The following is a 71,931-nucleotide window of genomic DNA, read 5'->3' on the forward strand; positions in this document are numbered from 1 at the left end:
TCAACGACGTTAACCAACAGAGAGCGTGGTGATCTGTGATGACACTACAATGGCGTCCGTACAGGTATGGTCGAAACTTAGAAATAGCCAAGATAATAGCTAAGCATTCTTTTTCGGCTGTAGAGTAATTACGTTCACACTTGACAAGGTGCGACTGGCGTATGCCACAACTCTCTCGGGTAGGGGTGGATCGCGTTGTATTAGGACTGCGCCGAGTCCATACCCGCTGGCGTCTGTATGGATCTCTGTAGGAAGTGAGGGGTCAAAGTGGCATAAAATCGGATCGCCCGTCAGGAGAGCAGTTCGCTGATTGAAGGCAGACTGGCATTCTGGAGACCAATGAAAAGGCTTGGTTGTATCATGTAAGGCGTGTAAGGGGGCGGCGATCGTTGCGAATCCTTGTACAAATCGGCGAAAATAGGAGCAAAGACCCAAAAAGCTGCGAAGTTGTTTAGCTGTATTTGGGATGAGAAATTCTGCGACTGCTCTAATTTTGTCAGGATCGGGTCGGACACCTTCCTTCGATACTACATATCCGAGAACTCGAATTTCTTTTGTTGCAAAATGGCACTTCTTGGTGTTCAGTTTTAAATTTGCGTTTGCAATACACGATAGAACAGTGGCCACACGTCCGAGATGTTTTTCAAACGTCGGTGCAAAAATAACAATGTCGTCTAGATAGCAAAGGCAGATTTGCCACTTCAGACCTCTGAGAACAATATCCATCAGCCTTTGAAACGTGGCCGGAGCATTACAAAGTCCAAATGGCATCACGTTAAATTCATAGAGACCGTCTGGTGTGATAAAGGCCGTTTTAGGTTTATCGGTTTCTTTCACTGGGACTTGCCAATATCCGGATTGTAAATCCAGGGAGGTAAAAAATTCAGCGCCCTGAAGGCAGTCGAGTACCAATATTGGCGAGGCCATGGGGAACCAGCAAAACGTTTTTTGTCAATAAGTTAACTGTGGGCGCGATGGAATAGTTTCCTGGTGGCAGTGAAGAGCACGTAGTGGGAACTAACGATGAACTATGAGGCGTAATTATAATTTCTTGTAATGATCGGAGTTTGTTGTCTTGTAGAGTGGCATCTTCCATGGGTCCAGACAGTTCGTGAAGAGAAAGCTGTGCGCTCCCGCAAAAAATAATTGCATCAGTAGTAGAAAGAAAATCCCAGCCGAGAATTATGTCATGCGTGCATGATGAGAGTACGACAAACTGAACTAAGTACAACGCACCTTGTAAAAAATACGAGCGGTGCAAACCCCAACGGGTTTGGGTAGATGGGATCCTGCAGTTCTGAGGTTACCTTGATACTGTGTGACGACTTTCTTGAGACGACAACAAATATCCAAATGCATGACTGAAATCGCAGCACCCGTATCAACTAAAGCTTGAACATTCTGACCTTGAATTTGAACTATGACGATATTCGAAGGGGATGTATGAGGACTTGAGCGGTGTGATGATGTCGCAACTGGTGCCTCAGAAGCTGCGATTGCAAGTTTCCCCCTTGTGCTCGAGAAGTGGGCTCTGCTCGTAGCATAGGCGATGTCGATCGCGGGCGCTGTGATGAAGGCGACTGTCGACGTGGTAGGCTTGCTGAACTCCCAGGGAACCTTGACGCTGGGGATGACGATCGGCCGTACTGAGAAGCCTGGCAGTGAAGGGCAGAGTTCCCAGCAGCAGTTTGTCTGAAGCTTGCAGACGCCTCGTCAGCGTGGCGACGACGGCACACGCGGAAAACATGACCCGGTATTCCACAATAATAGCATAAAGGGCGGCTATTGATCAGTTGGTGAGCAGACTGCATGCGTGGCTGGGAGTAGCCAAACGGTTGCCGCCCGCAGGGTAGTGGGGGGTAAATGTTGGTGCAGCGATTTCTGCATAGGTCGGCCGCGTCGTATTCAGCGGCAATGGAACCTGCGACGGAATAGAAGAAGCCAGCTCGGGTTGGACGAGTGACCGCAGTGCAGACTCTGTTGATGTAGGTGATGTTAGTGTCGGGTGGAGAGCTGGAGACGCCTCCTCTCGAACAATTTGCTGAATCAATTCGCGTAAACTGGTGCTATTGATATCTGGGCATACTGGTGGGGCGGATATGCTGCTCATTTCAGGGAGACGTTGGACTGTGGCAGCAACAGACAAGCGCTGGGTTTTGAGTTCGTGGAACTGCTGGCATATTTCTACAATCTTCTTCACGGTTGTCGGATTATGCACGAATATGACTTGAAAAACGTCCTCGGCGATTCCTTTTAAGAGATGACGCATCTTTTCGTGTTCCGGCATGTTTATGTCTACTCGACGGCAAAGATCCAGCACGTCCTCAATATAGGATGTAAATGATTCAGTTGGCTGTTGAGCGCGCGAAGCAAGCTTTCGGTCTGCTGTAATCTGTCGCATCGCAAGTCTTCCAAACACTTTCCTAAGGCGGTTGGCCAACATTTGCCAGCTTTGAAAGTCTTCTTCATGGTTATGGAACCAGAGTTTTGCGACGTCGGAGAGGTAGAAAATGGCGGTAGTCAATTTAGTGGCATCGCTCCAGTGATTGTAACGACTGGCGCGATCGTAGGCGTCAAACCAATCGGCGACGTCAGCGTCACCAATACCGGAGAAAATATGAGGCTCACGTTGGCGAGTGGTGAGTACCGACTGGGATCCGATGTCTGCTTGGGTTGCCGTTGAGGTCATTGCGGAACTCGTACTGGCAGTAGGGGGTGTCATCGCTGCTTTCAATGTGAGAATGCGGCTTCTCAGCACCAGACTTGATGCCGCGGTGATGGAGAAAGGCCCGCACCTCCACCAAGTGAAGCGAAGAAGAATAGCGAGACAAGTGGTGTAACTGCAGGCACAGATACGAGTCAGATTTTTATTAAAGACGCGCGCAATCGTCGTTCTTCTTTCTGGTCTCCAGGCTTGTCGTCTTCTTCGCTACAATATATATATATATATATATATATATATATATATATATATAGGACGTTGGTATATTTTGTTTAACATCAAATTATCAATAGACCTAATTATTAATAAAAGAATGTCAAAACCTCCATAAAACGCACTTTGAAATCTGCTACCCACTCGCCCCGCACATTTTAAGTTTCGGTCACTGGGGCTAAAAAATATACTTTAATCTTTTCTTGAACATGCAGAATCTTCGAACTCGGCTTGCTAATTCAACAATATTGGGGTGCTTATTTATAAGGTCAGATAATTGGTAATAACTTTAATCAAACTACCATCAAAATGATGAGTTATATAAAGCACCCTTCTGAACACCCGTCGTGAAAAAAAGTCGGCTATTCCTTGTTTGATCATATATCAAAATGCAGTCAAAGACTATAAGATACACCAGCACAAATACGCATAATAAAAGCGCAAGACCATGGTGCTTGGTTTGCGCTTGATTGCTTTGACCAGGGACGAAAAACGCACCATAAGACGTTGAGCTCCGTGACATCGTGTTTTCTGGCTCTGTTTCATTGGCCTCTTTGACCTGTTATGTCGACTGGGCTCTGACTTACGACGAAGATGCATCCAAAGAAGGGAGGCTCATTGATTGCTGCGCCTCCATTTGCTTCCAAGGGCCGTTTGAGACACACGTCTGGTGCATTGGCGCATTTGACGCTACTTGCAAGACAAACGCAAATACATCGAGGGGCTTCATGTCTCTGGCCACCGTGCAAGACATGTGCCACGGGAGGGTGCACCGCCACAATTCGCTTCCAAGGAATTGACGCTCATTCAGTGCTGCGCCTCCATTATTTGCTTTCACGGGCCGTTTGAGACACACGTCTGGTGCATTGGCGCATTTGACGCTACTTGCAAGACAAACGCAAACACATCGAGGGGCTTCATATCTCTGGCCACCGCGCAAGGCACGTGCCACGGGAGGGTGCACCGCCACCTTTCGCTTCTAAGGAAGGGACGCTCATTCAGTGCTGCGCCTCCATTTGCTTCCAAGGGCCGTTTGAGACACACGTCTGGTGCACTGGGGCATTTGACGCTACTTGCAAGAAAAACGCAAACATATCGAGAGGCTTCATGTCTCTGGCCACCGTACAAGACACGGGCCACTGGAGGGTACACCGCTACCATTCGCTTCCAAGGAATTGACGCTCATTCAGTCTTGCACTAACATTTGCTTCCAAAGGCCGTTTGAGACACGTCTGTTGCACTAGCGCATTTGACGCTACTTGCAAGACAAACGCAAACACATCGAGGGGCTTCATGTCTCTGGCCACCGTGCAGAGACACGTGCCACGGGAGGGTGCACCGCCACCATTCGCTTCCAAGGAAGGGACGCTTATTCAGTGCTGCACCTGCATTTGCTTCCAGGGCCGTTTGAGACACACGTCTGGTGAACTGGCGCATTTGACGCTACTTGCAAGAAAAACGCAAACATATCGAGGGGCTTGATATCTCTGGCCACCGTGCAAGACACGTGCCACGGGAGGGTGCACCGCCACTATTCGCTTTCAAGGAATTGACGCTCATTCAGTGCTGCGCCTCCATTTGCTTCCAGGGGCTGTTTGAGAAAAACGTCTGGTGCACTGGCGCATTTAAATCTACTTGCAAGACAAACGCAAACACATCAAGGGGCTTCATGCCTCTGGCGACCGTGCAAGACACGTGCCACGGGAGGGTGCACCGCCACCATTCGGTTCCAAGGAGGGGCCACTCATTTCAGTGCTGCGCCTTCATTTGCTTCCAAGGGCCGTTTGAGACACACGTCTGCTGCACTGGCGCATTTGACGCTACTTGCAAGACAAATGCAGAAATATCGAGGGGCTTCATGTCTCTGGCCATCGTGACAAACACGTGCTACAGGAGGGTGCACCTCCACCATTCGCTTCCAAGGAAGGGCAGCTCATTTCAGTGCTCCGCCTCCATTTGCTTCCAAGGGCCGTTTGAGACACACGTCTGGTGCACTGGCGCATTTGATGCTACTCTCAAGACAAACGCAAACATATCGAGGGGCTTCATGTCTCTGGCCACCGTGCCAGACACTTGGCATGGGAGGGTGCACTGCCACCATTCGGTTCCAAGGAAGGGACGCTGATTCAGTGCTGCGCCTCCATTTGCTTGCAAGGGCGTTTGAGACACACGTCTGGTGCACTGGCGCATTTGACGCTACTTGCAAGACAAACGCAAAAACATCGAGGGGCTTCATGTCTCTGGCCACCGTGCAAGACATGCACCGCCGCCATTCGCTTCCAAGGAGGGTACGCTCACTTAAGTGATGCGCCTCCATTTGCTTCCAAGGGCCATTTGAGAAAAACGTCTGGTGCACTGGCGCATTTAACGCTACTTGCAAGATAAACCCAAACACATCGAGGAGCTTCATGTCTCTGGCCACCGTGCAAGACACCTGCCACGGGACGGTGCACCGCCACCATTCGCTTTCAAGGAGGGGCCACTCATTTCAGTGCTGCGCAGCCATCTGGTTCCAAGGGCCGTTTGAGACACACGTCTGGTGCACTTCCGCATTTGACGTTCCTTGCAAGACAAACGCAAACATATTAAGGGGCTTCATGTCTCTGGCCACCGTGCAAGACACGTGCTATGGGAGGGTGCACCGTTACTATTCGGTTCCAAGGAAGGGACGCTCATTCAGTGTGCTGCGCCTCCATTTGATTCCTAGGGCCGTTTGAGACACATGTCCGGTGCACTGGCGCATTTGACGCTAATTGCAAGACAAACGCAAACATATTAAGGGCCTTCATGTCTCTGGCCACCGTGCAAGACACGTGCTATGGGAGGGTGCACCGCCAGTATTTGGTTCCAAGGAAGGGAGGCTCATTCAGTGCTGCGCCTCCATTTGCTTCTAAGGGCCGTTTGAGACACACGTCTGGTGCACTGGCGCATTTGACGCTACTTGCAAGACAAACGCAACCATATTGAGGGCCTTCATGTCTCTGGCCACCGTGCAAGACAGGTGCTATGGGAGGGTGCACCGCCACTATTCGGTTCCAAGGAAAGGACGCTCATTCAGTGCTGCGCCACAATTTGCTTCCAAGGGCCGGTTGAGACACACGTCTGGTGCACTGGCGCATTTGACGCTACTTGCAAGACAAACGCAACCATATTGAGGGCCTTCATGTCTCTGGCCACCGTGCAAGACACGTGCTATGGGAGGGTGCACCGCCACCATTCGCTTCCAAGGAGGGGCCGCTCATTTCAGTGCTTCGCAGCCATTTGCTTCCAAGGGCCGTTTCCGACACACGTCTGGTGCACTGGCGCATTTAACGCTACTTGCAAGATAAACGCAAACACATCGAGGGGCTTCATGTCTCTGGCGACCGTGCAAGACACGTGCCACGGGAGGGTGCACCGCCACTATTCGCTTCCAAGGAGGGGCCACTCATTTCAGTGCTGCGCCTCCATTTGCTTCCAGGGGCCGTTCGAGACACACGTCTGGTGAACTGGCGCTTTTGACGCTACTTGCAAGAAAAATGCAAACATATCGAGGGGCTTCATGTCTCTGGCGACCGTGCAACACACGTGCCACGGGAGGGTGCACCGCCATCATTCGGTTCCAAGGAGGGGCCACTTATTTCAGTGCTGTGGCTTCATTTGCTTCCAAGGGCCGTTTAAGACACACGTCTGGTGCACTGGCGCATTTAACGCTACTTGCAAGATAAACGCAAACACATCGAGGGGCTTCATGTCTCTGGCGACCGTGCAAGACACGTGCCACGGGACGGTGCACCGCTACTATACGCTTCCAAGGAATTGACGCTCATTCAGTGCTGCGCCTCCCTTTGCTTCCAGGGGCCGTCTGAGGAAAACATCTGGTGCACTAGCGCATTTGACGCTACTTCCAAGACAAACGCAAACACATCAAGGGGCTTCATGTCTCTGGCGACCGTGCAACACACGTGCCACGGGAGGGTGCACCACCATCATTAGGTTCCAAGGAGGGGCCACTTATTTCAGTGCTGTGGCTTCATTTGCTTCCAAGGGCCGTTTAAGACACACGTCTGGTGCACTGGCGCATTTGACGCTACTTGCAAGACAAACGCAAAAATATCGAGGGGCTTCATGTCTCTGGCCACCGTGCAAAACACGTGCTACAGGAGGGTGCACCGCCACCATTCGGTTCCAAGGAGGGGCCGCTTATTTCAGTGCTGCGGCTTCATTTGCTTCCAAGGGCCGTTTAAGACACACGCCTAGTGCACTGGCGCATTTGACTCTACTTGCAAGACAAACGCAAAAATATCGAGGGGCTTCATGTCTCTGGCCACCGTGCAAAACACGTGCTACAGGAGGGTGCACCGCCACCATTCGCTTCCAAGAAAGGGCCGCTTATTTCAGTGCTGCGCCTCCATTTGCTTCCAAGGGCCGTTTGAGACACACGTCTGGTGCACTGGCGCATTTGATGCTACTCTCAAGACAAACGCAAACATATCGAAAGGCTTCATGTCTCTGGCCACCGTGCCAGACAGGTGCTATGGGAGGGTGCACTGCCACCATTCGGTCCCAATGAAGGGACGCTCCTTCAGTGCTGCGCCTCCATTTGCTTCCAAGTGCCGTTTGAGACACACGTCTGGTGCACTGGCGCATTTAACGCTACTTCCAAGACAAACGCAAACACATCGAGGGTCTTCATGGCTCTGGCCACCGTGCAAGACACGTACCACGGGAGGGTGCGCCGCCACCATTCGCTTCCAACGAGGGGCCGCTCATTTTAGTGCTGCGCCTCCATTTGCTTCCAAGGGCCGTTTGAGACACACGTCTGGTGCATTCGCGCATTTGATGCTACTTGCAAGACAAACGCGAACACATCGAGGGGCTTCATGTCTCTGGCCACCGTGCAAGACACGTGCCATGGGAGGGTGCACCGCCATCATTCGGTTCCAAGGGGGGGCCACTCATTCCAGTGCTGCGGCTTCATTTGCTTCCAAGGGCCGTTTAAGACACGTCTGGTGCACTGGCGCTTTTGACGCTACTTGCAAGACAAACGCAAAAATATCGAGGGGCTTCATGTCTCTGGCCACCGTGCCAGACACGTGCTATGGGAGGGTGCACCGCCACTATTTGGTTCCAAGGAAGGGACGCTCATTCAGTGCTGCGCCTCCATTTGCTTCCAAGGGCCGTTTGAGACACATGTCTGGTGCATTGGCGAATTTGACGCTACTTGCTAGACAAATGCAAACACATCGAGGGGCTTCATATTTCTGGCCACCGCGCACGACACGTGCCACGGGAGGGTGCACCGCCAACCATTCCCGTCCAAGGAACGGACGCTCATTCAGTGCTGCGCCTCCATTTGCTTCCAAGGGCCGTTTGAGACACACGTCTGGTGCACTGGCGCATTTAACGCTACTTGCAAGATAAACGCAAACACATCGAGGGGCTTCATGTCTCTGGCGACCGTGCAAGACACGTGCCACGGGAGGGTGCACCGCCACTATTCGCTTCCAAGGAGGGGGCGCTCATTTCAGTGCTGCGCCTCCATTTGCTTCCAGGGGCCGTTTGAGACACACGCCTGGTGAACTGGCGCTTTTGACGCTACTTGCAAGACGAACGCAAACATATCGAGGGGCTTCATGTCTCTGGCCACCGTGCAAGACACGTGCCAGGGGAGGGTGCACCGACACTATTCGCTTCCATGGAGGGGCCACTCATTTCAGTGCTGCGCCTCCATTTGCTTCCAGGGGCCGTTTGAGACACACGTCTGGTGAACTGGCGCTTTTGACGCTACTTGCAAGAAAAACGCAAACATATCGAGGGGCTTCATGTCTCTGGCCACCGTGCAAGACACGTGCCACGGGAGGGTGCACCGCCACCATTCGGTTCCAAGGAGGGGCCACTTATTTCAGTGCTGCGGCTTCATTTGCTTCCTAGGGCCGTTTAAGAAACACGTCTGGTGCACTGGCGCATTTGACGCTACTTGCAAGACAAACGCAAAAATATCGAGGGGCTTCATGTCTCTGGCCACCGTGCAAAACACGTGCTACAGGAGGGTGCACCGCCATCATTCGCTTCCAAGGAAGGGCCGCTCATTTCAGTGCTGCGCCTCCATTTGCTTCCAAGGGCCGTTTGAGACACACGTCTGGTGCACTGGCGCATTTGACACTACTTGCAAGACAAACGCAAACACATCGAGGGGCTTCATGTCTCTGGCCACCGTGCAAGACACGTGCCACGGGAGGGTGCACCGCCAACGTTCGCTTCCAAGGAGGGTGCCACTCATTTTAGTGCTGCGCCTCCATTCGCTTCCAAAGGCCGTTTGAGACACACGTCTGGTGCACTGGCGCACTTAACGCACTTGCAAGATGAACGCAAACATATCGAGGGACTTCATGTCTCTGGCCACCGTGCAAGAAGCGTGCAACAGGAGTGTGCACCATTACCTTTCGCTTCCAAGAAGGGGCCGCTCATTTCAGTGCTGCTCCTCCATTTGCGTCCAAGAGCCGTTTGAGACACACGTCTGGTGCACTGGCGCATTTGACGCTACTTGCAAGACAAACGCAAACATATCGAGGGGCTTCATGTCTCTTGCCACCGTGCAAGACACGTGCTGTGAAAGGGTGCACCGCCACTATTCGGTTCCAAGGAAGGGACGCTGATTCAGTACTGCGCCTCCATTTGCTTCCAAGGGCGTTTGAGACACACGTCTGGTGCACTGGCGCATTTGACGCTGCTTGCAAGACAAACGCAAAAACATCGAGGGGCTTCATGTCTCTGGCCACCGTGCAAGACACGTGCCACGGGAGGGTGCACCGCCGCCATTCGCTTCCAAGGAGGGTACGCTCACTTCAGTGCAGTGCCCCCATTTGCTTCCAAGGGCCATTTGAGAAAAACTTCTGGTGCACTGGCGCATCTAATGCTACTTGCAAGATAAACGCAAACACATCGAGGGGCTTCATGTCTCTGGCCACCGTGCAAGACACCTGCCACGGGAGGGTGCACCGCCACCATTCGCTCTCAAGGAGGGGCCACTCATTTCAGTGCTGCGCAGCCATCTGGTTCCAAGGGCCGTTTGAGACACACGTCTGATGCACTTCTGCATTTGACGTTCCTTGCAAGACAAACGCAAACATATTAAGGGGCTTCATGTCTCTGGCCACCGTGCAAGACACGTGCTGTGGGAGGGTGCACCGCCACTATTCGGTTCCAAGGAAGGGACGCTCATTCAGTGTGCTGCGCCTCAATTTGCTTCCAAGGGCCGATTGAGACACACGTCTGGTGCACTGGCGCATTGGACGCTACTTGCAAGACAAACGCAAAAACATCGAGGGGCTTCATGTCTCTGGCCACCGTGCAAGACACGTGCCACGGGAGGGTGCACCGCCACTATTCAGTTCCAAGGAAGGGGCGCTCATTTCAGTGCTGCGCCTACATTTGCTTCCAGGGGCCGTTTGAGACACACGTCTGGTGCACTGGCGCATTTGACGCTACTTGCAAGACAAACACAAACGCATCGAGGGGCTTCATATTTCTGGCCACCGTGGAAGACACGTGTCACGGGAGGGTGCACCGCCACCATTCGCTTCCAAGGAATGGACGCTCATTCAGTGCTGCGCCCCATTTGCTTCCAAGGGCCGTCTGAGAAAAACCTCTGGTGCACTGGCGCATTTAAAGCTACTTGCAAGACAAACGCAAAAATATCGAGGGGCTTCATGTCTCTGGCCACCGTGCAAAACACGTGCTACAGGAGGGTGCACCGCCACCATTCGCTTCCAAGGAAGGGCCGCTCATTTCAGTGCTGCGCCTCCATTTGCTTCCAAGGGCCGTTTGAGACACACGTCTGGTGCACTGGCGCATTTGATGCTACTCTCAAGACAAACGCAAACATATCGAAAGGCTTCATGTCTCTGGCCACCGTGCCAGACACGTGCCATGGGAGGGTGCATTGCCACCATTCGGTTCCAAGGAAGGGACGCTCATTCAGTGCTGCGCCTCCATTTGCTTCCAAGGGCCGTGTGAGACACATGTCTGGTGCATTGCCGAATTTGACGCTACATGCAAGACAAATGCAAATACATCGAGGGGCTTCATATTTCTGGCCACCGCGTACGACACGTGCCACGGGAGGGTGCACCGCCAACCATTCGCGTCCAAGGAACGGACGCTCTTTCAGTGCTGCGGCTCCATTTGCTTCCAAGTGCCGTTTGAGACACACATCTGGGGCACTAGCGCATTCGACGCTACTTCCAAGACAAACGCAAACATATCGAGGGTCTTCATGTCTCTGGCCACCGTGCAAGACACGTACCACGGGAGGGTGCGCCGCCACCATTCGCTTCCAAGGAGGGGCCGCTCATTTTAGTGCTGCGCCTCCATTTGCTTCCAAGGGCCGTTTCAGACACACGTCTGGAGCACTGGCGCATTTGATGCTACTTGCAAGACAAACGCAAACACATCGAGGGGCTTCATGTCTCTGGCCACCGTGCAAGACACCTGGGACGGGAGAGTGCACCTCCACCATTCGCTTTCAAGGAGGGGCCGCTCATTTTAGTGCTGTGCAGCCATTTACTTCCAAGGGCCGTTTGAGACACACGTCTGGTGCACTGGCGCATTTGATGCTACTTGCAAGACACACGCAAACACATCGAGGGGCATCATGTCTCTGGCCACCGTGCAAGACACAGGCCACGGGAGGGTGCACCGCCACAACTCGCTTCCAAGGAGGGGTCGCTCATTTTAGTGCTACGCCTCCATTTTCTTCCAAGGGCCGTTTGAGACACATGTCTGGTGCACTGGCGCATTTAACGCTACTTGAAAGACAAACGGAAACACCTTGAGGGGCTTCATGTCTCTGGCCATCGTGCAAGACACGTACCACGGGAGGCTGCACCGCCACTATTTTCTTTCAAGGAGAGGCCACTTATTTCAGCGCTCTGCCTTCATTTGCTTCCAAGGGCCGTCTGAGACACCCGTCTAGTGCACTGGCGCATTTGACGCTACTTGCAAGACAAACGCAAACACATCGAGGAGCTTCATGTCTCTGGCCACCGTGCAAGACACCCGCCACGGGAGGGTGCACCGCCACCATTCGCTTCCAAGAGGGGCCGCTCACTTCAGTGCTGTGCCTCGATTTGCTTCCAAGGGCCGTTCGAGAAAAACGTCTGGTGCACTGGCGGATTTAACGCTACTTGCAAGACAAACGCAAACACATCAAGGGGATTCATGTCTCTGGCGACCGTGCAAGACACGTGCCACCGGAGGGTGCACCACCACTTTTTGCTTCCAAGGAGGAGCCATTCATTTTAGTGCTGCGCAGCCATTTACTTCCAAGGGCCGTCTGAGACACCCGCCTAGTGCACTGGAGCATTTGACGCTACTTGCAAGCCAAACGCAAACACATCGAGGGGCTTCATTTCTCTGGCCACCGTGCAGGACACGTACCACGGGAGGGTGCACCGCCACCATTCACTTCCAAGGAGGGGCCGCTCATTTTAGTGCTGCGCTTCCATTTGCTTCCAAGGGCCGTTTGAGACACACCTCTGGAGCATTGGCGCATTTGACGCTACTTGCAAGAAAAACGCAAGCATATTGAGGGGCTTCATGTTGCTGGCCACCGTGCAAGACACGTGCTATGGGAGGGTGCACCGCCACTATTCAGTTCCAAGGAAGGGGCGCTCATTCAGTGCTGCGCCTCCATTTGCTTCCAAGAGCCGTTTGAGACACACGTCTCGTGCACTAGGGCATTTGATGTTACTTGCAAGACAAACGCAAAAACATCGAGGGGCTTCATGTCTCTGGCCACCGTGCAAGACATGTGCCACGGGAGGGTGCACCGCCACTATTCCCTTCCAAGGAGGGGTCGCCCATTTCAGCGCTCCGCAGCAATTTGCTTCCAAGGGCCGCTTGAGACACACGTCTGATGCACTGGCGCATTTAACGCTACTTGCAAGACAAATGCAAATATATCGAGGGGCTTCATGTCTCTTGCCACCGTGCAAGACACGTGCCACGGGAGGGTGCACCGCCACCATTCGCTTCCAAGGAGGGGCCGCTCACTTCAGTGCTGCGCCTCAAATTGCTTCCAGGGGCCGTTTGAGAAAAACGTCTGGTGCAGTGGCGCATTTAATGCTTCTTGCAAGACAAACGCAAACACATCGAGGGGCTTCATGTCTCTGGCGACCGTGCAAGACACGTGCCACGGGAGGGTGCACCGCCACTATTCGCTTCCAAGGAGGGGCCGCTCATTTTAGTGCTGCGCAGCCATTTGCTTCCAAAGGCCGTCTGAGACACCCGTCTAGTGCACTGGCGCATTTGACGCTACTTGCAAGACAAACGCAAACACATCGAGGGGCTTCAATTCTCTGGCCACCGTGCAAGACACCTGCCACGGGAGGGTGCACCGCCACCATTCGCTTTCAAGGACGGGCCACCCATTTCAGTGCTGCGCAGCCATTTGGTTCCAATGGCCGTTTGAGACACACGTCTGGTGCACTGCCAAATTTGACTCTACTTGCAAGACAAATGCAAACATATTGAGGGGCTTGACGTCTCTGGCCGCCGTACAAAACACGCGCTATGGGAGGGTGCACCGCCACTATTCAATTCCAAGGAAAGGGCGCTCATTCAGTGCTGCGCCTCCATTTGCTTCCAAGGGCCGATTGAGACACACGTCTGGTGCACTGGCGCATTTGACGCTACTTGCAAGACAAACGCAAAAACATCGAGGGGCTTCATGTCTCTGGCCACCGATCAAGACACCTGCCACGGGAGGGTGCACCGCCACCATTCGCTTTCAAGGAGTGGCCACTCACTTCCGTGCTGTGCCTCCATTTGCTTCCAAGGGCCGTTTGAGACACACGTCTGGTGCATTGGCGCATTTGACGCTACTTACAAGACAAACGCCAACATATCGAGGAGCTTCATGTCTCTGTCCACCGTGCAAGACACCTGCCACGGGAGGGTGCACCGCCACCATTCGCTTTCAAGGACGGGCCACTCATTTCAGTGCTGCGCAGCCATTTGTTTCCAAGGGCCGTTTGAGACACACGTCTGGTGCACTGCCCAATTTGACTCTACTTGCAAGACAAACGCAAACATATTGAGGGGCTTCACGTCTCTGGCCGCCGTGCAAAACACGTGCTATGGGAGGGTGCACCGCCACTATTCGCTTCCAAGAAGGGGCCGCTCATTTCAGTTCTGCGCAGCCATTTGCTTCCAAGGGTCGTTTGAGACACACGTCTGGTGCACTGGCGCATATAACGCTACTTGCGAGACAAGCCCAAACACCTCCAGGGGCCTCATGTCTCTTGCCACCGTGCAAGACAAGTGCCACGGGAGGGTGCACCTCCGCCATTCGCTTCCAAGGAAGGTGCGCTCACTTCCGTGCTGTGCCTCCATTTGCTTCCAAGGGCCATTTGAGAAAAACGTCTGGTGCACTGGCGCATTTAACGCTACTTGCAAGACAAACGCAAACACATCGAGGAGCTTCATGTCGCTGGCCACCGTGCAATACACCTGCCACGGGAGGGTGCACCGCCACCATTCGCTTTCAAGGAGTAGCCACTCATTTCAGTGCTGCGCAGCCATTTGGTTCCAAGGGCCGTTTGAGAGACACTTCTGGTGCACTTCCGCATTTGACGTTACTTGCAAGGCAAACGCAAACATATTGAGGGGCTCCATGTCTCCGGCCACTGTGCAAGACACGTGCTATGGGAGGGTGTACAGCCACTATTCGGTTCCAAGGAAGGGACGCTCATTCAGTGTGCTGCGCTTCCATTTGCTTCCTAGGGCCGTTTGAGACACATGTCTGGTGCACTGGTGCATTTGACGCTAATTGCAAGACAAACGCAACCATATTGAGAGCCTTCATGTCTCTGGCCACCGTGCAAGAGACGTGCTATGGGAGGTGCACCGCCACTATTTGGTTCCAAGTAAGGGACGCTCATTCAGTGCTGCGCCTCCATTTGCTTCCAAGGGCCGTTTGAGACACGTCTGGTGCACTGGCGCATTTGACGCTAATTGCCAGACAAACGCAAGCACATCGAAGGGCTTCATGTGTTTGGCCACCGTCCAAAACACGTGGCACGGGAGGGTGCACTCCCACCATTCGCTTCCAAGGAGGGGCCGCTCATTTAAATGCTGCTCAGCCATTTGCTTCCATGGGCCGTTTGAGACACACGTCTGGAGCACTGGCGATTTTAATGCTACTTGCAAGACAAACGCAAACATATCGAGGGGCTTCATGTTTCTGGCCACCGTGCAAGACACGTGCCACGGGAGGGTGTACCTTCATTATTCGCTTCCAAGGAGGGGCCGCTCACTTCAGTGCTGCGCCTCCATTTGCTTCCAAGGACCGGTTGAGAAAAACGTCTGGTGCACTGGCGCATTTAACGCTACTTGCAAGACAAACGCAAACAGATCGAGGGGCTTCATGTCTCTGGCGACCGTGCAAGACGCGTGCCACGGGAGGGCGCACCGCCACTATTCGTTTCCAAGGAGGGGCCACTCATTTCAGTGCTGCGCCTCCATTTGCTTCTAAGGGCCGTCTGAGACACCCGTCTGGTGCATTGCCGCATTTGATGCTACTTGCAAGACAAACGCGAACACATCGAGGAGCTTCATGTCTCTGTCCACCGTGCAAGACACCCACCACGGGAGGGTGCACCGCCACCATTCGCTTTCAAGGAGGGGCCACTCATTTCAGTGCTGCGCAGCCATTTGGTTCCAAGGGCCGTTTGAGACACACGTCTGGTGCACTGCCGCATTTGAGGCTACATGCAAGAGAAACGCAAACAGATCGAGGGGCTTCATGTATCTGGCCACCGTGCAAGACGCGTGCCACGGGAGGGCGCACCGCCACTATTCGTTTCCAAGGAGGGGCCACTCATTTCAGTGCTGCGCCTCCATTTGCTTCTAAGGGCCGTCTGAGACACCCGTCTGGTGCATTGCCGCATTTGATGCTACTTGCAAGACAAACGCGAACACATCGAGGAGCTTCATGTCTCTGTCCACCGTGCAAGACACCCACCACGGGAGGGTGCACCGCCACCATTCGCTTTCAAGGAGGGGCCACTCATTTCAGTGCTGCGCAGCCATTTGGTTCCAAGGGCCGTTTGAGACACACGTCTGGTGCACTGCCGCATTTGAGGCTACATGCAAGAGAAACGCAAACAGATCGAGGGGCTTCATGTCTCTGGCGACCGTGCAAGACGCGTGCCACGGGAGGGCGCACCGCCACTATTCGTTTCCAAGGAGGGGCCACTCATTTCAGTGCTGCGCCTCCATTTGCTTCTAAGGGCCGTCTGAGACACCCGTCTGGTGCATTGCCGCATTTGATGCTACTTGCAAGACAAACGCGAACACATCGAGGAGCTTCATGTCTCTGTCCACCGTGCAAGACACCCACCACGGGAGGGTGCACCGCCACCATTCGCTTTCAAGGAGGGGCCACTCATTTCAGTGCTGCGCAGCCATTTGGTTCCAAGGGCCGTTTGAGACACACGTATGGTGCACTGCCGCATTTGAGGCTACATGCAAGAGAAACGCAAACATATTGAGGGGCTTCATGTATCTGGCCACCGTGCAAGACACGTGTCACGGGAGGATGCACCGTCACCATTTGCTTCCAAGGAGGGGCCGCTCATTTCAGTGCTGCTCAGCCATTGCTTCCAAGAGCCGTTTGAGACACACGTCTGGTGCACTGGCGCATTTGACGCTACATGCAAGACAAACGCAAAAACATCGAGGGGCTTCATGTCTCTGGCCACTGTGCAAGACACGTGCCATGGGAGGGTGCACCGCCACTATTCGCTTCCAAGGAGGGGCCGCTCATTTCAGTACTGCGCAGCCATTGCTTCCAAGGGCCGTTTGAGACACACGTCTGGTGCACTGGCGTATTTGACGCTACTTGCAAGACAAACACAAACACATCGAGGGGCTTCATATCTCTGGCCACCCTGCCAGACATGTGCCGCGGGAGCGTGCAGCGCCATCATTCGCTTCCAAGGAGCTGCCGCTCTTTTAAGTGCTGCGCAGCCATTTGCTTCCATGGGCTGTTTGAGACACACGTCTGGTGCACTGGCGCATTTAACGCTACTTGCAAGACAAACGCAAACACATCGAGGGGCTTCATATCTCTGGCCACCGTGCAAGACACGTGCCACGGGAGGGTGCACCGCCACCATTCGCTTCCAAGGAAGGGACGCTCATTCAGTGCCGCGCCTCCATTTGCTTCCAAGGGCAGTTTGAGACACAGGTCTGATGCACTGGCGCATTTGACGCTACTTTCAAGACAAACGTAAACAGATTGAGGGGACTTTAGTAGTGTCAACATAGCATTAGCTATAATAAACGGATGTCCACCTGCTTCGATCATGGTCACGACCATGAGCACATTATGGGAGCGCAAACACGAGGCAAAAATGCGTCTGAATTGGACACGATCGCGGGTTGTTTTGTTTTTTGTGCGTTTCCGAACCACCCGCCTTGCGCCCGTTATTTGAGTGGCAACTTTAGCGCAGCACGCGCTTAAAATCGTTTGAATATTCACTTATACAGTTGTTTTGAATAACGTTCATCAAGTTCATTAGTTAAACGAAACTTTTATTTGCAATAAATTAAAATAGGATCATTCTTTGGAAGCCGCAGGTTCGCTGTCCGCACATACCTTCTGGAAGGAGTGGCTAAGTAACGTCAATGCTTTAACCTGCCGTTGTTTTGTTTTGTTTTTTTATGCGAAAGCATTAACTGTTTTATGGAGTCAACCGGCGTAATCAGCTTTTGATGTGGCGCCAAGCGGCACCTAAAATTCGCTGTCCCATGGAGCGAAGCCTGAAGTCTGTAACAACGAATATATGCATGCATTCCTATTGGCTCGCACGTGCCATAGTTTCAAGGAATGCCAAACAACCGAGAAGCGCTCTCCATGATTCAGCGGCCCGACCTCCGTTAAGAGGGAGTGGGTTGCCGGGCTCTGCAGAGCGGCCGGCCGCTCGAGCTCCACCAGGTTCCCGCTACCATCGCATAGCTTTTGTGAATGGCCTGAAGACCGAATGAAATTCTGCTCGCTATTTTCAGTTGCGAGGTCCCCCGTGCTGCAAAATAATTGTAGACGGAAACTGCGGTGCTCGATGTCGAAACGCGTAGGCTGTCGAAACAGATCATTTCAAGCAGAAGCGGATCATGAAAATCAGACATAACAAGTCGGCGTTTTCTACCATTTACAATGTTCAGCACCATCTTGTATTTACTGTTTACACTGAGTCAATTCAGCCTGAACATTCATTAGATTCATAAGTCTTTAGAGGCCTATGACTATTTTGTTTCGCAATTATCGTGAAGACAGCGTGCCTATACCTTCATGTGCTCTATGGTTCGTTGTCTTTTAAAAAGGGAAGATTTTCTACGGTTAACGTAGCAGCTTGGGCGAGTTGGTTGCTCATTTTTACACACACTACAGGGCACTATAGCAAATAACGCTCGCTCCTTACACACGAAAAATAAAGCAAAATTAAAACAAACCGCACTGACTAACAACTCGTTTTTACATATACTTTGTCTTCTTCTACCTCTTGCACTTCCGAATTTGCCGAATCACGCTAAGCGATCTCATGGACGCTTAAACTTCTTAGGGGTCTAGGAGATTGGTGTCGGGAAATTCGGTAGTGAGAGAGATAGAAGAAGAGAAAGTATATATAAAAACGAGTTGTTAGTCAGCGCGGTTTGTTTGAATTTTGCTTTATTTTTCGTGTGTAAGGAGTGAGTGTTATTTGCTATAGTGCGCTGTAGTGTGTGTAAAAATGGTCTAAGGTGTTTTGCCGTTTGAACGTGAACGTGCACACGGCCATAGAAACGTAAAGACACACTGAACTTTGGATGATCCGGACCGCTTGGCGGTTTTTCCGCGTACATGTTCTAAAAATAAAAATAGATATTGTGATAAGAATTTCTCGTGAGCTAATAATAATAATAATAGTAATAATAATTCTTATTTCCAGACATACCTCTGCATGAGGGGCTGTGGCAAAAGCATGCGAAAGGAAATTCGGCACAGACACTTGAGATTGCTTACGTGTGGGAATGTGAAAGCATTGTAGTCCCTTTGGTGGAAAGATTTCGATTTAGTTTTTCTACATGCGTTATTTTTGCTGATTCGGTGTGTGGCCAGCGGGAGAAAGCCCGCTCATTTTATACCCTCATGACGTGGCGCCACCTTCTCCCCATTGGCTGCGCCGTCACGCGCCCAATGACGCACTTGGCCGCACCTTTAGTCAGCCAGATGGTTGCGACGTGACGTGTGCAATGACGCACGCATTAGGCACACCTTAGTCAGCCAGGACCTTGGAGCCGCCGTGGAGTAGGGGAAGCCTGCCCGTCTGCCCCCCCCCCCCCCCCCCCCCCCCCCCGCAGGCCAGGGTGCGATTCCCATTGAGACTGAAATGTACTAAAGTTTCTTTCCAAAGCCATTCATTTACTTTGTTTATGGGAACCTTCGTGAAGATTGTAACGCCAATACCAGCGTTTCTACCTTGTTTTTACTCTTTGTGGCGTCGGCCATTTTCGGTACGATCGCTTGGTCATGCCGCCGACGCCGACGCTGGATTTTCGGGTATTGGTGCAAATAATCTTTTCGCTCTAATGAGTCGCCTGTCCACGCCATCATCTCTTTTTTACAGCATTCAATGGTGTACAGGACTGGTGTCAGCATCATAAACAATTATACATTAAATAATCAAATATACATTATTTGAGCGCCGTATAGTCACAGAAATTAATATCAACTTCATCAAAAGTTTCAAATAGAAATCATTCACATCGACATCATTGATATCACAATCATTAACATACAATGTCAGCGCTACTGTAAAGTTCTTCATTTCTCTACCATTCAAACAGAAATAACAAATATATGTATATATATATATATATATATATACATAAAGATACATGTAAGCCGTTGGTATATTTTTTTCATCATCAAATTACCAATAAATTTAATTATTAATGAAAAAATATCAAACGCACCATAAAAAAGAACTTTGAAATCTGCTACCCACTCGCCTAGCAAATTTTAAGCTTAGGTCACTAGGGCTAAAAAAAGTGAAAACCAATTACAACTCCCTGTAACACTGAATTAGAGCGCAGCTCTTGAGGAGGAGAGGGGAAGGGTACTGAGGAAGTTGGTCATACGGGCGCCTAAGAGCTGCGCTCTAAAATACACTTTTACACTTTTCTTGAACTTGCAGAATCTTCGACCTTGGCCTACCATTTCAACAATATTGGAGTGATTATTTATAAGGTCAGATAATTGGTAATTAAGTTTAATCGAACTACCATCAAAGCGATGAGTTATATAGGGCACCCTTCTGAAGACCCGTCTTGAAAAAAAAAGTCTGCTATGGCTTGTTTTATTATATGTCAAGATGCAGTCAAAGACTATAAGATACACAAGCACAAACACGCATACTAAAAGCGCACGGCCATGGTGCATGGTTAGCGCTTGACTGCTTTGACCGGGGGTAAAAAACGCACTATAAGGCGCTGAGCTCCGTGACAGTGTTTTCTGGCTCTGCTTGATTGGCCTCATTAACAGCTGTTATGTCGGCTGCGCTCTGACTTAGGCGAAAATGAATTTAAACATTTATGTCGTGCAAAAGCTCTTTCAATCACGAAATGCTGACGAGGCATGTCTTATATACGTTCTTTAACGTTTGATAACATTCTTCACTGATTGACTAACTATGCTTTTAATTCTTGAATAGTTAAAACGATAGCTACTAGCTTGCGAGTCTTTAACGGAATCGCTTTGCCAACCCTGCAGCTCGGAACAAAGCCAGTATCAAAGAACAAATTTTGCCCAGCTAGGCACTCTCGATCGAGTCGATGAGCTAGCTGGGCTCCGCTTCTGTGCAAAGTGGGCACTGCTAGCACCACTACCACGTTTGCTAGCATTTCTGTCAGCGGGAGCACGCGCAGAGCGCTGAACATGCACGGGCGAGCAGCAAAAAGGAGGAAATTAAGAGCAGAGTAGGAACATGAGCGCCACAAGCCTGTTTTCTGGCAATACGGATGAGTGCCGCCGTCTAGTGTTTGAACAAATGGCTTGTTCAAGATGGCCGCCGTTCAGTGGCGAGCGAACTCAAATGGAACGTCTAGAGGCGGCGTGCTGGTGCCTATCAAAATATCTGTCACAGGATGATTGATATAAACAGGAGTACGGTGGTAGGTCTGAAACGCATACGTAATTTTAGTTATCCTTGAGCATTTTCTACATTGCAACCAAGCGCATTTATTGCAGTCAACCATCTACAAAGAAGAGAGCGCAAAATAAGACACTTTACAGCCTTCCTATCTTCGAAGGCTGAAAAAAAAAAAACAGAAATTTAGTTTCAGGTTTGAATGTTTATTTGCATACACAGCATTAAGCGCGGTAAAATTTTGTAAAAAAATGGCGTAAATCATAGTCCTGAAAACATAAAAAAAAAACTTTTTGATTTAAGAACCAAACAAAAATTGCAGTCGTCAAGACGTCAAGAGCCAATTTGATGTTGCTTTTTCTTACTTCAAAAGTCCCATTAAAATGATGATCGTAAAACCAGTGCGATTAAAAGTATGATCTATGTCATGATAATGATCGTGATTGAAATTACCTTTATTTTATTTCCATCCTGCATAAAGAGAGTGAACAAAACATCAGTGCTATAAATATTCAACTGAGGCAACAACAAATATATTAATACTAGCATTCCGGCTTTCCAGGTATTCTTGCAATAGCCCTCAAAACGGTGTTTCTAAACAGCTTCTGTCGTTTTATGGAACCGAGCAATGGGTAAATCAATGAATACATAAATAAACCTACCAAGTTATTCAATTCGGCCACGATAAAGCGGAAACCATAGAAATAAAAACAAATTGAGAAATAAATGAACGCTTTGAGAAAAACACCTTCTTGCAAAACACTATAGACGTTATTCGTAAATGCGTTACAGAGAATCTCTAAATGTGTCCCCTCTGAGCGATCAATTTATTGATGAGGGTGGCGTGAATGAAGTGATTTGAGCCCCAGCAGTGCTATATGCCTGAATTACTCCGGGTAAGCTTTAAGCAAAGGAAAAGCCAGGGTAGCCCTTCGTAATCTTAAGCTAAAAAAAAGCATCTCGTAGCTGTCGACGCGATGAAGGTAACTTCTAAAATAAAATAGCGGCCTCGATGCAAGCAATTATGATTATCCGTTTTAGGTGGGCCACCAGAAATGGGTAACGTTTATTCGGCGAAAAGAATAAACCAGTATTTTAACAATCCACATCTCAGACGGGAATAGCTTGGCACTTGTTTATTTTGGGAAACATGTGGAACGTAAGTAAGCGCTGAATATCAACGCTGAAAGGCTGTGAAGGAGGGGTCTTATTCGGACTGGGGCGGGCTCATTGTTTTTCTAAGGCTGACCCATGGATAGTGCGGGGCGCAGTCCACGCAGCTTTTCATCTTCCGGTCTCCGATATCGTCTCCAATCTTCACCTTGCGGTAGTGGCAGGTCTCAGGCCTGGTGCACTTGTCACTTGGCTTGACCTCCGTCAAGCAGCGAGACTCCTTGTAGGAGTTCACGGGTTTGGGGTTCTTCATAAACTCGATGACCTCCTTGAGGGTGACAATGAAGACGTCGTCCTTGGTCAGGAGCCAATCGATGAACTTGAGAAATCCCTCCCTCCTCTCTCCTCCGTGGAGCCATCCTTCGTGCAGGAACATGGGGAACGGAGCCCTATTGTTCTCGTAGAACTCATTGAAGTTAGCCCTGGGTGTTAAGAGAGATGGGAAGGATAAACTGGATTTGGGAACTACGGTGGCTTTCGCAACGTCATCGGTGTCCCATGTGCGGTGGGTTCCAAGGTTTTAAGAAGCTTCGCATGCCCTCACTTAGAGGACGGCAAAATCTGGGTAATTGTCTTTACGAATAAAATCACTGTAGTCAGGTGGGGCGAGACAAGGAAACCTAAATATAATTATTTGGGTGAAATTAACATACCTGTGTTAAGTTCATAGATTTTGATATTTACTTAAGTTTATGTAACAAAGGTGATATTAACCTTTGCAACGAGCAAGTGTTCTTAAATGCGCTTTAGCGCGTCGGAATGCAAAGAGTTGCTCGCCAATCAAAAAACAATATAGCTAACGCGTGGAGGAGCCGCGATGACGAAGCAGCCAAGCTCGCGCCGTAATTGGTTGAGGTCGGGGGGAAACAAATGCACCTGGGCGCTTTCTTTTTTTTTTTTTTTTTTTTGGGGGGGGGGGGGGCCAAACACACAAGGCGCACCAGTAGCAGATGAACTTGCGTGCCGTAGAAAGGGAGGGGGATGGATTAATTATATGGACACGTTCAAATCAGAACTTCAGAGCCAGTATCCCAATTATTGTAAAAACATTTCAAAATTAAATGGAGAACCTACACAGAATAGGATGTAGTATGTGGAACCCCTTTTCCGTGGTGTATGCCAGTACACTCGCGAACAATGTAGGCTGCAAAACCGAATCCGACCTTTTACTGCGTCTGCAAACTCTACAACTTTTCGTTATCTCTAGACCATATGCTTCAAGAACAATTCGTTTTTTAAAGATTCTCTGACGCCCTCAAAAGTCTCTCAGTTCGTGAAGAACTGAAAGTCTAGTGCAGTAGCTCCCTACTGCACTAGATAGGAAACTGGGATATCATGAAGCCTTTCGCTTCAAAAAAGGAGCTTGAAGGAACCATTTAGCGGTTTTTAACGAAGAATCCTTTATGGGAGTGCTTAGAAGAACTGTTTAGGGTGCAAAATATGGAAAAGCCGAAAAGACCAAAGAGTTATTTTACGACCAGATTTTTTTTCGAGTGCTAGATGCTAGAGTTAAACAAATGGAACCCAATCTTCACGATTCATGAAACTGTCTTGCTCAAAGCTTCCTTTTTTGAAAACCGGCTTGCACGACAAAAACGATGATGGCTCATCGCCGCTCATACTGTCCTTGATAATGCACCATGGTGTATGGTGTCAGTGCGTGCACTTGTGGTTTGTCTAGAGGGTGATCATGGCGATAATTGTCGTAGAATCCTCGTTATAACAGGGCTGAACATCATGAAACAGAAAAATATATTCACATTTCAACCACAATCAGAGTTCCAACGTCGCAAAACATCCCCCCCCCCCCCCCATCCTGCCCCGTTCTGCCCCGCCCCGTCCTGCCCCGTACTGCCCCGTACTGCCCCGTACTGCCCCGTCCTGCCCCACCCCGCCCCCCTCAAATCCACCTAGGTCACTTACATGAGGAACTCGTAGGTCTCGTCTGCGGTATCCGGCGGTGGTACGCAGCCACCGATGGTAGAGCAGGGGAAGTACATCTTCAGACCCTCGATGTCGTTTTCCTGGAACCACACGTTCATCGGGACGGTCCACAGGCCGGGGTACTTGTTCTCGGGGCAGGGCGCGATGATGCATTCAGTCTGAAGTCCGTGGTCGAGCGTGTATGGGAACATGGGCTTGCCGCCGTTCTTGACGCGGTTGTGCGGAATGGACGAGTCGTAGAGGAATCCGTTCTCCTTCAGCATCGCGTAGGTATTGTCACCACCGGTCTGCAGGAGCGGTGCCCGCATTCCGACGATGTCTGAAGCTGGGATTGCGGCGTGGTTTGCCAGCAGGTCCCGCTCGCCGACCATCTCAGCCTTCCAACCATCAGTGCCAAGTTTCGACCAATAGTCCGAAGTACCATTGAGTCTGGAAGACGAAACAGGGAAGGTCAACATTGGTTACTCCTAACAATGCTTCTTTTAGATAAATGAGTTCCGACGTTTTGGAACCAAGAGAAGCAATAAACCTGTTGCTAATTTAACCGAGCATTACGAATAATCATAGGAATGAAGGTCTACGAGCCACACGCGCTCGCCATTCCCGTATTAAAGATGTGAAGTAAATAACCAAAATATAGTGTTGACGAACGCGAGTGCAAGATGAATTTTGTTTATGCTTTTGCTTTACAACAGTTTCTACTGTAGACTCCAGCACGTACAGCGCGTGCAACCACACTCGCAGCCTTATTCTCGGTGCAAGCATGGCGCCGTTACTGGTGCCCAAGTAACGTTGCTGGTGCCCCATGTGTGCAAGCGAGTACTGCGTGAGCGTGAGCGTAGCTGTAGCAAGGTTGCATTTGCACGGACTCGCCCCCACGAGCAGAGACTTGGCGGCGGCCTGTCGCCCTGCAAAGCGTTTTTGGCCTTTTTTTTTTTTTTTTTAATTTGCATCGCGTTTGCTCAAACTAGTGTGTGGGGCTTTAGTGACATATTAAAATATATTCAAGAAGAAATGTGATGAATTTTTGAACATAATAGGTTAAAAAAGCTTTAAATTTCGAGCACCCATTTTATTGTTGATGACGTCATTCGTCGGAACCAATAGAGAGTAGAGCTTTCGCTAAATTACCCAAGCATCGAATAGAATCTTGGAAACGTAGGTACTCACGCTGCACGTGCTCGTCTTCCCTATAGAAATGACTTGATGTAAATAACCAAAATAACGCGTACTTGGAAAGCGTGTACGAAATGCCATTTGTTTTAGGATTTTTTTCTTTCGAACAGTTAGAACTGAAAACGCCAGCACGCGCAGCGCGTGTACCTGCGTACCCGGCATTCCTTTTGATGCTTGGGTACTACGGAAAAATGTCTATTGAACCGAGAAGAACGTGCAACATCCATAAACGACGTTCCTAACTCTTCGAATTAACATTCAGTTAGGAGGGTGTGAACGCCCCACCGATTTACGGGTGTCCCAAGCAAAACGCTGAGTGAGAATCGGGCGCTTGAAAGAATCAGAGGGTGAGAATCAGTGCACCTATTCAGCCAGTCCTACCTCTAGATTTTTATGTCGTCATTAACCGACACTCTACAGGAATAAAGCCCCTTGGTATGTTTCCGTTTGTCTTGCAAGTAGCGCCAAATGCGCGAGCGCACGTGGCCCCCTACCTCGAGCGGCCCTTGGAAGCAAATGGCGGCGCAGCACTGAAATGAGCGGCCCTTGGAAGCGAATGGCGGCGGAGCGCCCGCTCGTGCCACGTGTCTCGCGCGTTTCCACAACAATGGTTGGCGGTACTTGTAAAAAATGACTTTATCAAGGGGCTTTATACAGGGATGGTGTCACTGAACGCTCATATTTGACACTAAGGGGCGCGCCCTCGAAGCAGCATTTTGTTTGATTCGTCCACTTTCAGAGCCCTTTTAAAGGGTCCATGAAATTACTTTTTGTGTTGGGATAAATGATTTTAGATTTGTACTTGACAAATCGAATATCGCGTAGTGACCCCCCAAAAAAATGAAGGAAAACAAAAGACTGCTTTTCGGCATGAACATTTGATAACATAGCGGATTTTTAGCCTCGTTTCCTTCGAAAGCACTCCGCCTTTTCACCGTGAAACATACGCAGTACCCAAAGCACGTCAGCGGTACCCAAAGCACGTCAGTCGACTCCAGCTCACGCATTGCACATGAGAACTGCGTCACTTGGCAGTGCACGAGTCAGAAATCGTTCTGTCAACAAATATGTGGCTTCGTGTTCCTGGCCAAAGGGCCCTGACGGAATTTATCATCACATGAGAATGACAAGTTCCATGGTCTCTCTAAAGAGCACGGTGGAAGCTAGGAGTAATCGCAGCTGTGCCCAACCATATCAGACCGCGTGATTCGTCTATTCACTTTGGGGATCACTGGCCGAGTGGGCTAGCGTACACAAACTCGGATCACCGAAGCGAAAGCTCACACTGCAGAACCTAGGGAACCTACAGGTTCAACACCACCCCTGCCCGTTTCGATACGAATGAGCATCAAACCGACAAACACTTTAAAATGGGTATACATCCTACTTCCCGTTAATAGGATGGCCTCGGCGCGGACAGGTTTGGCGCAGTTTGAATGGCTGGATTACCAGCAGCCTTGTGTTTTTCAGCATTGAAACGGGAGTGGTGGGAGGCGCCAACTACTGCCATGAAAGTCGCGGTTATCAGACATTCGCTGCCGGTGGCGATGGACGCGACACAAGCCGTTTGCTAGATGAAATTGTTTGCTCAATGTGTGTCAGGGGAAAAACATGTTTTTTTCCGGTTTGGCGAGACGTCCAAACCTCGACGGTAGTAATTGCTGCATTAGGCGTGGCGTCTAATGCAAATGAGCAGAGTATGGTGTATTCCTCTTAGTAAAGTGTTTGGTACCGGCGTGCGCTCGTGTATAACTGCGTGGCGCACGTTAAAGACTTCAGGCTTGCGTTTGTACCACGCTGGGTAAGTTGCTCATCTACAGCTGAGACACCAGACGCCTGCTAAGGCAGGATAACTTCCGACTGTATAAACTTACACACACCAGTTTTAATTCGCTTTTGAGTTGTGGATTAAAGCTAAGAAGGACCGAGTCAAAAATCATTTTATGGCCCCCATGACCACTTTAAGAACTAATTAGATGCTCCCCTTACTTGCGCGCTCGTTGCTTTCCGCCAGGCTTGGCTTCTCATGCGATAAGGTGTTACCAAAGGCGGGAAGCTCGCGCTCGAAGCGGAGCATATCTATACTCGGCTCTCACCGACCGTTAGCGCCGAGATGGCCAAGATATTTTGGTGGCGCGCTGTAATAGTTGCCCTCCGTTCGTGACGTCACTAACCGGCCGGTTTCGCCTTGCCGTGGCGTAACGAGTTGCGATCCTGGCTACTTATTATCAGTTGCGAACTACAAGTTCCACGCTCGCTGTAAAAAGAACGATGGAAGCTTGGAGGTCTCGCGTTCTTCAACCAACACCGTCAACGTTTTGACTTCCGGCTCCGTCTATGAAAGCAAAATTAATGACACAAAATAGAATATGACGTGCGTTTGACCAATCGGGAATGGAGAGTGCCTCAATGATGTTCGCTGGCTGAGCCTTATCAGAGTGGTGATATCCATTCGGCAGGCAAGTGCTTACTTTTCGGCCGCGAGAACAATTTTGCCTTCTATGATACGTATGTTGGCCTTGTACACCTGAGTCCGGTGGATCAACTTCTGCCCTTAAAAATGATCGAATTAAGAATTACTTTCGAGGACATGATAAATTTTATAAGTATAGAAACTCCTTGCCTCAGCAATACGATGAAGCGTCGTAAAAGCAGTCGTGTGCACGTCATCGCGTTATTATTGCACGTGGTGCCGAAAACAAACCCACTTATACCCATGTTACACGAGCGCACTAACCCGCAGTTAAATCCCCTTTATCTACAGTTACACGTTACCACAATTACCACATTTTATTCTCGGACAGCTGTTTCAGAAGTATTGAAGAGTACGGGTGCACAGTTTGATGGGCGCTCAAGATGCCCAACCGCACATGCCCCCATAGCTCTCATCGCATAGACACATAACGTTGTCCAAAAGTATAGTGCGATGACTTTGGCTTAGCGTAATTGCAGTGAATTGAGTTCATGTAACATGGGTATCAGATATTTTTTTAAGGTTATTCCGAGTCACTTCACAATTGGTAATTCTCTACGACTGCCTTAATAGCTCATAAACGAATACATATAAGTGGGAGACGACAAAAGTGTACCCACTCCAGGAGGGCCACCAGCAGAAACATTGAGGCATTCTATATTGAATACCAACAACAACGACGCGTTTGGTCGCGCATGTCGCCTGCCAATAATTAGAAAAAAAAACTTCTACGTACGTGATGGATCGAAGTCCGATTTCGCTGCCGCTGTTGTGGAGCTCGTGAACAGCGGTGTAGTCGAGGTACTCATGATTCACGAAGAAGGTGGCTCCGATCTTGCATCCGCTCTTTTTGTTCTTCCTCTTCTGGGTGCCGTCTAGAAGTTCGCGGTAGAACGGCATGTTTCCCTCGTGGATGGCGCCGTCGAAAGAGAGCATGACCAACTGCGGTGTCTCCTGGACGTTCATCTTGTTGGGCGGGTCGGTGCTGGCACACACGCAGTTTCCGCTCGCCTTGCACTTGTCCGGGTCGCAATTGTCCTCCGGGGTGGGGTTAGCCAGCACGGCGACCAGAAAGAATGGCATAAGAAGTAGTGCCCTCATGGTGCTGTCTCAAGGAACGAAGCCTACAAAGCATAAAGGATGGGATTGAACATTCACAAATCGAAACCCCAGCAAGCCTTATTGCCAGCAGCTATGCCGTAGGCACGAAGCGTCTAACTCGAACTGAGTTCTCTGATGCAGACACGAGCTGAGTTCACGCCGAACGCTGAGGCTGTTCTCGGGTCAAATCAGGCACCGGTCTAATCCGTGCTCACGGCCGAAATCATAAATGCTGCTAGACTCGAAACTGCGCTCAAGACTCCCATTAAGAACGGTTTAACGCTGCATAGCTCGAACTCGCCTTGGAGCTCCACTTGACTGAGGAAATACTCAAAAATTTTCTCCAAAATCTCCAGACAGCTTCGGAGCTATCTCAAGATTTTCCCTCGAGACTTGAGGTGGTTTCTGGGTGTTACGGCGGGTGACACATTGTTTACCGAGTTGGCCATTTTTGTCCTCGGAACCGGTAGTCTCCTGCACCACGGCGAAGACGAGAACCTTCCTGTGTTACGGCGTCCTTTTAGAAACTTGCTGAACGAACGTATGTGTTCAACGACTACGAACTTTTCGCGCTCAACTGCTTTACGAAAGCGACGGGGGCCAGTCTACCACTGACTCTGTCGCTCGAGAAGTGCAGGAACAGTTGCGGTCTGCCGGTGTTTTCGATTCTTCCGTTGTTGAACGAGCTGCAGTTTTACGGTCCAGGGACTTTCAGGTGCACGGTAACCGGCGACTTTGTAAATGTGTCGCAATTAACAGAGTACGAGGTCACTGGGCCAGTGCCGTGTCTCATCGCCAGCACTGGCTAGCACCATGTGCCTCCTGCTTGTCGATTTCCAGTTGCGGACATGGACATTATGATGTGAGACTTTCATGAAAACTACTCATGCAGAAAAATTTATTCTTCGACACTGTATAAGCGAAACGTGCTGAAGTCTTTAATTCGCTTATCTGCTAAAGATCTATCCAAACAGTACCGTTTTACCATTTGGCTACCGTGTGCAAGACTAACGGTTGTACCAGTGAAGCATCAATAAACGCATTTTCAGTCAAGGTTATTAGAGCTTCCGTGTAGCAAAGATTGCGAGACATGATGACATCCCTGCTTCAGAAATGGCAACCAATTAAATGAGTAGCTCTCGTCAACCAATTAAGTGAGGCCCTTGTCAGAAGGTAGCAGATCATCAGTAATTGAACCAGATTTCGCAGCTATTTCACTAAGCGGGAAATTTCTGTGTTTCATGTTCTGAAAATGTAGAGAAAACTTTTGAGTCAATTCGACACCCAAAATTTTGTGATTTTCTGTAGACTTCTTCTTTGAGGAACGAGTTTGATACGCTATCAGAAACACATTTAGTGAGATTACTTTTTACGCATACTCCCGCAGAGGGTTACAGCTGACTCTTAGGTGAGGTTCGTTTGAACGGTGCCCTTCCATCCAAATATTTACGCCGATCGCCCAATCCGAAGCCCTTTCTCAGTTGGCTTTGCAACTTGAGATATGTAGAATATCTGGTGATAAGAAAAAAAAAACAAAAAAACTTTGGGTACTAACCGGGCGTGTGACGACGGCGATGCTGACTTCAGCAGCTGTTGGAGCTCCTCGTAGAGGTGACAAGGTTGTGAGGAACGCTCTTTGAGGGGCCTAGATTTATACGCTATTTCAAGTGAGTGGCGGCATGATGAACCCGGAATTAATGGCTAAGATTATTGCATTCGTTACAAGGCAGCGTTGCAAGACGCCCAATGACGTCGGCAACACCCGTTATCTATCGATACTCGAAGGTGAACACGTGTTATGATCGACCCAACACATTCCGGCGCGATAAGGTTTTCTGCTAACCCAGATACCAAAGAAGGCGTTCATGTAATCATTTATTAGCGCGTTATATTCGAAGAGTGTTAAAATCGCGAGAATTTAATCCTATATATCTTACGGGAAGCCAAGGCATCTGGCAGCGTATAGAGCTTACCGTCGATTATCACGGGCTGTGAAATAATGAGAGGCATAGATAATCACGCTGAGAGGTCCACTGCCCATGCTCAGAAAGTGTTTCACAACCCCGTGGACAAGAATGGCGAAGTGCAGAGGATGGTCTTTATTTTTTGTTCCAGTTTCAGTGAAAAAAAAAAAAAAAAAAACGAGACATTTTTTACGCGAAGACATAATTTCACCTTTGCAGTGTCTTTTGGAATGAAGCTGGTTTCTTTTTTTTTTTTTCTCATGTAATGGTTTTTAACTGTTTGAACTTTAAGCGAATCCATAAGTTGACATGATGGAGCATCCCACATCTAACCTATCAAAACAATATAGGTTGAGTAGTTTCTTTTTGATCTTATTGCGTTAAAAAAGTGCCTCTTGATTTAAAACGTTCAGGCAAACTAAAAATCGTGTTGAATAAAAAATAAAAAATATGGTGCATTTTTAATAATTTTTTTCTCTAAATTTTGTTTACATAGACAAGCAGTGAACAAAAGAGGTGCAAAGTATTGAACGCAAACATTTGAGAATCATCGTAGTTAGTTTTTTTTTTTTTTTTATATGACAGTTTCGGTGCTTACTTGACGGTGTAGTCAACACTATTGCCCCAAATTCGTGAGCATATTGCACCCCAAACTTTATTTAGTTAACAATCCCACCAATCCTATAATGGGATTATAATAGAAATCGGGATACAATAAAATGTTAAATTTGAGATGTTTGAACGAGGATGCAAACGGCCCGTCACAATGTCTTAAATAGTAAACTACGCTCAAACCAATGAATTGCCGAAAAAAACGATATTCAAATAAGTGAATGACACATGAAACTAGTGTTAATCAAAAAGTGCAAAGAGCCTATTCCAGTTTCTTATAAAACAAGGAAAAACATTAACCTAAATATTTTCGTGAAGTGGCAAACAATTTGAGGTATCCTAATTTTTGTCCATCATAAATGGTCAAAAAAAGGCCTGCTCCCCTCGGAGGCCCTGTGTGGGAATCGGTACCTTGTAATGTTTGGTGAACCAAACAAATGACTTATTTTTAAACACTTTTGATAACACCTATGTTTCTTTTAGAGCGCAGTTCTTAGGCGCCCGTTTCGAGGTTGAGCAACGTCGGCGTAACGTCACGTGACGTCACGCGTGACGTCATGTGTGACGTCACGAGTGTCAAATTTTTCCGCTAAATTTTGAGGGGAATTTTTCCGCTAAATCTAGAGGGAAAAGTTTTCCGCCAAATTTAGCGGAAAAATTGACGTGTAACGTCACGTGTGACGTCATTATTGGAAACGTCCCATAACGCAACGCGCAGTTACGCCGACGCCGACATCGACGCCGCTCAACCCAGAAACGGGAACCTAAAAAAATATCCTGCCCTCCTCCTCCTCCTCAAGAGCTGCGCTCTAGTTCGGAATTACAGGGAGTTGTAATCGTCTTTAACATTAAAAAAAAACATCTATATTAGCATAACGTTTGCGTCGTGTACGAGGTTTTATATGCAAAGAACTTGAGCTCACAAATCACACATTTAAAGCTCTCGTAAAATAACTTTTTTTATGGGCTTAGCTACATTTAAAGGCCCGATCACACACTTGCAACCCAGTACGACCGATTGAAACAAGGCCGATTTTTAGGCCTCTTGCGACTGCTTAGGACCGGATACGCTGACTTGGAGCAGCTCCTAAGCAGTCGCAAAAGGCTTAAAAACCGGTTTTGTTCTCAGCCGATCCTTCTCGGCTGTAAGAAAAGACGCTATCACAATATGTTGATTAGCTCTAAGCAGGTTTATACGATTAAGACTTCCTTAGATTCCAAAAGTGATACCTTTTGCCTTTTCCGACAAACATATGAAGAAAAAGTGAGTCTACATTAAGCGAGCGCCATTTTCCAGTCATTACGCTAGCCGCTAACCCTTTTTAGATATAATTCCGTAATATATGATCATCGGTGACTAGTATAACCTCCCGGTGATATACACACTATGAATATCATTAGCAATGCAATTGATGAGAAAGAAAGGGCGCTAAAACGTAACTCCAATTCTAGACATTCACATCTTAACAAACGCAGCGTGAGCGAGTACCGTGTATTTTATTATCGCGCCACGCGTAGCCTTTGATTTGTTTTATTATATGTTTTCACTCGCAATACATTTCGGGTTGTTCGCAAGGTTTGACGCACTAAACGGGTTGAAAGGACATTTAAAACATACAAAAGAAATGCTTTCATCTATTTTTTTACGGTTAGTTCGTGGAGATGCTCAATTAGGTTCATAACTGTTTGGCAGTTGTCTAAAGTTGTGCTTATCCGTGTATATGATACTGTGTTTCTCACTAAATGTTGTCACAAATTTACGAGTAATGTATTCGAGGAGTTTGCAGCATGTACGCGTAATACGTTCAAGCAATTTTAAGATAGCAAAGTTGTCGCCAAATTTGTGGAAAAAACAAAACAAAACAAACTAATGCATTTTTCTATTCATTCGGCGCCAAAGAAAGGCACAGACCCTCGTTGAAAATAAGGACTAAGTGGTTGTTAATTTTTACAGCATACATTTTCGCTCATAAAGGCGATTTCATGAGGATCTTTATTATTTTTTATATCTCATTCCAGTATAAGCGCAAAACGAACGTGTTCGGGAGCTATTAGGTTTCCAAATGCCTCGACAGTGTTGCTATTAGGGTGTGCATTTAATCTTTTGTTCCAATTATCAGCTGCAAAGTTGAATTTATATCTCCTAATTTTGCTGTAGGGTCCTTAAAGTGGATCTTTTTATGTTCTATTTATATAGTTTGAGAAGGTATGGGTGAGGATTGATATATTCGTGGATAGCGCGGTCATAGCGCTCTTGCTAAAAAAAAAAACTTTTTATTTCTTAATTTGAAGTGTCGTAAGTGATCTGAATGTTTTGTTGTTACTTTCTGATGTTAGGAGTGCCTTTTAGACGACTTTCTTGGCTCTTTCAGGCTACGTTTCAAATCGATAATCTCAGGAGTGTTGTGCCTCTTGGTCAACGATGAGAATTTTGTAACTGCACGTTTGTTCTGTGACTCACAGGATGCAGTGAGTTTTGCATTCGACTACGTTATTGTCGGCGCATTTTATCTCTTCCGCTGCTTCGAAATAAACGGGGCTCACATTTACGTCTTAGAACGCAAAACTCGGCAAGTATGACTTTCGACAATGTCATTCCTAGTTTCTCCAATAAATTGCGAAGACAATTTTGCTAATAAATATTACTCTGTTTGAAGGTTTGGTTAACAAGCTTTCTCTTGTCTTACGGTAGCGTGATAAATATTAACTCTGAATTTTTTTTTTATAGTAACAAGTGACGGATGATGAAAGTTGTCACAATATTTCTGAAATCTTCAGGAACTCTTGAGCTTTTGGAGCCCTTGTTAGTAAACCGTGACACACACAAAAAAAAAAAAAAAAAACATCTCATGAAACCTAAGGTAAAATATCTCGTTACTCCAAGCAACTGAAAGCGTTAACTTAGTCCACATTTTCAACGAGAGTCTGAGCGTTTCTTTGGCGCCGGCTGAATACAAAAATGCATTTTTTTCCAGAAATTTGGTGACAATTTTGCTATCTTAAAAGTGCATGAACGTATTGCGTGTACATGCTGCAAACTCCTCGAATACATCACTTCTAAATTCGTGAAAATATTTAGTGAGAAACACAGTATCATGTACACGGATAAGCACAACTTTAGACAACTGCCAAAACAGTTATGAACCTAATCGAACTCCTCCACGAACTAACCGTAAAAGAGAAATGAATGCATTTTTTTGCATATCTTTAATGTCATTTCCACCCGTTTCATGCGTCAAACCTTACGAACACACCGAAATGTATCGCGAGTGAAAACCGAGGATAAAAACAACCGCATCTTCACGTGGTGAATCATGTTGATTGGGGCAAAGCTTTGGTGGTGCTTGTCTTCGTAGACGCCGAGCCGCAGCATGCCGAGCCTTTCGTTCGTTTTCATCCTTGTCACGCTGCGGTCAACTGCTCAAATGCGCATATAACCACGTTCCATACCACACATTCTCTTTCTGACATGGATGAAAACGAACGAAAGGCTCGGCACGCTGTGGCTCACCGTCTACGCAGACAAGCACCACCAAAGCTTCGCCCCAATCAACATCATTCACCACGTGAAAATTCGGTTTTTTTTTTTGTTTTTTTTTTCCCTACTCGAGCACGGGAGCACGTGCTTACGTGCTCGTGAGCACCAGCATCCGACGCCGGACGTCGGACGGACATACGGTAATAAAATACGCGGTACTCGCCCACGCTGCGTTTGTGTTAAGATGTCAATGTCTAGAATTCCTTCTCATCAATTACATTGCTAATAATATTCATAGTGTGTTTATCACCGGGAAGGTATACTAGTCACCGATCATCATATATGAGGAATAATCTCTAAAAAGGGTTAGCGACTAGCGTAATGACGGGCAAATTGCGCTCGGTTAACGTAGACTAACCTTTTTTTCTATATGTTTGTCGGAAAAGGCAAAAGGGTATCACTTTTGGTATCCCAGGAAGTCTTAATCCTATAAACCTGCTTAGAGTCAATCAATATATTGTGATAGCGTCTTTTCTTGCAACCGAGAAGGACCGGCTGAGAAAAAACCGGTTTTTAAGCCTCTTGTGACTGCTTAGGAGCTGCTCCACGTCAGCGTATCCGGTCCTAAGCAGTCGCAAGACGCCTTAAAGATCGGTCTCGTCTCAAACGGCTTTACTTGGTTGCAAGTGTGTCAACGGGCCTTTGAATGTAGCTACCTAAGCCTATAAAAAAAAAAGAAGTTACTTTAAGAGAGCTTGAAATGTTTGATTTGCGAGCTGAAGCCCTTTACATATAAATCCTAGTACACGCCGTCAAAATTATGCTAATATGGCTGTTTTTTTTAAGTTAAAGACGTTTACAACTTCCTGTAACTCCGAATTAGAGCGCAGCTTTTGAAGAGGAGAAGAAGGCGAGGGTATTATTTTAGGTTCCCGTTTCTGGGTTGAGCGGCGTCGATGTCGGCGTCGGCGTAACCACGCGTTGCGTTATGGGACGTTTCCCATAATGACGTCACACGTGACGTTACACATCAATTTTCCCGCTAAATTTGGCGGAAAACCTTTCCCGCTAAATTTAGGGGAAAAGTTCCCTCTAAATTTAGCGGGAACATTTTACCCTCGTGACGACACACATGACATCGCGTGTTACATCACGTGAAGTTACGCGGACTCCGCACAACCTCGAAACGGGCGCATAAGAGCTGCGCTCTAAAACAAACATGGGTGTTATCAAAAGTGTTTAAAAATAAGTCATTTGATTGGTTCACCAAAGATTAGAAGGTACTGATTCCCACAAAGAGCCTCCCTGGGGAGCGGGCCTTTCTTTTTACCATTTGTGATGGTCAAAAATTAGGACACATCAAATTGTTTGCCACTCCACCAAAACATTTTAGGTTCATGTTTTTCGTTGTTTTATAAAAAAACTGGAATAGGTTGTTTGCACTTTTTGATTTACAATAGTTTCTTCATTCGTTCATTTATTTGAACATTGTGTTTTTTTGTTTTTGTTTTGTCAATTCATGGGTTTGAGTGTAGTTTACTATTCAAGACATTGCGACGGGCCGTTTGCATCCTCGTTCGAACATCTCAAATTTAACATTTTATTGTATCCCCACTCCTATCGTAATCCCATTATAGGATTGGTGGTATTGTTAACTAAATAAATTTTGTGGCGCAGTATGCTCACGATTTTGAGGCAATAGTGTTTACTAGACCGTCGAGTAAGCAAAAAAAAAAATGACATATAAAAAAATACTCACTACGATGATTCTAAAATGTTTGCGTTCAATACTTTGCTCCTCTTCTCTTCACTGCTCGTCTATGTAAACAAAATCTTCAAAACAAAATGCGCCACAATTTTCTTTTTATTCAACACTATTTTTAGTTTTGCTTGAATGTCTTTCGTAGAACGTTTTAAATTGTAAGGCACCTTTTTAATGCCAAAAAGATAAAAAAAGAAACTACTCAACTTATATTGTTTTGATAGGTTAAATGTGGGATGCTAAATCATGTCAACTTATGGATTCGCTTAATGTTCAAACAGTTAAAAAGCATTATCGTGAGAAAAAATAAACCAGCTTCATTCCAACAAGACACTGGAATGGTGAAATCATATCTTAACCTAAAAAATTCCTCGTTTTCTTTTTTCTTATTACTGGATTTGGAACAAAAAATAAAGATCATCCTCTGCACGCCGCCATTCTTGTCCATGGTATTGTGAAACACTTTCTGAGCATGGGCGGTGGCTCTCTCAGCCTGAATTTCTATGCCTCTCATAGTTTCATAGCCCGTGATAAGCGACGGTAAGCTCTATACGTTGCCAAATACATTGGCTTCCCGTAAGATATATAGGATTAAATTCTAGCGATTTTAACATTCTTCAAATATTACGCGCTAATAAATGCACTCTCAAGAAAAAAGGGTGTCAAAAGGTGTATCGTTACACCCTTTGTTCCATATAATACACCCTAAAATTTCAATTCGACGTACAACGCCCTACAGTCGAACAGACGGCCCGAAATTTTACGAGCGGCTTGATAGCCGTGTGGTCCAACCTTTTAAATAGTTAAAGTACGTACCAAATACCACATAAAGAAAACACCAAGGTTTTACAGTAATGCCAAAAAAAAACGATTATTTTTCTTGTTGTCAGTAAAACGTACGTTAGCTATTTTAATCACTTGTTCCACAAGGCTATCAAGCCCCTCGTAAAAAGGGTGTCAGAAGGTGTAAGAATGCACCTTCTGACACCCTTTTTTCTTGAGAGTGTGATTACATGAACGTATCCTTTGGTATCTGAGTTAGGAGAACACCTTATCGCGCCCGAAAGGGTTGGGACGATCATAACCCGTGTTCACCTTCGAGTATCGATAGATAACGCGTGTTGCCGACATCGTTGGGCGTCTTGCAACAATGCCTTGTAACGAACGCAATAATCTTAGCCATTCAATCAGGGTTCATCGTGCTGCCGCCCACTTGAAATAGCGTATAAATCTAGGCCCCTCCAAGAGCGTTCCTCACAATCTTGTCACCTCTGCGAGCAGTTCCAACAGCTGCTGAAGTCAGCATCGCCGTCGTCACACGCCCGGTTAGTACCCAAAACTTTCAGCGCGCTGCTCTTAGGCGCTTATTCCCGGCTTGAGCGGCGTCGCCGTCGGCGTCGGCGTCGCCGTCGGCGTAACCGCGAGTAACCCTCGTAACCCTCGTGAGGGTTACGAGGATTACTCTTACGAGGGTTACCCTCACGAGGGCTACGAGGGTTACTAACCCTCGTAACCGTCACGAGGGTTATGGGGGTTAGTTACCCTCAAAAGGGTTACCCTCACGAGGGTCAAAAGGGTTATGAGAGTTACCCATAACGAGGGTCATGAGAGTTACCCCCACGAGGGTCACGAGAGTTAAACACACGAGGGTCGCGAGAGTTGCCCTCACAAGGGTTACCCTCACGAGGTTCACGATGGTTACCCAGGTCACTTGACCCCCCCGAGGTCACGTCACCTGGGAATACCCCCAAGGTCATGTGACTCCCACAAGGTCACGTGACAGACCCCCAAGGTCATGTGACCCCCTGCCACCCGAGGTCACTTAACCCACCCCTAGTACCATTCCCTCCTCCTCCTCAAGAGCTGCGCTCTAATTCGGCGTTACTGGGAGTTGTAGACGGCTTTCATTTTTTATTTTCTTCTTATCACCAGATATTCGAGAGATCTCAAGTTACAAAGCCAACTGAGAAAAGGGCTCCAGATGGAACGATCGGCGTAAATATTTGGATGGAAGGGCACCGTTCAAATGAACCTCACCGAGTAGTCAGCTGTAACCCTCTGCGGGAGTATGCCTAAGAACTAATCTCAATAAATGTGTTTCTGATAGCGTATTAAACTCGTTCCTCAAAGAAGTCCACAAAAAATCGCAGAATTTTGGGTGTGGAGTTGACGCAAATGTTTTCTGTACAATTTCACAACATGAAAGCCAGAATTTTGCCGCTTAGTGAAATAGCTGAGAAATCTTGTTCAATTAGCGATGATCTGCTACCTTCCTACGAGGGCCTCACAACCCGCCCCTGCCCTCCCCCTCCCCCCCCCCCCCCCAATTTTCTTGAAGAAAGTAGTGCTGCAGATTCCTCACGCAATATGTCATCTCTAATCACCATCCCCCCCCCCCCCCCGCTCCAAAAAAAAAGTTATTTATTTTATTCGTATTACACGCTAACTACATTTAATATCTTCTGGAGTTTACCAGACCCGGCAGCCATTTAAATAGGTGTAGCAAAGAGAGTTAAAGGCACCGTAACTAACATGTGTATTCAAATTTAAAACAAATGGCATGTGTGTATGATTACAGAACATGTAGTTAGTCAGCCCCATTGGGGATCTAATGTCCCCAGTGTAGATGATAAATTTTGCCAGCGACCTCTGCTATTTGGGGCCTTTAATGCGTGCATCGAGCATCAGTGATATATGACCGCACTCCGGTACGGTGCTTATCCACGTCAAAGAGGGCAGGGGTGGGGATCGAACACAATCACCGGGTTATACAAAACGTGGACATTTCGCTTCACGTGCTCCGAGATAGGCTACTCTTAACACTCGACCACCGATACCTCATAATCTCTTCGTATAAACACGCAATGCTTTCTACTTTATTGTATCACCGATATGGAATGGCAACAGATTATAGACCTTCTTTAGAAGTGCGTGCCATCGTAGCGGCTGCGAAAGTTATCCGATTCTGCCATTGTTTGGGCCCGCACTCGGACGGCCGTATTCTTAAGCGGTACTCGAATCTAACCTCAACTTTCCTCAGTGGAGTGGAGGGAAAAACGTACACCTCCACTCACGAGGCATTTGGCTTCAAACACGCTTCTCGGCGATTCCTCCATGGCGGAATTCCTCGGGATTCTGTTCTCCACTCCAGCGTTCCCGGGGATGTCGGGAGACGTAAATATACCGAAATGTTTTGCCTATAACATAATTTTGATGAAAAATATGAATATATGTGTTCAGTGTCTTTAACAATATCTGCTTTACAACCATTGAATTGCTGAATTTCAAGCTGTTGCGTAGCCAGCGGGAAAGTTTTATTTGTCATGTCGTTGAAACAAGCGCTAGCGCTTTCTAGTCTCTCAACAGTGGCAAGAAAACAGCGACCAGTCTTTTTCTTTTCTATGCCATAATTCAATTACGCAATTAGCCTTTCTGCGTACTGATCTCTTACATTAATTGTGCTCTGCACTGTGTATACGTTACTTTGAGCCCTGTTATCGTCTTTGCCATCCTCTAAAATGCAGCCGTAGCATAAAAATATATCAAGTACTGGTGCCCAGCTGACAACGGCTCATATATTTTATGTATTTGTATTGGTGTGAAACCACAAGCATCTAGCACAAGAAGAGCAGAATGAATGTGCCAGTGTCTGTGGAACCCACATAATTAACATGTTTATTCCAGTGCGTGCTCTAAATATAATTTCTCTACTCTGTACATGGGCTCGACGACTTATACATGTCCGTGGAATAGCTGCTGGCAATGAACCTATTAAACTGCTTTAGAAAGTTTCCATTGTTTCATGGAGATACGCATTTTTTCAAAAAGGGATAAGGCATCCACATAATCACGTTCAACTACGTTTTCTTCTATGTTCTTTTTTTTTTTCGAATGGAAAGTACCTCGAGTCACTAGGGCATCCATGCTTCTTGCGTCACCTACAGAGCTACTCATTTAATTGGTCACCATTTCCGAAGAAGGGATGTCATGCTGTCTCGCGATCGTTGCTACATGGAAGCTCTCATAACCTTGATTGAAAGTACGTTTATTGATGCTTCCCCGGTACAACCGTCACTCTCGCACACAGTAGTCAAATGGTCAAACGCTATTGTCTGGATAGGCCTTTAGCAGAAAACCGAATTCAAGTCTTTAGCACGTTTCACTCATATAGTGTCGAACAATAAACTTTGCTGCATGAGTAGATTTCATAAGAGGCTCATATCACAATATCCATGTCCTCCGCTGGAAATTGACAAGCAGGAGGCACATGGTGCTAGACAGTGCTGGCGATGAGACGCGACACTGGCCCAGTGACCTGATACTCTTTGGGTTGCGACACATTTACCAAGTCGCCGGTTACCGTGCACCTGAAAGTCCCTGCGCCGTAAAACTGCAGCTCGTTCAACAACGGGAGAATCGAAAAGACCGGCAAACCACGACTGTTCTTCCACTCCTCAAGCGACAGGGCCTGTGGTAGACTGGCCTCCGTCGCTTTCGTGAAGCAGTTGAGCGCCAGAAGTTTGCTGTCGTTGAACACCTACGTTTGTTCAGCAAGTTTCTAAAACGACGCCGTAACACAGGAAGATTCTTGTCTTCGCCGTGGTGCAGGAGACAACCGGTTCTGAGGACGAAACTCGCAAACTAGGTGAACAATGTGTCACCCGCCGTAACACCCAGAAACCACGTCGAGTCTCGAGGAAAAATCTCGACAGAGCTCCGAAGCTGCCTTGAGATTTTGGAGGAAATTATTGAGTATTTCCTCAGTCAAGTGGTGTTTCAAGGCGAGTTCGAGCTATGGAGCGTTACCGTTCTTAATGGGAGTTTTGAGTGCAGTTTCGAGTCTACCAGCATTTATGATTTCGGCCGTGAGCCTGGATTAGACCGGTGCCTGGGTCCGAGCACTCTGATCCAGTTAGAAGCTTCGTGCCCAAGCAATGGCGACTGCCAACGAGGCCTGATGGGGCTTCGACGTGTGTCCATTGAATCTCATCTTTTATGCTTTCTAGGCTTCGTACCTTGAGACAGCACCATGAGGGCAGTACGTCTAGTGCCATTCCTTCTGGTCGCCGTGCTGGCGAACCCCACCCCGGAGGCTCAGTGCGACCCGGAGAAGTGCAAGGCGAGCGGAAACTGCGTGTGTGCCAGCACCGACCCGCCCAACAAGATGAGCGTCCAGGAGACTCCGCAGTTGGTCATGCTCTCTTTCGACGGCGCCATCAACGAGGGAAACATGCCGTTCTACCGCGAACTTCTAGACGGCACCCAGAAGAGGAAGAACAAAAAGAGCGGATGCAAGATCGGAGCCACATTCTTCGTGAACCATGAGTACCTCGACTACACCGCTGTTCACGAGCTCCACAACAGCGGCAGCGAAATCGGACTGCGATCCATCACGTACGTAGAAGTTTTTTGTTTTTTTTTCTAATTATTGGCAGGCGACATGCGCGAACAAACGCCTCGTTGTTGTTGGTATTCAATATAGAATGCCTCAATGTTTCTGCTGGTGGCCCTCCTGGACTGGGTACACTTTTGTCGTCTCCCACTTATATGTAGCCGTTTATGACCTATTTAGGCAGTCGTAGAGAATTACCACTTGCGAAGTTACGCGGAATAACATTAAAAAAATAGCTGATACCCATGTTACATCAACACAATTTACTGCAATTACGCTAACCCAAAGTCATCACACTGTACTTTTGGACAACGCTATATGGCTATGCGGTGAGAGCCGTTTATGACTTGTTTACGCACTCTTCACTACTTCTGAAATAGCTGTCCGAAAGTAAAGTGTGGTAATTGTGGTAACGCGTAACTGTAGATAAAGGGGATTTAACTGCGGGTTAGTGCGCTCGTGTAACATGGGTATAAGTGGGTTTGTTTTCGGCACCACGTGCAATAATAACGCGATGACGTGCACACGACTGCATTTACGACGCTTCATCGTATTGCTGAGGCAAGGAGTTTCTATACTTATAAAATTTATCATATCCTCGAAAGTAATTCTTAATTCGATCATTTTTAAGGGCAGAAGTTGATCCACCGGACTCAGGTGTACATGGCCAACATACGTATTATGGAAGGCAAAATTGTCTACGCGGCCGAAAAGTAAGCACTTGCCTGCCGAATGGATGTCACCACTCTGATAAGGCTCAGCCAGCGAACATCATTGAGGCAGTCTTTATTCCCGATTGCTCAAGCGCACGCTATATCATATTTTGTTGGATTAATTTTGCTTTCATAGACGGAGGCGGGAGTCAAAACTTTGACGGTGTTGGTTGAAGAACGCGACCACTCCAAGCTTCCATCTTTCTTTTTACAGAGAACGTGGAACTTGTATTTCGCAACTGATGATAAGTAGCCCGGATCGCAACTCGTTACGCCACGGCAAGGCGAAACCGGCCGGTTAGTGACGTCACGAACGGAGGGCAACTATTACAGCGCGCCACCGAAATATCTCGGCCATCTCGGCGCTAACGGTCGGTGAGAGCCCAGTATAGATATGCTCCGCTTCGAGCGCGAGCTTCCCGCCTTTGGTAACACCTTATCGCATGAGAAGCCAAGCCTGGCGAAAAGCAAGAAGCGCGTGGTGTAATTGGAGCATCTAACTAGTTCTTAAAGCGGTTATTGGGGCCATAAAATGATTTTTGACTCGGTCCTTCTTAGCTTTAATCCTCAACTGAAAAGCGAATTAAAACTGGTGTGTGTAAGTTTATACAGTCGAAAGTTAGCCTGCCTTAGCAGGCGTCTGGTGTCTCAGCTGTAGATGAGCAACTTAGCCAGTGTGGTACAAACGCAAGCCTGAAGTCTTTAACGTGCGTCACGCAGTTATACACGACCGCACGCCGGTACCAAATACTTTGCTAAGAGGAATACATCCTACTCTGCTCATTTGCATTAGACGCCGCGCCTACAGCATCAATTACTACCCTCGCGGTTTGGACGTCTGGCCATGCCGGAAAAAAACACATTCTGGCTCTAAAAATGCTTAGAGAACAAGCCCCGACACACACTGAGCAAACAATATCATCGAGCAAACGGCTTGGGGCGCGTCCGTCGCCACCGGCAGCGAATGTCTGATAACCGCGACTTTCATGGCAGTAGGTGGCGCCTCCCACCACTCCCAATCCAATGTTGAAAAACACAAGGGTGCTGGTCATCCAGCCATTCAAACCGCGCCAAACCTGTCCGCGCGGAGGCCATCGTATTAACGGGGAGTAGGATGTATTCCCCTTTTAAGGTGTTTGTCGGTTTGATGCTCATTCGGATCGAAACGGCCAGGGGTGGGGTTGAACCTGCAGGTGCCCTAGGTTCTGCAGTTTGAGCATTCGCTTCAGCGATCCGAGTTGGCGTGCGCTAGTCCACTCGGCCACTGATCCCCAAAGTGAATAGACAAATCACGCGGTCTGATATGGTTGGGCACCGCTGTGATTACTAATAGCTTGCACCGTGCTCTTTAAGAACACCATGGAACTTGTCATTTTCATGTGATGATAAATTCCGTCAGGGCGCTTTGTCCAGGAACGCGAAGCCACATATTTTTCGACAGAGTGATTTCTGGCGAGCGCACTGCCGAGTGACGCAGTTCTCATGTCCAATGCGTGAGCTGGAGTCGACTGACGTGCTTTGGGTACCGCTGACGTGCTTTGGGTACTGCCTATGTTTCACGGTGAAAAGGCGGAGTGCTTTCGAAGGAAACAAGGCACAGAAGTCCGCTAAATTATCAAATGTTAGTGCCGAAAAGCAGTTTTTTGTTTTCCTTCCCTTTTTTGGAGGGTCACTAAGCGATATGCGATTTGTCAAGTCCCAATCTAAAATCATTTATTAAGCCTAAAAATTAATTTCATGGACCCTTTAAAAGGGCTCTGAAAGTAGACGAATAAAACAAAATGCTGCTTTGAAGGGCGCGCCTCTTAGTGTCAAATATGAGCGTTCAGTGACACCATCCCTGTATAAAGCCCCTTGATAAAGTCATTTTTTACAAGTACCGCCAACCATTGTTGTGGAAACGCGCGAGACACGTGCCACGAGCGGGAGCTCCGCCGCCATTCGCTTCCAAGGGCAGCTCATTTCAGTGCTGCGCCGCCATTTGCTTCCAAGGGCCGCTCGAGACACGGGCCACGTGCGCTCGCGCATTTGGCGCTACTTGCAAGACAAACGGAAACATATCAAGGGGATTTATCCCTGTAGAGAGTCGGATAATGACGACATAAAATTCTAGAGGTAGGACTGGCTGAATAGGTGCACTGATTCTCACCCTCTGATTTTTTCAAGCGCCTGATTCTCACTCAACGTTTTGCTTGGGACACCCGTAAATTGGCGGGGCGTTCACAACCTCCTAACTGAATGTTAATTCGAAGAGTTAGGAACATCGCTCATGGATGTTGCACGCTCTTTTCGGTTCAATAGACCTATTGTCGTAGTACCCAAGCATCAAAAGGAATGCCGGGTACGTAGGTACACGCGCTGCGCGTGCTGGCGTTTTCAGTTCTAACTGTTCGAAAGCAAAAATCTGAAACAAATGGCACTTTGGACACGCTTTCCACGTACGCGTTATTTTGGTTATTAACATCAAGTCATTTCTATGGGGAAGACGCGCACGTGCAGCGTGAGTACCTACGTTCCCAAGATTCTATTTGATGCTTGGGTAATTTAGCGAAAGGTCTACTCTCTATTGGTTAAGACGAATGACCTCATCAACAATAGAAAGTGTGCTCAAAATTCAAAGCTTCTTTAACCTATTATGTTCAAAATACATCACATTTATTCTTTAATATATATTAATATGTTACGAAAGTCCCACACACTAGTTCGAGCGAGCGCGATGCAAATTAAAAAAAAAATGGCCAAAAACGCTTTGCAGGGCGACAGGCCACCGCCATGTCTCTGTTCGTGTGGGCGAGTCCGTGGAAATGCAACCTTGCTACAGCTACGCTCACGCGCACGCTGCACGTGCTTGCTCACATGGGGCAGCAGCAACGTTGCTAAACCACTCAGTTGGGAAACTACCATAGACGTAACTCTGAAAAAGTGGCCCCGATCTGTCCTCGAGAGCCGAGCTAATGGCGAACACAACGCCGCCAATGCTCCCGCAGCGGCCACGCGAGGAACCGCACGTGACTTCTATTTTGTCTTTAACCCGCCATTTTGGCGCCGAAACAGATAGAGTGGCAGGGGCTCCAGGGATGCCACCCCCGTCTCCCCAGCGGACGCGCCGCGTCTTACTACCGAAGTTAAAATGCACCTAGGTCGGGACGCGCTACCTGAAACCACCGCTGAGGCATGGTTGTACAAGAACAATATTTATTGTTCCGCAACAGCTTGCAATCTAAAGATTTTAAAAACATCACGCGCCCTCCATTTTGGAGGGCGCGTGATGTTTTTATGTGTCTTTCCTGTGTCTTTCCTGTTTGTTTTTATGCAGGAAAACAAACAGGAAAGACACTTTTATGAAAAAGTGTCTTTCCTGTTTGTTTTTATGCAAAAACATGCTTTCTAAAAGCTCAAGGTGACCACAGTGCAGAGAAATAATAAAGAGGCCATACAAAAATGTGCTATGGTAGGCTTTAGCTATTTGGCCCAATTACCTAAAAAATTTTCTTTAACTGTCTTTAGCATTTTGATGGTCGCTTTTATGGGCCTCTTTAGCTTTCCTTATGGCCCTCTCGCTGTTTAGCTATAGCGCTCTTTAGCTTGTCTAATGGTTGGCTAAAGACATCTCCATGGCTTACCCCCTGGCTCTCTTTAGCCAGCAAAGTCTAAAACAAATTTTACTCAAGTTCCCCCGACGTGAGAACGCTACATAGTAGACATACATACTACACAGAATACTCAGAACACAAGCAGAACACAGCAGCAAGCAGAGCACTGCCCCACACAGCGACGCCTGGCCCCTATCTACATATGCAATGTTCGCACTAGCTGTATATATAGCAGTCTAATTTTTGAATCCGACTTTGCCGGTGAGCCATCAATTGTCGCAAACACACGGACAGGCGGAGCGAATATTACTCGTACTTAATACATTATTTGACTTGTCTCATAGAATAGCCCCCATCTCATAATTCAACACCCTGCAAGAAGCAAATGTAGATCATTAGGCTAATTATCTTTTTAATAAGTTTGATGAATCACGTTGATAATGCAGTGATGACATGCAGTACACTGGGGCTGAAGATTGGAATCAAGAAATTGCTTGATTGCAGGGTTCGGCACCAGTGTAATATATTTTCACTTTTGGGGGTAATAATTAATTTTAATTGTTGCACAAGTATTGTAATGGATTTTTCAAACAAACACTATTACTGATTTTCACGACTCGTTGCAACAGCAGAGAACATATCTTGGGTCATGGTTTGTCAACGGCATTACGGAAATTTAGTGTTGATTTAATTTTCTAACGTGGAGTATTTTTACTAAAAAAGTAAGCGCTCGCAGTGGTTTTCTATAAGCGTGGAAAGAAAATTTATTGGTCTTTAGTCTTTAGATTTGGGGCCATAAATTTTTCTATAGGCGGGTGAAGACAATTTATTGGCCTCCAGTCTTTAAACACGGGGCCAAAGAATTTTCTATAGGCGGGTAAAAAACATTTATTGGTTCGCTGTCTTTAGACATGGGGCCATATAATTTTCTATAGGCGTCTAAAAACTTTTTATTAGTCCCTGGTCTTTAGACTCAGAACCATAAGATGTTTATAGGCGGTTCAAGACAATTTATTGGTTCCCAGTTTTTAGGATTGAGGCCATAGAATTTTTTATAGGCGGGTAAAGAAAGTTTATTGGTTCCCAATCTTCAGACACAGCGCCATAGATTTTTCTATTGCTGGCTGCAGCCGTCTTTATGAATTTATATGGCCGACCATAGAGGTCCATAGGAGGTGGTAGCCTGCCATATAATTTTCCGTAGACGACCATAGACCATTTTTCTATGTGATCGAGACCGAGCTAAATACGACGGCAGCGCCACTAGTGGCGCTGTTTTCGTATTTAGCTCGGTCTCGGTGGACGCCAGCGGCACAGGTTTCGACGGTGAGTTTCCCAACTGAAGGTTTTAGGAACGTTGGGCACCAGTCACGGCGCCATGGTTGCGTTGAGAATAAAGCTGCGAGTGTGGTTGCACGCGCTGCACGTGCTGGAGTCTACAGTAGAAACTTTTCTAAAGCAAAAGCCTAAACAAAATTCATCTTTCACTCGCGTTCGTCAACACCATATTTTGTTTTTTTTATTTCTAACCTTTAATACGGGAAAGGCGAGCACGTGCGGCTCGGAGACCTTCATTCCCATGATTATCCGTAATGCTCTATTAAATTAGCAACAGGTTTATTGCTTCTCTTGGTTCCAAAACGTCGGAACTCATTTATGTAAAAAGAAGCTTTGTTAGGAGTAACCAAAGTTGACCTTTCCTGTTCCGCCTTCCAGACTCAATGGTACTTCGGACTATTGGTCGAAACTAGACACTGATGGCTGGAAGGCTGAGATGGTCGGCGAGCGGGACCTGCTGGCAAATCACGCCGCAATCCCAGCTTCGGACATCGTCGGAATGCGGGCACCGCTCCTGCAGACTGGTGGTGACAATACCTACGAGATGCTGAAGGCGAACGGATTCCTCTACGACTCGTCCATTCCGCACAACCGCGTCAAGAACGGCGGCAAGCCCATGTTCCCATACACGCTCGACTACGGACTTCAGACTGACTGCATCATCGCGCCCTGCCCCGAGAGCAACTACCCCGGCCTGTGGACCGTCCCGATGAACATGTGGTTCCAGGAAAACGACATCGAGGGTCTGAAGATGTTCTTCCCCTGCTCTACCGTCGGTGGCTGCGTACCACCGCCGGAGACCGCAGACGAGACCTGCGAGTTCCTCATGTAAGTGACCCAGGAGGCTTTGAGGGAGGCGGGGTGGGGCAGGACGGGGCAGGACGGGGCAGGACGGGGCGGAGCGGGGCGGGGGGGGGGGGGGGGGGGGCGGGCCTGGGCGGGGCGGGGCGGGGAGGCGCGGGGATGTTTCGCGACTTTGGAACATCGATTGTGTTTGGAATGTGAATATATTTTTCTGTTTGATGATGTTCAGCACTGCCATAACGAGGATTCCACGACAATTATCGGCATGATCACCCTCTACAAAAACCTCAAGTGCACGCACTGACACCATACACCATGATGTATTATCAAGGACAGTATAAGCCGCAATGCGCCTTCATCCTTTTTGTTGTGCACGGTGGTTTTCAAAAAAGAAAGCTTGGGCAAGACAGTTTCCTGAATCGTGAAGTTTTGGTTTCATTTTCTTTTTGAACTCTAGCACTCTAATAAAATCTGGTCGTAAAATAACTCTTAGGATCTATTCGGCTTTTCCATATTTTGCACCCTAAACAGTTCTTTTAAGCACTCCCAAAAAGGGTTCTTCGTTAAAAGCCTCTAAACGGTTCCTTCAAGCTCCTTTTTTGATGCGAAAGACTTTTTGATATCCCAGTTTCCTTTCTAGTGCAGTGGGGAGCTACTGCACTAGACTTTCAGTTCTTCACGAACTGAAAGACTTTTGCGGGCGTCAGAAGCGTCAAAGAATCTTTCAATAACGAATTGTTTTTGAATCATAAGGTCTAGAGATAACGGAAAGTTGTAGAGTTTGCAGACGCAGTAAAAGGCCGGATTCGTTTTGGCAGCCTACATTGCACGCGAGGGTACAGGCTTACACCCCGGAAAAGGGGTTCCACATACTACATCGTATTTTGTGTAGGTTCTTCATTTAATTTTGAAATTATTTTACAATACCTGGGATACTCGCCCTGAACTTCTGACTCGAACGTGTCCATGTAGTCAATCCGTCCCCCCTCCCTCTATACGGCACGCAAGATCATCTGCTACTTCTGCGCCTCGTGTGCTTGTCCCCCCCCCCCCCTCCCACACACACACACACAAAAAAAAAGCGCCCAGGTGCATCTGTTTCCCCCTGACCTCAACCAATTACGGCGCGAGCTTGGCTGCTTCGTCATCGCGGCTTCTCTACACGTTAGCTATGTTGGTTTTTGATTGGCGAGCCCCTCTTTGCATTCCGACGCGCCAAAGTCGCATTTAAGAACACTTGCGCGTTGTAAAAGTCAATATCAACCCTGTTAAGTAAACTTAAGTAAATATCAAAATCCATGAACTTTATACATGTATGTTAATTTCCCCCAAATAATTATATTTAGGTTTTCTTGTTTCGCCCCACCTACCTACAGTGATTTTATTCGTAAAGATTACCCATATTTTGCCGTCCTCTAAGTGAGGGCATGCGAAACTTCTTGGAACCTTGGAACCCACCGCACATGGGACACCGATGACGTTACGAAAGCCACGTAGTTCCCGAAACTAATTTATCCTTCCCATATCTCTTAACACCCAGGGCTAACTTCAAGGAGTTCTACGAGAACAACAGGGCTCCGTTCCCCATGTTCCTGCACGAAGGATGGCTCCACGGAGGAGAGAGGAGGGAGGGGTTTCTCAAGTTCATCGACTGGCTCCTGACCAAGGACGACGTCTTCATTGTCACCCTCAAGGAGGTCATCGAGTTCATGAAGAACCCTAGACCCGTGAACTCTTACAAGGAGTCTCGCTGCTTGACGGAGGTCAAGCCAAGTGACAAGTGCACCAGGCCTGAGACCTGCCAGTACCGCAATGCGAAGATTGGAGACGATATCGGAGACCGGAAGATGAAGAGCTGCGTGGACTGCGCTCCGCACTATCCCTGGGTCAGCCTTAAGAAACAATGAGCCAGCCCCAGTCCGAATCACACCCTTCCTTCACAGTCTTTCAGCGTTGATATTCAGCGCTTACTTACGTTCCACATGTTTCCCAAAATAAACATGTGCCAAGTTATTCCTGTCTGAGATGTGGATTGTTAAAATACTGATCTATTCTTCTCACCGAATAAAAGATACAAATCTCTGGTGGCCCACCTAAAACGGATAATCAGAATTGCTTGCATCGAGGCCGCTATTTTATTTTAGAAGTTACCTTCATCGCGTCGACTGCTACGAGATGCTTTTCTTTAGCTTAACATTACGAAGGGCTACCCTGGCTTTCCCTTTGCTTAGAGCTTACTTGGAGTCATTGAGGCATATTGCACTGCTGGGGCTCAAATTACTTCGTTCACGCCACCCTCATCAATGGATTGATCGCTCAGAGGGGACACATTTAGAGGTTCCCTGTAACGTATTTAGGAATAACGTCCATACGTGTTTTGCAAGACGGTGTTTTTCCCAAAACGTTCGTTTATTTTTCAATTTTTTATTTCTATGGTTTCCGCTTTCTCTGGGCCACCTTGAATAACTTGGTAAGTTTATTTATGTATTCATTGATTTACCCATTGCTCGGTTCCATAAGACGACAGAAGCTGTTTAGAAACACCGTTTTGAGGACTATTGCAAAAATACCTCGAAGGCCGATAGGCTAGTATTAAGATATTTGTTGTTGCCTCAGTTGAATTTTTATGACACCGATGTTTCGTTCACTCTCTTTATGCAGGATGGAAATAAAATAAAGGTAACTTCGATCACGATCATTATCATGACAGAGATCATACTTTTAATCGCACTGATTTTACGATCATCATTTTAATTGGACTTTTGAAGTAAGAAAAGGTAACACCAAATTGACTATTTGCCGCTTAGACGACTTTAATTTTTATTTCGTTCTTAAATCAAAAAGTTTTTTTTAATGTTTTCATGACTTCGAATTACGCCATTTTTTTAAAAAATTTTACTGCGTTTAATTATGTGTATGGAAATAAACCCACAAACCTGAAAATAAATGTCTGGTTTTTTCAGCCTTCGAAGATAGGAGGGCTGCAAAGTAACATTTTGGGCTCAACTGTTCGTAGATGACTAACTTTGCAATAAATGCGCTTGGTTGCAATGTAAAAAAATGCTCAAGGATAACTAGATTTACGTATGCGTCTCAGACCTACCACCGTACTCTTGTTTATATCAATCATCCAGTGACAGACATTTTGATAGGCACCAGCACGCCGCCTCTAGACGTCGCATTTGATTTCGCTCGCCACTGAACGTGTTCACAGCAATCCGGCCGGCGGCGGTCCCACGGAGGCCATCTTGAACAAGCCATTAGTTCAACCTCTAGATGGCGGCACTCATCCGTTTGGCCAGAAAACAGGCTTGCGGCACTGGTGTTCCTCCTCTGCTCTTAAAGGAGCTGTGCAACGGTATTCAGTTGGAATGTTTTTCACTGGACACGAGCTTACTGGCACACGTGTGACTCAAGGATACTCACACGCAACGCCACTGGCCAAGAAACTCCTTTGTTGCGGTGTAATTTCAAGGACGAAAGCGATCATTTTCATTCAATCTCTCCTTTGCAAAATTTGGTGACGTAACGTGGGGATCGCAGTACACCCAAGGGACGATATTTGAATGCGGTTCATAGATCGAACCCAAACATTGCGTGCGCACTCGACTTGGGCTCGTGATAATTGCTAGCTCGAGAAGCATTCGGGTAGTGACCCGTGTCCAATCGCTGCAACGACGACAACAGCCGAGCCATAACAATGTCTGGAACTCAGCACGTGTCCTGCGCTTCGCCAACCCCAGCGCGTGCCTATGATCAACACTGGCGGCATATAATCGGCTCCAGATCACGTGGCCGCTTGTTCTGGCTGCGAGTTAAGGGGGTGAACGCTGCTCGTTTTTCTTTAATTTTTTTTTCTGGGACTTCTATTGCGTGGGTTGAAAAACGAACGTGTGTTCCATAGGTCATTATCGTTAGGGATCCGTTTTAAGCGGTATTTGCGCAAAGTACAAAAATTGTTGCATCGCTCCTTTAATTTCCTCCTTTCTGCTGCTCGCCTGTGCACGTTCAGTGCTCAGCGCGTGCTCCCGCTGACACAAATGCCAGCAAACGTGGTAGTGGTGCTAGCAGTGCCCACTTTGCACAGAAGCGGAGCCCAGGGTAGCTAAACTCGTGGAGCAAAACATTCTTCGCTTTTTGACGTAGCGGGGGTAGTAACCAAAAGAACGCCGCAAAGTTTCCTCCTCCCTGCGCGCGCTCAACTTCGCAAGTTTTGACGAAAAAGCCCCCGTGATCCCTAGGCGGTGCACGAGAGCGCGAGACAGCGCGGGGAGGCGAGCGTTCACGCCTCTCGCTGTAGGTTGTCTTTGAGCTCTCTAGCGCCGACAATCCCATCACGCCTCGCCCAGGCGAGGAACGAGAGCAGACGACGAGAGTTCGTCTGCTACGGTGCGGCATTCGCACATCGGAACTGAAAGAAAATGTTTGCTTTCTGCTCGAAATCGCGACCCGCGGGCCACAAACTCAAACGCGAGCTTGAATTGTAAGCGTCTAGTATTTCACGAAGGGAGGAATTGACAACCCGTGTTTTATTTGCAAAATTTGAGTCGTTTTGTAGCCGTACAGACGCTGAAACCTACCAGTGTGTAATGAAAGGCCCAGGAAAACCACAGAGACCACGAGATCTAGCATCATTTGTGTATGGGTGAAAAGTGGAACATTTTTCGACAAAGCTCCCTCCCACAGCGGAAACCCGTGACGCATTCACTCAGCGTCCAGGAAGGCTAAACATGGAGACGTTGCCCGAGAGTCAAGAAAGTCATATTTGAACGGCAGCTCTCCTGCCCCGTTATATTTTGTTTTGAGAAAGCTCTCGTTCTCAATGCCCTCACCAGGGAAATAAAAAGTCTTACGAAACGTATTGCTAGATGTTCCAAAGAACTATATTTAAGCCGTACCCTTTCAGTGGTTCACTCATAATACTATGCCTAAAGCGAAGCAAGCTTTTGCGCGTACAGTGCCATCAATTTTCTCAAGTGTATGTTGTTTTGTAGTCAGCTGTTTTCGGAAACATACGCCGTCTGTAGACATCTCTGACAGCCGAGTTGCTTAATTGGAAGTCATTGCAAATGTAAGTTCCACGTTGCAGCAACCAACGTTTATAGATAAACGATGGCAGCGACTGCACTCCCGCATTCCCACCCATCACGTCGAACAAAATGGCGCTAGTTTCGGTTTGAGGTCGGTACTTTTCTACAACATCTATGGCGACAGCATCAGTCTGCACTCGGTGCATTCGGCAAGTTCATTCGGGGCCTGTTCTCCGCGCGCGCAGCACTCCGCGGGTGTAATGCATTAGAACTCTCACAATGCAAGTCTGGATCGCGAATCGGGAGCCCGTCACTAGCCTCACCGGCGGCCATTGCTTGACGACAGGCAATACGCCGCGTCCTGCCTAGTTCTCCCTTCGCTTTCGTCTTGGTTGTTTTCGCCTATAACACCATGAGGCAATACACGCAAGTCTAAGGGAGAAACACGCAAAAATTGGAAGCTTCTACGCGGTGCTCGAGGGCGAGCATTTTATGGCGTGCTGCGAGGATTATGTCGAGTTCTTGGAGATCAAATAGATATTCGTCAAACGTTTTGAACATCGATTAAAAACAAAATCGGCCGGAGCACCATTGACTTTATCGACGTCGCTTGCTTCGGTTGCTAAATAAATGGCACGTTCAGCGACTGAACGGCATGCTCCGAGTTTCAGTTTGTCACGGAAGCCGTCACAGCAGTTCAAATAAAAAGCTTTCACCATGATGTACTATGTACAAGCGGTTAAAACGACGCAAATGTCCCCAGTAAAGGCCTTCTAACTTATCGTTTGCTGAGCTTTGATGACTCTGAAATCACGGATGACTTCACAATAACTCTCGGTAGCCCTTGTCTCACTAAACACATTACAGTTAACGCCCAACAAAGTCGCCCTCGTCCCTCAACCACACAACATTTAGTTGAACAATTTTGGTATTCTTATAGAAGTTTCATGGTAGCGAACAACCTACTAACGTAATAAAATTTAGTTTTCCCGTTTCTCCTATAACATGCATAAGATCGTGTCAAGCGATGACTGCCGGTGGTGCCGCTCGACCCCATCAATACAGGCCTCTATTCGCGATCCAGCCTCCTAAGAAATCAGTGGTGCCAGTGCTATTAGACATAAATCGTTTATATGCATCGGTACACCCATACCTGCCGGATGTCGGGACGAGGCGCAAAACCGTACATTCGGCCAATATTGAAGCCGGTTTTCGGCCGATATTGCCTCTACACTCGCCAAGAAGCAACGAACGTGCTGTTTCGGCGACTCGTTTGTGTAATTTATTTGTTCAGTCATATTATTGGGTCCCGGGCCACTGTGGACACCCCAAAAAAGAAATGAAATGTACAGTGGTAATTACACCTTGACGAGAAGCAGGCACGTAGCCAGAATTTTGCTTAAGGAAGAGGGGGGGGGGGGGGGGGGGGGCGCCCACTACAAACTGCTTTATGAGGGGGAGGGGGGAGAGGAGGCCCCAGCAAAATGGAAGATTTCAAGGGGGGGCGGGGTGGGCCTTATGCCCCCCCCCCCCTGGCTACGTGCCAAACGAGAGGGGGTATTGTAGTTTTACATCTTTATAAAAAGGTGTAATGCATTATCCCACGTTTTAAGAAACGTGTTTAAAAAATCACACATTTTTAAAGGTGTGAGGTTTACATTTCTTTTATAAGGTCCATCGCTACACTTATTACGGTGTTAATTACAGGGCTCTGTGTTTTCGGATAAATCCGAAAAACTCCGAAAAAAACTCGCCGGTAAAATCTTTTCCAATTCGGATTTATCCGATAGACTCCGAATTGTTATGTGCCCATGCCACCCCCCCCCCCCCCCAAAAAAAAATAAAAATAAAAAAAAAACAAAGTTTTTTTTTTTTTTTTTTTTTTTTTTTTTACAATTTGAGTAGCGCAGGACCAATGGTCCTGGGAAAATGACACCTTAAATATTTTTCCAAGCCTCGGACCGTTGTCAAAAGGGGGGTTTACGGCTTGTTTCGTCAAGGTTGATTCAGTGAAACAGGTCATTGTACCATTCGTGTCACGACAAAAGCCACTCTTTTGTTTTCCCGTTTGGGCCATGGGATTTGGGATTTAGAGAAAGGAGAGGGTATGTTTCTCTAACAATAAAATATGTGGATCATAGAGATTGCATAAAATAGGGAAGAGTGGCAGTTGAAACTTCTCTATGACATCCATAACCACTCCACCTTGCGCGGCCGCGGGATAGATTGATGGGATGACTACGAGCTTCCCTGCGGCTACCTCCGGCAGTTTATTGATTTTAAGGCATCGACTTTTATGGAAGCCACACTTGTGTGCGAATTTTGTCATGAGACAAAGTAGTGTTGCTAATGACACCAACGTCAAATTCACCTGAAGAAATCTTATTTGATACAAGAGCGTTTTATTTTTTTATCTGGCATACGTTTTCATCCGGTTAATATTTATTTTTTTTTTAATAGGAAACACTGCAAAATTAATCTCAGAATTTCGGAGAATTGAGGATTTATGAAAAATAAACTCCGACAAAAAACAAATTTTTGCTAAAAAATAAACTCCGAAAAATACCCTCTGAATTTCACGAAAAATAAACTCCGAAAACGCAGAGCCCTAACTTATGGGACACCCCACTTACATGTATAAAGGTGTGAAAATGTTTAATGTGTATATGCCTCTAACGGAAGAAAATCTCTTTCATGTGATTACATCGCGTGCCGATGAAATGATCTGTCGATGACACGTCGTTCGACGAACTGATTTGATCGCCAATGAGTGACGACTGCCGGTAGAATTTCGGGGAAATAATTCTGCCGGCTGCCGGGAGACTCGACCCTACCCAAGAATTGCCCCGGTTTTTGTTTCTTTCCCAACATTCTAAATTGTACACCAGCTTATTGGTACCTCTTCAAATAATACAAAAAAAAAAAACGAAAAAAAAAACAAAAAAAAAAACGATGGCATCCGCAAAAACTCTGATAGCCCGGCTCACAGTCATGTGGGAGACTGACAGGTGCTCATCAGTCGCCACCATGCCTTGAAAGATACCGGTTCCGAAGAACCGGAGCGCGCAGAGAGCGAAGAACCGGAGTGCAATTGTCCGGGCGCCGAACGAAGCTCGTCGCAGAGTCAACGCACAACGGCTTTCGATAGCCGGTACTGTCGCCGAAAGTCGTCGTCGGGGTGTTGAAAGGCGTCCCCGGTGGTCTCAGTAGGGACACCGACGGTGGCGGAAGATAAGCTCGGCCGCAGCGTACAGCACCGCCATGTTGACAAAGTTTAACTTCGCCTCGATCCGAAGCGAAGATCTCGAGCTCAAACCACGGCTCTCGCAAAGTTCGGAAACGTCACTTTGACGTCAGCGACAACTTCGACAAACGAGGTTTCTTTATGACACAAACTTCGGAGGGATTTTGAGCGTCAGCAGGTCGCCTAGGGACAATCTGGAAAGCATTAATTTTAGCTTGGCGTAGGGATGTAGGGACAAATCGGCGCTACGTCATCGGTGAAGCCGTTCAATCAGAGGGCTCCTCGCGCCCCTCACGCGTCGCACGCGCGCCTCGATGAACTTTGCTACATTCTGCCTCTCTCAAAGAAATGAGCGTTCGAATGATTGGCACCTCGCTCGGCGCGACGTCAGCGTCACGAGAGTCCAATTAGCGCGTTCCGCAAACTTCGGGCACAAAGTTGTGCTTGACGAGTTTAGCGACCCAGCTAGCTCATCGACCCGATCGAGAGTGCCTAGCTGGGCAAAATTTGTTCTTTGATACTAGCTTTGTTCCGAGCTGCAGGGTTGGCAAAGCGATTTCGTTAGAGACTCGCAAGCTAGTAGCTATCGTTTTAACTATTCAAGAATTAAAAACACAGTCAATCAATCAGTGAAGAATGTTATCAAACGTTAAAGAACGTATATGAGACATGCCTTGTCAGCATCTCGTGAATGAAAGAGCTTTTCCACGACCCAAACGTTTAAATTCATTTTCGCCGTAAGTCAGATCCCAGCCGACATAACAGGTCAATGAGGCCAACCAAGCAGAGCCAAAAAACACTGTCACGGAGCTCAGCGTCTCATGGCGAGTTTTTTGCCCCCGGTCAAAGCATTCAAGCGCTAACCATGCACCATGGCCTTGAGCTTTTAGTATACGTGTTTGTGCTTGTGTATCTTATAGTCTTTGACTGCATTTTGATCTATAATAAAACAAGCAACAGCAGACTTTTTTTTTCAAGACGGGTGTTCAGAAGGGCGCCCTATATAACTCAGCGTTTTCATGGTAGTTCGATTAAACTTAATTACCAATTATCTTACCTTATATATAATCACTCCAATATTGTTGAAATGGTACGCCGAGTTAGAAGATTCTGCATGTTCAAGAAAAAAGTGTATTTCAGTGCGCAGCTCTTAGGCGCCTGTTTCCAGCTTGAGCTGCGTCGCCGTCGGCGTCGGCGTAACCACGAGCCCCCCCCCCCCTCCCTCCTCTCCCGCCCGAGGACCTCGGGAGGACCTAGGGTTCCTTCGGGAGGACCTCGGAAGGACCTCGGGTACCTTCGGTGACCTCGGGGAGGGGGGGGGGGGCAGGTCCGAGGTCATGGGACCTCCTCCCCCCGAGGTCACATGACCCCCCCCTCAGTACCCTTCCCTCCTCCTCCTCAACAGCTGCGCTCTAATTCGGCGTTAAAGAGTTTTCACTTGTTTTCACTTGTTTTCAGCCCCAGTGACCTAAACTTAAAATTTGTTAGGCGAGTGGGTAGCAGATTTCAAAGTGTTTTTATAGTGCTTTTTGATCTTTTTTTCATCAATAATTAAGTCTATTGATAATTTGATGTTGAAAAAGAATATACCATCGACTTACATGTACCTTTATGTGTATATATATATATATATATATACACTCAAAGCCAGCCTACGCCATGAACGACGACAACGAGGTTCAGCTGCCTCTGCATCGTGAGCAATGAAAGCAGTTCGAATCCAAACGCTGTCCGAGCTGGTTCGTTTCGTCCCAGCTCTCAACAGATTTGGTGACCCGGAATCGGACTCGCTCTTTCAAACTCTGCAGCTCTGATGGATGACGGCACGTCCAACACTCCTGACGGTGACGCCCTTCATTCACCTAGGGCAGTAATCCAGAATTTTCGGCTGCCACCATTTTGGCCGAAACATTCGATCGCATGGCTCATGCAAGTTGAGGCCCAGTTCCGTCTCCGGCAGATCACCAGCCAGGTGACGCGGTACCTTCACACCGTGTCCTCCTTGCCAGCCGACGTCACCGATGAGCTAGCCGACATTCTGGCCACTCCGGATCCGGTCAGCCCCTTCAACCAACTGAAGGCCGCCATTCTTGACCGCAATACCAAGTCGGAGCGCAGCAGGCTTCAGCAACTCCTTAACACCGAGGAGCTCGGTGACCGATGACCGTCCCGGCTTCTCCACCGAATGCGTCAGCTGCTGGGAACCCAGAACCAAGACTCCAACAACCACCTCCTGCGTGAGTTATTTTTACAACGGCTCCCATCGACCGTGGTCCTGGCTCTGGCGGCCGCGGAAGACATGTTGCTTGACAAGCTCCCTGAGCTTGCCGACCGTGTCGCAGACTACTCGCGGGACCCTGACATCAGCACTGTCGCCAATAGAACGCCCGCAACAACATCAGAAGACTCTAGACTGTCGCGCATTGAGGACCGTATCGAAGCCCTGAGTCGGCAGCTTGCCACCCTCGCACCCTTATCACGACGTCGCCAACAACGGTCCCACTCCCGCCGGCGCCCACGCTCTCACTCACGTTCGGTAGAGCGCACCACCTCCTCCAACAGAGGTCAGGTCGACTCTGACTCGGGAAGGTGTTTGTACCACCGTGCCTTCGGCAACCGTGCCCGCAAGTGCACCCAACCCTGAACTTTGGCGGAAAACTAGAAGACCGGACACTGGCGGCGGCAGATGATAACGGTAGACAGGAAAGCCGCCTCTTTTATGTCGTTGACAAGGTAGCTGACCATCGCTTCCTTGTCGACACAGGAGCCGAGGTCAGCGTTCTACCGGCCTCTCTTTTGGACCAACAACGGAATCAAAAGACCTCCCCGCTCCAAGCGATCAACAACTCACCTATCGCCACCTACGGTCAGCGGTCCCTCACAATAAACCTTGGACTGCCCCGCACATTCAGGTGGCTGTTCATCGTCGCCGACATCAATCAGGCTATCCTGGGAGCGGACTTTCTCAACTTCTACAAACTGGCCGTCGACATTTATTCACGACGCCTCGTCGACCTGACGACACGCCTCTCCGTGAATGGCGTGCTCTCTACGACCACGGCAACAGGACTTAGAGCGTTTCACCATCAACGGCCTATGAGAAAATTCTCGCGAATTTTCCGAACCTTACGAGGCCACACACAAGGGAGTCACCGGTTAAGCTCACTATTACTCACCACATTGTCACCTCTGGCCCCCCTGTTTTCGCTCGTCCTCGACGGCTGTCTGGAAACCGCCTACTCACTGATCGTCGCGAGTTTGAGCATATGCTCGAACTTGGCATCGTTCGACCATCATTGAGCAACTGGGCCTCCCCACTACACATGGTCCCCAAGAAAACTGCCGATGACTGGAGACCATGCGGTGATTACCGTGTACTCAACACCAACACCCAGCCCTGACCGGTACCCACTTCCTCACATACAGGACTTCACCACGACCCTGGCTGGTTGCCAGATATTCTCCAAGATCGACTTGGTGAAGGCATACCACCAGATTCCGGTGGAGCCGGCCGACATCTCAAAGACCGCCACACCATTTGGCCTCTTTGAGTATGTGAGGATGCCGTTCGGTTTGCGGAATGCCGTCCAGACATTTCAACGTACCATCAACGAGGTCACCTGAGGTCTAGACTCCGTCTTTGCTTACCTCGACGATCTCTTGGTCGCCAGCACATCAGAGACCGAGCATGAGGAGCACCTGCGCGCTCTTTTCACCCGCCTCGATGACTACGGGTTGCTCATCAACCAGAACAAACGCACCTTCGGCGTGACGACCATCGAATTTCTGGGACATCAGGTAACACCGCAAGGCATCAAACCCTTAGGTGCAAAAGTTACGGCCATTCGAGACTTTCCGCAGCCAACATCTCTGAAGAAACTGCGCGAATTTCTAGGTCTTCTAAATTTTCATCGCCGCTTCCTATGGAGTTGTGCGCAACTGATCAAGCCGTTGACGGATCTTCTCGCCACCAAGAAAGAACCCTCTGCGCCTCTTGAGTGGAACGAAGATGCAGCGTCTGCTTTTTCTTCAGCGAAAAAGGCGCTCGCTGACGCTGCAATGCTCATTCACGCCGTTCCAAACGCAGAGCTACGACTCGCCACCGACGCATCACGCGTAGCGGTCGGTGCGGTTCTTCAGCAGAATGTCAATGGCTGGCAGCCCTCTCGGATTTTTCTCCCACAAACTCAAGAACCCAGAACAAAAATACAGTACTTTCGCACGCGAACTTCTGGCAGTTTACCCAAATACTTTTACTAGGGGGAATACATTCCACTCCTCTCATATACAATAGCCTCGGCGCGGACAGGTTTTCTGGGCTTGGCGAGAGCCATCTATCGTCGGGGAGGTCTCGGCTATCGATGATATTTATGTTCTACATACCAAACTCATTGTTGTGGAAATGCGCGAAACACGTGTCGCGCGCCACTTCTAAGAATAACACGGCGTCTGAACCCTAGCTCAGTGGTGCTCTAAATACTTTGCTGCACTGTGCCGCCATGATCTTCCCTAGTGCCACTAAATAAGCGCAACTCATTTAGTGGCCCTAATCGTCCCAAGGGTCGCACGTTCCACGTGCCTCGTGCATCGACGCACCTTGCGCTATTTTTGAAACATGAAGGGGAATCGGAGACGACACCGCCGCGGCCGCCGCGAACATCCACGTACACTTGCGCATGGACTGACGCGGACCTCCACGCCGTCAGGGCTGGATTCGGCGCTGTAGGCGTTCTATCTAATGCAAATGAGCAGAGTGGAATGCATACCCCCTAGTAAAGTATTTGGTGTACCTTTCCATCAAATACTTTTTCCGCTTCCTCGAGGGCCGGAACTTCCATGTTCTTACATATCATAAGCCCTTGACGTTCGCATTCCAATGAAACCACAGCGATCACACAGCACGTGACATCCGGCACCTCTGCTTTATATCAAAGTACAGTGTTCTAGAGGGGGTTGTAGTGGCAAGAGCGGCGGCCGCTTTGTGAAGAGTTTGCGCGTAGACGACACCATGGCGCGGCTGTTCTGTGCCCTAGGAGCGCGCCTCCGTCAGCCCCATCATCAGCGCTGTTCGGCGCTTACTACTGCGGTTTGACTGGAGCTTTTCGCGGTGCGAGCTAACTGCTAATGCAGTTCTGTATGCTCTGTTTCACCTTATGATGTACCGCAGGAAAGGCTACAAGCGCGAGCTCCTTGCTCTGGGGCACATCTCGGCGGCACAAGCTCTCGTGAAATAAGAGCAGCTGCCATATGAGCTTAAATTGTAGTTCTGCCTTTGGACTAATGCCTCTAGAGTGTGTGCTTCCTCTATTTGAAATATTCCCGTGTTTTGAGGGAGATTATTTAATTAATATCGACCCCCCCCCCCCCCCCCCCCAGTACTGACACATCGTTCAGCAACGCTATCACTTGGGCTGCAGGCTTAAGGCTGCGGTCCCACGGCAGCCATCTTGAACAAGGCGTTAGTTCAACCAATAGATGGCGACACGCACCCGTGGGGTGTAAAGCCCCTTGATAAAGGCGCTTTCACAAGTACCGCCAACCATTGTTGTGGAAATGCGCAAGACACGTGCCACGAGCGGGTGCTCCCCCGCCATTCGCTTCCAAGGGCCGCTCGAGACCTGGGCCACGTGCGCTCGCGCATTTGGCGCTACTTGCAAAGACAAACGAAAACATCGAGGGGCTTTAGTGGGGTGGCCGAAACATTGGTTCACGGTGGGATGGCTCGAGCACCATCTCGTTCCCCTCGTGGCCTTGCTCGCGCCTCTGCCAGTTGTGCTCAGCTAGCTCAAGTAGCGTGGCCCAGCAAACGGATGTATGCGAGAATGTCAGGCTGGGTATAAATTGTTCTCTGATATAGGGAGATGCGGTTCGGTGGTTGCAACGGGCTTTCGCAATAAATCTTACCAAGAAGGAATCAAATGTTGATTGACGTGTCAATATTCTATCAATGAAATTTTTTTCTGCACTCTCAGTAGACTCAATCTTCCAAGACACCAGTGGAAGCGGACGTCAAGTAAACTGCTTTGTGATTTACGGTACTTACCTCACCATTTTATTGACGACTAAAATAACGTCACGAAATATTGTGTTTCACGGGGTCCGAAAGATGTTGTGAAGGTTGTTACATTATAGTTCCCAGAAACTTGCTGGAAAGACTCGAAGTCTTCCTTGAGTCCATCGCCGTCATGAACAGTAACTGAAAACGATCCACTATTCAGTGGGTGGGTGGCGAGACGTATCCGCATCTGCGGAGTCATGATCGATGCGTACTCTAAAGGCTCTGTTATACTCCGACGTAACGCGTGCGCGCGTGCGAGCGCGTCACAGCGACGTCACGTCGGCGAAAACCCGACGCTCTATACTCCGGCGTCGTGGCGTAGCCGACGCGACCGGCGGCGTTCGACGCAGCCTGACTGCTTCGACGCCAAAATGGAGCATGCGGTATTCCGCGCCGACCGCGCCGGCGGCGCCGGACCAGGATGCATCACGCGCTGGCTCCCGGCAGCCCTCGCGCGGGAAGCGCGGCGAATACGAGCAGTAGCAGACGACAGGAGCACCACTCCGTGTGGCGCAACGAGGTAGAGGGGCTTAGAGCGATAAACCGGGGTTCCGGTCTGCACTCGAAAGTGACCCCCATAAGGAGGCTGCCATTGTACGCAAATTTGACCACACGTCACATGACCAAACCAAATACGTGACGTCACTGGAAAGATGGCAGCGCCCATGCAGCGGCTGGCCCTGGCTGGCCCCGGCTGGCCCCAGCTGGGCCGGAGCTTGTCGAATGCTTTGTTGGTTGTCGTTCGTCTCGGCGAGTTGATTTCAGACGCGGAAGCCGTCATATAAGGCCGGTCGAAAGCGAATTCGGAGTTCAGCGTGGTGTTTGACGTAGGTATAACGTGAAAATACGGAGGAACGGTGTGCATTTCGCTGGTGACCGACCGGGATATTGCCACGGAAGAGACAATCTGACCTACGTTGCTCGGACCTCGGATTGAATCGGATACCGCTAGGATAAAATTTAAGGCGACGTTTCTGTGCTCTCGTTGACCATCGGAATCTTCGAGGTTTGCAGTGAAGCTTGTGCAATATATTTGGATACACAGTTTAGCGACGGAAATTGCGTGAGTCGTGCTTGGCGGTGTGCAATCGCGGTGCAGCTTCGATCAAATGACCGAGGGCTCACTTCGGTTGTGCGGCGCACCGGAAGGCTGCCTTGAAGCTGGTAGTTCCCGTGCCGTGCTGTTTGCAAATTGTTCCGGCGTAGAAGTGCACTTTCACGGAGCACAGGTGTGCGGCGCACCGAAGAGCTGCCTTTAAGCTGGTAGTTCCTGTGCCATGCTTTAGGTGATGCTGTGCTGCTTCCGAAATTGTTCCGGCGTAGACGTGCACTTTCACGGAGCACAGGTGTTGCAGTTGGTATTGGTCCCGCTGGTCTGTCGCACGTTTCGTCAACACAAACGTTTCATTCACACTCGTTACGCGAATTGCAAGCTGTTCGGACATTTCATCGAGCGTGTTACCTACCCAGTTCACGCCGCTTTGTGGCAACAGTCTGCGGTGGCTCATTACCAGAAAAGTGGTCCCACATCCATTTCAGTTCAGTTCGTCCACGGCAGTCGCCAAACCCCGAAGGAGAGGATTTATTCAGACAGAATGCCACTAAAGCAATGCAGCTTCTTCAGTGGTCAGGATAGATTCTCTTCTGCGAGTTTTGTTATACTGTCACGGATCCTTGTTCCAGTCCTATCTTCTATCAATATTCGCTATTCTGGGACACTGCAGGTCATGCTCAACTGTAATCGTATGTTCTGGTGGAGGTGCTGGGCACTTTACCCATAGCCCTTCACTCTGTGTGTCAGCCGAGTTACCCGATAATGGGACACGGCTGGCGGACTATTTTGCGTCTTATACCCCCGTCGAGCCGTAAGCAAAGTCCTGACCCGAGCCTGGCAGAACAACCTCAAGACGACCGAGTACCACAAGGAGTAACCTCGGAAATACACCACGAAGCACCTGAAATCCGAGTCAGTTGCTGCTACCAGGAAAAACCACCGGAATTCGGTCTCCTGTCTGAAATTCCGAAGCTTACTAAGCCAACAATGACAAACCTGTAGCAGCGAACCGTGTCCCCTCCCACCATTGTTTGCATGCCCGTCGCAAATCACACTCCGACGCTTTTTCACGCAAGCTGTATGAAGACGTCGAGGACTGGATTGAACAATATGACAGTGTCGCCTGCCACATTGGGTGGACAGACAACCAGCTCCTGCAGAACCTTACTTCTCGTGGAAGAAACTGCCGGCGCTGGTCTGAGAACCATGGATCCTCCTTAACGTCATGGGAAGTTTGCAAGATCGAGCTGAAGCGCGCATTCGTCAGCCAACATCAACGAGAGAGAGCCGCATTCTTGATTCTGTCCAGGACACTGCCCCAACGAGAGCGCCACCGCACTCGTAGAGGATGTTTTGCGCTTGATCGAGCGCCCACGCCTACGCCGACCTTGATGCTACAGAAGACAAGAACCTAAGAATCCCATGCCCCTCACGTGAGGGACAACACCTTCGGCAGCCTTGTCCGCAACCCCCCAACAACAGTCGAAGTGTTCATATCACCGAGGCTTCCAACATGGAATGTGCACTGCATGCCCGAGCCTGCCACTATGAACAACTTCCCGGCGTCTCGACACTCGAGTTGTCCAGCTTCTACTTCGACGCCAGCCTCCCAGGCATCCACGACATCATCCACGACGTTGTCTGGGAGGAGATCAGGAAGCTACTTCCTGCCATCAGTTGCCCGGCTTTTATTTTGATTGCCAAGATTGTTTCGGAACAAGTTTGACAGGTATTTCAACCGAGACTTCTGCGAGCGAAGCGGCATCTGACAAACCGAGGGCAACTTACGCCACAATGGCACGACGACCGCCACCGGCTGCCCCTTAGTATTCAATGCCAATTCAATGAGACACTCTAACGCCGAAGCATTCCCGACATTGTGTGTAGGTCTGTGCTCAACAAAGTACACCGAGGAAAACGTAGGTGATGCGAATGTGCGACCGAAGACCACTTTGCTACCACTGCATGAAGCCGACCATGTCTACCAAAGCAGCCCGTACCAATGAATTGGTCTGCGAGGGTTCGTGCCAAATGACCCTCGATTACGTCTCGAGGAGCGACCACGGGAGATTAAGGATTACCTTCGGCGACCTTTGTCCCTGATGCCGAAGGTGCTGAATCGAAGGTTCTGAATCCCTGATTACCCCGTAGCTCCTCATGTCCATCACCTCAACAAGAGGTAAGCACGACAAAGCAGGTGAGCGGCGATGCAGTGACAGTTGATTTGGTGTTAGTTGTCGTCCAAGGACAATACCTAATAATTTGCCGACACCATTCATCTGTGTCCATGCAATGAAGCACACAATTTCCAACTTTGAGGGAAAATGCCCCTGAGTGACTTGAAGGAATAGAATGGTTGGTTGCTCTCAAAAGTGAACTGCAAGCATCACCAGACTTGGATAGCAAACAAAAATTGTCGCCAGCTATCAAGTCAACGGTACAGCAAAAGGCACAGCCACGTAAGCAATACATGCCCGAGCTTGCTACATTGATGCCGAAAACTACCAGGAAAATTTTCGGATTAGAAGCCAGCCCTGCAGCTTCACTGCATCAGACGTCAGTGGCCGCACATGACGTATGATTACAAGACAGCATCAGTCGGTCAAAGTTGCCACTCGACCAAACTGAACACCGACGTGCCAGGAGCGTCATCCGACAACAAGGTCCACAGGTACTACGACTGAACGCCTGACACGAGACTGTCGCAGAAAGAACTCGTTATTTAACCATTTACTAAGAATCAATAATTATGTAATCAAATGGAAATAGACATATTTGATACACTAACCAGAGAAACATATTTCCGCTTGCCTTCATGCCTTGAGAGTCTACACACCGAGAATTGTGTCCACTGCACGCTCTGGACCTTACGAGGACACTCGCTTCTCTGACCCTTCAATATTAATTAAGGGGTCATACCAGACTGGCAGACTTCTTGCAAGGGGCTGCACTCGTTCAAGCTTTCCTGAACATGTGGTGCATCCGAAAACCAGCACCAGTGATGTGAAAATGTTATTTATTAATTTATTCCTTCCAGGGGCCTTCGTAGGCATTGCAGAGAGGATACTTAAAACTACACACATGATAATAGCATTAAAGCACACTGCTGTAACTTGTTATTTGGAAAAACAAGCACAACTCTGAGCGTATAGTTTAATAGTATGTGTTGATGCATTGTTATATAGCATGACACTTCCTATATGTATGACACAATAGACCCTTTGCAGAACCTTATCAAGCAACACAACTGCCATCATTTTTTTCGGCGTAAAGCACACGAATGGGCCCCAGTTCAGGTTGAACGCTAATGCAGCATTCGAGTCCAATAGGTGCTGAGCCGAATTCACAGGGATGGCGGACATAACATTCTTGTCGAACAAATGCCCAAAGTATGAAAGCCTGGGGTAATTACAGAATTTGTCAGACGGCAAAGGCTACAGTCTCGGTGAGTCAATACACACATTGGACAGAGGCACATGACAACATATCATCAGAGTGCTCGTCTGCACAGATTTGTCACACACCTTCGCTCGGTCTCTCTGATTGGCTCGAGGGGGCTGTGGCAGTTGGCCTTTTCCAAGTTACGGTGATGCGAAGTATAGACAGCCCACACTTTTAAAAAGAGTCTATTGAAGATGCCGAAAGGAATGGTAGTCAACATTTTTCAACAAGACTGCTCTCCAGGCAAGGGATGAACAAAAATATGAATCATCTTATCCAGGTAATTAGAACAATTAAATAATTGACCGACTAATACAATGCACTCTTGATGGAAAAGAGTATAGCTGCAATAAATCCTACAAAACAGAAAAAATGCGCAGTTAATCTATGCATGCACCAAAACAGTTGTTCTTATAGCAAGTCGAATAGCTTTGAAGCAGGTGCCTGCAACGATTTATTCTTCCCCATACTCAATAAAACGCTATTCTCGTAGCTGAAAATAAGGGTGCACTTCGCACTCACACACACACACAAAAAAAAAGGAAGAAAAGCGATCGAATGTAGAATCGTGGATTAGCACAAAAGGTTAAAATCGCAGGAGCTTCCTCGCTAAAAGTTCCTATGGTTGTTCGGTGACGGAGGGCTGAAACAACTTCCCTTAGGCCCTAACGTGACGTATACATTTCGCGTAGATTCTCAGATATTTCAACGTTCAAACAAAGCTAAGAGAATGCGAAAATTTCATGTTAAAAGCACTCAAAGTTCTATCGATCCTCGGACACATCCCGGAATCCGAGCACCGGTACGGCGATGCAGAGCTGATGCTGTCTCACAGGCGTTAATATCCAGATGATCCAGAGCGATCTAGCGCAAAAACGGTATAAAGTATCATTCCTTCATATTTTCACATTATACCTGCGTCAGCGAGCACGAAGAAGCCCGAAGTCGTCGGAAAGCAGCAGCACATCACGGCTACCGCGCACCGAACAAACTCGCATCCGCCAGCTCTGGGCGCTGCCATCTTACCTGTGACGTCACGGCTCTTGGGAGGTCATGTGACGAGTGGTCACATTTGCGTAAAATATGGCGGCAACCGGGGGGGTGCCACTTCCGAACTTCCGGTTTATCACTCTAAGCCCCTCTACCTCGTTGGTGTGGCGTCATGTTTGAAGAATCGGACTCGGTCGGTCGAGAAGCTCATCGAGGGAACTCGTCCTCACCCGTGTGCCTCCGACGCGAAGAAGCTTGAGTACCGTAGACCGTGCGCTTGTCAAAGATGTACCGTATGTACATTGACCGCCTACGCTTGCGGCTCAGGTGGTGCACCAACAGTGCAAGCGCGAGTTTTCGTCGTGCAAGGTACGTCCACGCCATCGCTCGAACTTGGCGCTCAAGAAGCGCGAGCATTCTCGTCTGCTATTCGAAATGAAAAGGAACCGGAAGTGGCGCACTCTCACAGGAAACGTGCCCTCGTAATCAGATTCTGCGCATGCGCCACGCCGGTGGCCCACCGACGCACAGCCGCGGGAGTCGCCAGGACCGCCGGAGTATAAAGAGGGCGAATTTTTGACGCGCGCGGCGTGACTGACGTGACGTAGCCGACTTCGGCCAGCGTTCGCCTGCGCGCGCGTTACGTCGGAGTATAACAGAGCCTTGAGTGGCTGGAAGTTTGCACGATGCCTGCCACGACGTCCGAACACGTCATTGACGTTCTACGGTCTCTTTTACCTACTTTTGCCGTAGCGAAAATACTTTTCTTTGATAACGAGCCAAATCTTGCTTCAAATAAAATAAACAAGTTTTTGAAGAAAAAAAATGAAAGACGTTTACAATCGCCTGTAACGCCTAATTAGAGTGCAGCTCTTGAGGAAAAGGAGGGAAGGTACGGATAGGAGGGTATGCCCCTCCTCCTCATTTGTACCCTCCCCTCTTACCGCTCATTCACACTGGAAGCGGATCCCCGTTCGCAAAGCGGTTGCGAACGCGGTTGTATAAAGATTCAGTGCAATTGCACGCGCGCTCGATGACGTCAGGTCCGCGTGCAAATGTACTGAAACTTTATACAACCGCGTTCGCAACCGCTTTGCGAACGCGGATCCGCTTCCAGTGTGAATGAGCGGTTACTCTCCTGCTCGCCTCACAATTAGGTAAAAAATTTACCGCTAAATTTAGGGCAGAATTTTTCCCGCTAAATTTAGCTGGGAAATTTTTCCAGCTAAATTTAGCGGGAAAATTTTTTTGCTAAATTTAGCGGGGAATTTTCTCGCTAAATTTAGCGGGTATTTTTTCTGCTAAATTTAGAGGAGAAAATTTCGCGCTAAATGTGGCGGGCAAAATTTTCTGCTAACTTTAGAGGGAAAATTTACCCATAATGCAACGCGCGTTGACTTCACAAGTGACGTCACTGCTGAGGCTCGTGACGTCACGTGTGACGTCGTCTATGACGTCACTTGTGCATATGGGACGTTTCCCACGATGGTGTCATACTTGACGTCATGTGTGACGTCATTATGGGAAACGTCCCGTAATGCACCGCTCGGTTACGCCGACGGCGACGCCGCTCAAGCCGGAAACGGGCGCCTTAGAGCTGCGCTCTAAAAATAACCGGCATCAGGCATCACATTAGTGCACCATACTATCCTGCAACTAACGGGCAAGCAGAACAGATGGTGTGCGAAACAAAAAAAAAATCCCTTTTGAAGCTTACTGAAGAAGCAGTTCAGTGAAGAATCGCCAGGTTCTTGTTCCAGCAGCACGCGACGGTCTCATATTACACGGAAAAAACACCCACCGATGCAATATTCGGCGGACGAAGAGCCACACCCCTCGATCTCATGATACTATGGCCTACGAACGAAGATCGAGAGACTCCCAGATCGGGAGTAATGGCAGTTTATTCGGTCGGACAATTCGTCTAAGTGACGAATTTCAGCGGAAGCCGGGCCTTCCATGTAAAACTTGAGTAGAAAAAGCTCTATGTTGGTTGACCAGAAGGTGTCATCCCTCTGAATATGTTGGATATGAATGCCCTTTAGTGTAAACATAACTAAATCACAATACTCTCTTTGTGTATTGTGTAACTGCCCTTGTATTTGAAGTTAGGGGGGTGATTTGGACCTTTCACACCAGGCTCCTTTTTCTTATTTTTCGCCTCATACTCCTTTGCGGTTTAAGTATGCTTCAAGAATCTTTTGGAACGGGGACACTTTACGTCAACGAGGCCATTTGTTACAAGTAGTCAATCAGGGAAGGCTGCTAGGAATCCGTCCCTCATATTAACGAATAAGCCGCACTTCTGCATAGTGAAAATTTTCCTCTTCCACGTACAGTTGTAAAGCAGCATCCTCATTGATTCTAAAATGTACTGTTGCGGGTGAAGAAAGTTTTTGGCTACACGATACTTGAAACAAGTCTGGCACTGTACGTTGTGGTTCGACACCCACTAATGTCGTCGTCCTTATAGAGCCTCGTCATTGAATCATTACCTCGAGCCCCCCCCCCCCCCTCATATTGCTCTTCATCAACAGTAAGTACAATAGGCTACCGCCGTATTACAATGCAAGAATTGAAAAATTGAGTCGTTCAGTCCTTCAACAAATTTATTATTTATATAATGTTATTACGTTAAATTACCTCAAGACGATCGACGTCCATCGTCGATCTTCAAATACTTATACCTGTATATAAATTAGACGCACAAGAGTCCGTGGCCGAGTGCATGGTCTAGCGCACACCAGCTCGGAGCACTTGGAGCGAAAGCTCGCGCTGCAGAACCCACCCCGCCCCTGCCCGTTTCGATCTGGAAGAGCATCGTACCGGCGTGCGGTCGCGTATCCCTACTGCGTGGTGCACGTTAAGACCCCACACTCTAAGAAAAAAGGGAGGAGAAAGGTAGCAAAAGCGACACTTCCTCCTTGTTGCGGACAAGTTGCCCAGAGAAGGGAGGAACGGCAGTTCAGATGAAAGGAGGAGGGCGCGTTCCTCCTTGTTCTGTTGGCGCAGGGGTAGAACATCGCGCTACTGACCAAGTGGTCAACGGTTCGATCCCCAAAAAAGTGGGATTTTTTTTTTTTTTTTTTTTTACCAAAACACACATAAACAAACCCAGACCGATGAAAGGAAAATTAAAGTCCTTATTATTCTCCGAGACGTTTTCCTCCTCCAGGCAGACCGGAGAAAGCTTTCGGCCTCCCGACCCATCTTCTTTCGGTTTCGTTTTTCGAGCACATCGCGCACGTTGTTTAATAAATTAATGTTGAGTTGATTGAGCTTCAGCGGCAGCGAAGGCCGCCTGTAATTCCGTCTTCTAGTCCAAACGTGCAGAACATTTCGGTTGCATTGACGTTTTTACCACTAATTTTATCAAACGAGCTAACGAAGCCGCTAGAAACAGCGAAGTTCCGGAGCAGTGCCAGCAGCGCTACATACACTGGGTAAGACGGCCGTCTCCAATTTGCGGGACACACGCGGAAC

At 48.2% G+C, this 71,931-nt stretch overlaps 2 protein-coding genes across 2 annotated transcripts; one reads left to right on the forward strand and one right to left on the reverse strand.

Annotated features, from left to right (window-relative positions):
- Positions 1 to 22,130: 22,130 nt before the first annotated feature.
- Positions 22,131 to 30,623, reverse strand: LOC8030036 (chitin deacetylase 8-like). Its single transcript, XM_029993991.4, has 4 exons — positions 30,531 to 30,623; positions 28,611 to 28,998; positions 24,205 to 24,654; positions 22,131 to 22,703 (listed from the first exon to the last, which is right to left on the reverse strand). Exons 2-4 carry the CDS (start codon positions 28,973 to 28,975, stop codon positions 22,316 to 22,318), a joined length of 1,203 nt encoding a protein of 400 aa, XP_029849851.2. The 5' UTR covers positions 28,976 to 28,998; positions 30,531 to 30,623; the 3' UTR covers positions 22,131 to 22,315.
- A 7,336-nt stretch (positions 30,624 to 37,959) lies between these two features.
- LOC120843132 (chitin deacetylase 8-like) lies at positions 37,960 to 50,644 on the forward strand. Its single transcript, XM_040214366.2, has 4 exons — positions 37,960 to 38,116; positions 41,798 to 42,185; positions 48,206 to 48,655; positions 50,172 to 50,644. The coding sequence occupies exons 2-4, from the start codon at positions 41,821 to 41,823 to the stop codon at positions 50,536 to 50,538; spliced, it is 1,182 nt and encodes a 393-aa protein (XP_040070300.1). The 5' UTR covers positions 37,960 to 38,116; positions 41,798 to 41,820; the 3' UTR covers positions 50,539 to 50,644.
- Positions 50,645 to 71,931: the final 21,287 nt, after the last annotated feature.

The sequence above is a fragment of the Ixodes scapularis genome, unplaced genomic scaffold (genome assembly GCF_016920785.2).
Source record: "Ixodes scapularis isolate PalLabHiFi unplaced genomic scaffold, ASM1692078v2 PGA_scaffold8__174_contigs__length_109621045, whole genome shotgun sequence".
Classification (NCBI taxonomy): Eukaryota; Metazoa; Arthropoda; class Arachnida; order Ixodida; family Ixodidae; genus Ixodes; species Ixodes scapularis.

What these genes read in the sequence shown, in the direction of transcription:
- LOC8030036 (XM_029993991.4), bottom strand. Translation starts at nt 28,975, where the DNA reads ATGAGGGCACTACTTCTTATGCCATTCTTTCTGGTCGCCGTGCTGGCT. An exon ending in ATCGGACTTCGATCCATCAC is followed by an intron (nt 24,655 to 28,610) that starts GTACGTAGAAGT and finishes TTCGTCTTCCAG; the next exon opens with ACTCAATGGTACTTCGGACT. An exon ending in GAGACCTACGAGTTCCTCAT is followed by an intron (nt 22,704 to 24,204) that starts GTAAGTGACCTA and finishes CTTAACACCCAG; the next exon opens with GGCTAACTTCAATGAGTTCT.
- LOC120843132 (XM_040214366.2), top strand. Translation starts at nt 41,821, where the DNA reads ATGAGGGCAGTACGTCTAGTGCCATTCCTTCTGGTCGCCGTGCTGGCG. An exon ending in ATCGGACTGCGATCCATCAC is followed by an intron (nt 42,186 to 48,205) that starts GTACGTAGAAGT and finishes TCCGCCTTCCAG; the next exon opens with ACTCAATGGTACTTCGGACT. An exon ending in GAGACCTGCGAGTTCCTCAT is followed by an intron (nt 48,656 to 50,171) that starts GTAAGTGACCCA and finishes CTTAACACCCAG; the next exon opens with GGCTAACTTCAAGGAGTTCT.